This window comes from Atractosteus spatula, chromosome 9, assembly GCF_055471065.1.
Source record: "Atractosteus spatula isolate fAtrSpa1 chromosome 9, fAtrSpa1.hap1, whole genome shotgun sequence".
NCBI classification, from domain to species: Eukaryota; Metazoa; Chordata; class Actinopteri; order Semionotiformes; family Lepisosteidae; genus Atractosteus; species Atractosteus spatula.
In genome coordinates, this window is record NC_142714.1 from 37,135,267 (window position 1) to 37,207,355 (window position 72,089).

The following is a 72,089-nucleotide window of genomic DNA, read 5'->3' on the forward strand; positions in this document are numbered from 1 at the left end:
GGAGACTTATTCCTTCGAAAGTCCATGACCATTTCTTTGGTCTTGCTGGTGTTGGGCTGGAGATGGTTAAGATGACACCACTCCACAAAGTTGGTAATCAAGCTCCTATATTCCTCCTCCCTCCCCTCTCTAATACACCCCACAATTGCAGAGTCAACTGAAAACTTCTGCAGATGACATGCCTCAGAGTTGTACCTGAAGTCAGAGGTGTAAAACTATGAACAGGAATGGAGCAAGGACAGTCCCTTGTGGAGCCCCAGTACTGCTAACAACCTGTTTGGACACAGCTCTGTAGCCATACATACTGTGGCCTGCAGGTCAGTTAGTCTATAATCCAGGATACCAGGGGAGTGTCCACCTGCGCCGCCCTTAGCTTATCTCTCAGTAAAGGTGGATGGATGGTGTTAAAGGCACTGGAGAAGTCAAAGAACATAATTCTCACAATGCTCCCCGTCTTCTCCAGATGAGAGTTAGCTCTGTATAGCAGATAGATGACTGCATCCTCCACTCACAAGTGTGACCGGTAGGCGAACTGCAGGGGGTCCAGTGCTGTACTCACCAGGCTTCTGAGGTGGTCCAGTACAAGCCTTTCCAGAGTTTTCATTAGGTGTGATGTCAGTGCCACTGGTCTGTAGTCACTTTAGGGTGCTCTTTTTTGGGTACTGGCACCAGGCAAGATGTCTTCCAGAGCACCGGAACCCTTTCTAATATCAGGCTGAGGTTGAAGATGTACTGCAGCACTGAACCCAGGGGGAGATTACAATCGTGACAAAATCACCCAGTTCCAAAACTCTCACAACATTCTTTTCTTCCTTTGGCCAGTCTCTCCTCCTTCCTTGGGTGATTGTGAACCATAGAGGATCTGCTTTCTCTCCTCCAGAAAGCAGACATCAGCAATGGGATAGCCTCTGCTTGCTGCACTTTAAACTGAACTAGGGCAGCAGATCATTCCACACATCTTCAAGGGGAATGCAGTTCACACAAGGGCTGTCATCTTATCTGAATCTGCTGCACTCTGACATTACCTTATAGTTAGATTTGATTTTTTAAAGGAAGAATTAAAAATAAAGAAATGACTTTATTTCCCGAACATCTCCTTCCCCCGAAACAAGAATGTCAATATACAGTATCGCTTCCAAAGAATGATATTAGGAAAGACAAGATTTTATATCCCAAATCTGTGTACCTTTTTTCCCAGTAACTCACATACAAATAGACATAATTTGGCACCATGGATGAACCAATAACTGTATCTTTAAATTAAAGAAAATAAACGTTTTCAAACATAAAACAATTGTGTGGAAGAATAAAATACACTAAGGTTTGAATAGAAGAAGTAAAGGTAATACATTTTGATCTCAAGTGAACAGGAAGTGTTCAGAAACCTTTAAACCCTCCTACAGTATGGTGTATATTTGTACACAGACTTTCTACATCAAAAGTAACCAAAATCATTTCCTCTGAAACAAAACCAAATTGATCAATAATTCTGCAGACAAATTAGAAGAGTGAGAATAAATTCCACTTATGATTTTTTTAATTTAAATTTTTTAATTTTAGGAGCAGTACAGATATTGGTATTTAAGTATACTTGATCATCAAAAAATCAAATTCTTTTTTACTTCTTTCTCCACTACCTTACAATCAAGAAACGATTTAAGGTAATGGTCAATGCTTCTAAGAATGTTTATCACATTTTTTATAAAAGGCTCGATCTCCTAATTTCCTTGTACATTCCCTAAAATTCTATCATGAATAACATTACAATCACTTTAATCAGATGGTTTTAGAACAATAGACAAACCACCCTTCAAATTATACAGGGCTTCTTTTTGATCTTTTGGTAAATTGTTTCTCTCATGAATATGTATAGTTTTCAACAGTTTTTCAATATCATTCTCATCATGCATACAGGTGGTATGATGTTAGGTTTTTATCATTTTATTCACATAAGAAGGAGCTTTAAAGATACTTTTATTCCTAAAAAGTATATACTGTATGTCCACCATCTGTAACTCGGGGTTCACAAACGTTTTTTCTTAGCAGTATACAACTCTGGAAGAAATTTTAAAACACACATTTTGAAATACAGAAAAAAATAAACAATCATTTTACTGAACTACACTGAGGAAATGAAAATGTGTTTTGTTGTCATTTCATCATTTCGATTGCATTTTATTCATTGTTGATTCATTATGGCTAGATAATTTTTTAAAAAATCTGCAAAGTATGGTTTCATTAATTTGGTGTATTGATTGACTCAAGCTTGAGCACTTGCATTGTCCCAAGAAACTAATGAAGTTGGTCTGCAACACTTGAAATAACTTATTGACCTCACTGATGCAACCCAGAACAAAATCTGTACATCATGATTTCGCACTGCTAAAATATATATAATAAGTCATTAGCAGAGCCACCCTCATGTTACACACCACAATAAATTGAAAATGACTCAGTTTATATCTTAATCAGGTTGTGATCAAAAGAAATCTAGTTAATGCCAGGACCTCAGCTGTTTTTACACACAGTAGCTCTTAAAACAGGTAATGGTTAAATTAAACTAAATTATTTAAAAGTTGGGTATGGAATAGGTACAAACATTATGTTACATTTAGAAAGCAAGATTTCTTTCACAGGAGTATGCACTGGAATTCATTCTAAGCTATACACAAAGAACTGATTGCCAATGCCTGTATTATATTTTCTCTGAATTTCACAGTTTCTTAATGTCTGAAATGTAAGGCTGAAACCCCACTACAGAATGGTATGCCTCTTAGAAAATAGAAAAAGAATACTACCACAGAACTTAATCTCCTTAATTCTGCAGCAAATCACAGCAAGTTATTTAATAATCTTTTTTCAGAAACTATAAATTTTCTCATTCAGTCTTTTTAACGTTATATCCACCATGTTCATTTAACGTCACCTGCAGTATTTGAGCTATTTACAGTAGATAATCAATATAAGACTTAGAACAAAATCATTTTTCAGGGTCTCAATGACAGGAAGTTCAATTCCAATAAAGCCAGGATATATATTGCCTGGAACCAGTTATAGATGGAAACAGGACAGAAGATTAAATGAACATAGCTTCTACATCTCTTGGGTCTCCTACTTTTATTTTTCAGTGTGTCTGGCAATTTTAGACTATCATCTCAAGCTCATGTTATGCACAGGAAATAAGACACAATCAAAAAACAATCTAAGCAAATCAAAGGAAATATATAATTATATTCACCAAGAGGCAACACACTATTGTAATAATGTTATATTTAATTTTGAAAGCTCACAAAACTTACTTCTCCATAACAACCAATGTCAGTCTACATAATGACTTAAAATAGAATGAACAGTTTAATTAAGCATTATTTACTGGGTATCAAAAGAAACCTCACTTATCCCTACAACAAATTCCAAACGTAATCAGGGAAATGTCAATCGTTTTTTAGAAGGTGCACTTCCATTTTTTTATAGGACATATTTTTAGATATGACAGAGGTAAATTCATAATGCCGATTAAAGGTGCTGATCAACTGGGTGTCTACTAAGAAAGTGGCAAGCTAGTAGCATGTGTAGTCAACGCTGGAAGTGGCACAAGCTGTTAATCTTCAATGCACGCTTTGCACCAGGTTGCAGTTGCTGTTTTACAGTGTGAGGATCAGTCCCATTCCTCTGACAGAGCCTTAACATACAAAAAGATGCCTCAACCTCTGAGTCTAGATGCAACACATCTCCCAAGCTGGCGAGTAGGGCAATTCCAGCATACTTATCACATTTTCATCTTGCATCAAAGCTGTTGGTATATGCTCAGCATGTGGGCGTGTTGCCCTATTGGAGTGATGTCAAACCAGGATAAGCCAGCAAAAAAGATACAGTAATAAGGTTCTATGTATGTGGTGAATGTAACAATGTGCATTCAATATAAGGAATATAGATATAAAAAATACCGACAAAAATAATGAATCACAATTACTGCAAATGATCCTTACTTGTGTGACTTGTTCAAATTAATAGTTGTTTCTCTTTATGAAAATACCAGATATATCTGTGTATTGTTCGTCATATATACTTAATTCTACCATGACAAATAAGTGTATTGTGATGTGGCTGGAGTGCAATTTTAGTTGATTATTCCAATATAATTCTCAGCAACAAATTAAAATAATTTCTTATTAGCAATTTTATCTCAATAAACTGCTACTGCACTCGAAACTTTTCTATGTGTTCCATTTAGTTCAGTAATAAAATGCTTCTTCTCGCAAGAGTTTTACTCTTGTACATTAGTATCCTAGAGACCAGCAGCCGTTACTTTGAATTCGTAACATACTATGCAGTTGGGAACGAATTTCAGTAACTACAATAATTACAATTGGTATTCACAAGATTAATATGAAACTGCGTACTATAAACGAGGCAATCCTTAGCTAGTGTGCCGTTTTTCAGTTTGTTGCATTTCGCCCCATGTGATTAGAGTTAGAGGATATGCCTTCATGCTTTGGAAGTACTTCCAGGTTAGATCTGGTGTGGAAAGAAAAAGTATGGCGGAAAAGAAAGGTGAGTGATAACTTAAAAAACACGTAACTTCGTGCAAAAATTGTTTGTTTTTATTTTGGTAACCTATTTTTTATTGAAAAAGACGCTTGTGCAATTATAAGTATATACATCTCTGTGTTTCAGTAGATTTGCCCTTCACAAAGGTTGAGATGGATAACACGACAAATGTTTTTTTTGTTTGTTTCAGGAGAACTGGTTATTACTTGAAGTTTATATTTTGTGTAGCGTTACCGCTGTAGCGTGTAGCCAAATAGATAATGCACTGAACACAAGGTTAAGATTTCTGAAGTTTTCTAAACACACAGATTAAGTCAATCAAGCTTGTTCAACTACTGTACGTGTTTCATGCTCCTCAGAAAATAATAGGCTTTAGCACCTTTCCAAAACACGTATACAAAAATTAATTGTGGGGGCAATGTAATGTTTCGTGTACATGTGTTATGCAATATTAAACATGCTTCATTTGGACACAGTATACACAATAATACAGTTCTTTTGATTAAAACACAAAACAATTTCCCCAGGGAATACTTCGAGTAATTAACGTTCTTTTTACAATTTTCTCTAGGTAATTAAAATATTTTTTTTAACTTAACAGCCTGAAGTTTCAGAGGTTTAATGTAAGCACTTCAGTTGAATTAGGCTGTATCAGCTCAGCCTTGAATATCTGACGAGGAAGAAGTTAAGGATGTCGTTAATCTAGTGTGTATTGAAAGCAAACAAAATATAGTATACGTCCATGGAAATTGAAAACTGCAAAAGTGCGATTTTATCCTGCCTCTAACAAATCTTGGATCGGCCCCTTCTGTACTGTGTCACATAGCTAAAGCCATATTAAAATGTAAATGCATAATTAAGTATGTAATGTAGTAGTAGAATTTCTTTGAATCTGGTTGTTGTTGCGTGGACGCAGTGAATGGACACAGTCTCTTCTCCTGTGTGTTTCTAGTTTTTGTCTTTTTTTTTTTCTTAAATCAGTAGTTGGCTTCTGCAGTCTGTAAAATCTGAAGGGATTTGTGGAATCAGGCCTCCAATTTTACTGTTTCTCCTTGTAATCAAATTTTCAGTCTGTCTGAATCTTCTCTTTAGTTTTGGTACTAATGTATATTTTTAGAGTCCGCTTCAATAAGTTACAGGACTTTGTATTACCTCCAAATAACTAGTTGTGACTCAATGAATATCAAAAACCTGGAAAATGCCCAGATCCCTATAAAGAATTGTTTTTGAATAAAAACACACCTTGAGTCTGTTCTTAATTTACAGCTAACAAAACTGTGCTGTACTGTATGTATAAGTCTCATGATGTGTAAAATGTCTTAGACACTTGGCACCCTCCTTGAACAACTGAGATTCAATTCCAGTTTCATATTACACAGTCTTCTTTCTGTTTACGTGGGAGTGTTTTTGAGAGGGTTTGGACTTTGTCTCGGCCAGATCAAATCTCTATCGTATGTGCCAATTACAAATCCATCTGCGTGAAAATGAAACCCATTGCCATCTGCTAACAGATGTGGATTAGGGCTATTTTGGGTGTCTTTAAATTGACTTTTGCTTGGAGGAATTAGCTCTCAAGGTCACTCAGTTTCAACTTTAGCAGCCTAACTGGCTTAAAGTTAATATAGCCCTCCTTGAGATGTCTGCTCATTTTCTGTTAGTATAAAAGTTCCTTTACTCGGTAAAATGTAGCAAGCCTGTTATTTTGCTATAATATCTCTTTTATGAGTTAACAAAAAAAATGGGAATGCAGACTGAGATTGCTTCCAGTAATGATAAGGACAAGAAAACAAGGCCAATACCCTTTAATGGCCAGCTTGATGGTCACACAGGACCAGTTGCTTTTCTTTGTGTTAGCCTGCACCCACCTACGTAAAGGACCACAGTCCCAATTTCTCAGGCAGGCTATTACATCTCGGTAACAAAATAAATTAACGGTATCACAAAATTTTACAAATTACACCCTCCAAACACTTGGTAATTGAATACAAATATTCATCCAAATAGCAATTTAATGCTGTTGAATACATCTAAAAAGTTAATGCTAATAAAGAAATGCACCTTAATGACCACTGAAGTAATGTTTATTGCAAATACTAATTCATCTTGAATCAAAATAGTATTATTATACTCATTTTCTGCAATTTCACCTCACGGGATCAATAAAGTATCTATTACAAAACATCCTTCTGTCCCTTCATCCATTTTATCCAGTACAGAGTCACCAGGGATCTGTCCTGGCCTGCAATGGGCACAGGTCAGGGTACACTCTGGACAGGATGCCTGTTCATTGCAGTGGACACACATAGACATAAACACGGACACACGCACACCAGGGCCAGCTTTCCCAGAAACACATTAACCTACCACTATATGTCTTTGGACTGTGGGAAGAAACTCATGGAGACAGCGTCTTGGGTCCGGAATTTTCCGTGCTGCCTGCTATTTGTTATATACATACTATATATAAGCACCAAATCAATAATAAGGCAAATTTCTGTGAAGTGAAAATGCGAAGAAACCCACATGAACATGAGGAGAACATAAAAACTCCAAGCAAATAGCACTCTAGGTCTGGAATTGAACCCAAGACCCCAGTGCTGACTACTGAGCCACTCTGTCACCTCTTTGTTTATACTGTCTTTTAAACAAAAATACATCATTGTACCGCTATCATGATAGCTTGTATTTTTCAGAATTAATCATTTGTGAAGCAATTCATTTAACAGAAAAATAAAGGATACATTTTCACTGAGCTTGTAATGTTATTTGCTTTCTTTTTTGGCCAGAAGAAATGTAGGATGGGTATTAAAAACCTAAGTGGAAACAGCACAAGATGCTACTAATTTGTTGTTTCCTGTTTGCAGGTAAGGGTGAGGAAACCTTTGATGTGATGGACCTGGCAGAGTATGCCAAGAGACAGCGGTGGTGGAATCGGGTTTTTGGAAAAAACTCAGGACCTATTGCCGAAAAATACTCTGTGGCCACACAGCTTGCCATTGGTGGAGTGACGGGCTGGTGAGTGATTCTTGCTGAACGGCTTCATTCACTCCTTTGTTAAACCGCTGCGCACAGTTTTAAGCCCTGTTTTATTGAAGGACTAAAATACTTCCAGTAAAGATTCTTATTCTGCTTTTCTTAAATTTGCACACACTACCACAAATTGTGACAGTTTCAGACTAAATCGAGTCAGGTTCCACAGAAAAGAAATAATTATTTTATTATTTAAATCTAAAGCACAATTCCAGCTTTTAAAGAATCCATCCATCCATCCATCCATCCATTTTCTAACTGCCTTTACCCAATACAGGGTCACAGGGAGCCTGGCAGCAATGGGTGCAAGGCAGGGTACACCCTAGACAGGACACTAGTCCATCACAAGGCACACACAGACACAACTGCTCACACACTCACAATTTTCCCAGAGGCCAATTAGCCTTCCAGTTTGATTATAACTTCGGCACCCAGAGGAAACGCAGGTGCAGGGAGAACATAAAAACTGCATGCAGACAACACCCCAGGTCTAGAACTGAACAAAGGGCTTCATCACTGAGAGGCAGCAATCTTAACCACTTGAGTTTGAAAGAATCCTCAATTCTGTATCTTGGATCTGATTGGTTTCACGTCTGCCCTTCTACAGTGATTTATTTTAAAATGACTTTAATAGTTTGCTTATAAAGGCTGGTTTTTGGAGACTGTACACCCTAAAGCCTTGATATTTTGTATATATAAACAATGGCACACAAGGAACATTTTCCCAATGCAAAGACCACTGTAACATCAACAGTGTCATTTGGAAGTTGTATTTAAGCCATCCTTCAGTACAGCTGGATTATAAAGGTGATGACATTGAGTTAATATAGTGCCCATTACGCACTGTTGTTGTCTGTGGAAACATTTTGCATTGTCCTGTTTGTGTGCCAGATGTCATTATCTCACAGTCAGTAATACATTGATTAACTTAATATGCACCAGCATATAATTGTGATGGACGAATATTAAGCCTAGAATGAGAATAATTCAGGGATTTGCTTCAGTAATTCAGCTTTGTGTGTTTCCATGTCTTTTAGGTGTGCTGGTTTTCTCTTTAAGAAAGTAGGAAAACTGGCAGCTTCTGCAGTAGGTGGTGGATTCTTCCTACTTCAGGTAATTAAAATGTATTTTTCAGTACCAGACTTCTGTGTTTTGTCTCCTCTATTTGTTTCATAAAATGTGTTTCAGAAAAGGGATATTTTATGCTGAAAGAATTTGTCTGCAGATCTCATAGTGTGGCAGAAATAAAAGCATAAAGACACCGACAAAACTAGGTTATTGAAGAAATTTAGAAATAATCAGCATTTTAAATAAACTAATTTTAAGACCCATCTTGTTTCATAATTATCAATTTTTAAATGATCTAGCAGCATTGTCTCACCATAAGACTTTCCACTTACGAATAATCACATGATCAAAAATTAAAACCAACAGCGCCCTCTGCTGGCATTGTACCTTGCTGTGTTAAGATTAGTTTTTTTCACTTTAAATATTCCTATATTCTTAGAAACAACACTATATAGAGTACAATTTAATTGATATTACTTTAATATAGCTATAGGATTCACTTAGAAAATCCTATTCTCAAAGTCATCATCATAAAATATTTTAACTTAAATTGGCTAATAGCTGCTAGGAAATGCAGTAATAAAGGTGCAACCAATCAACATAGTTGTGAAAGGAAATTTATTAACCTCTAAGTCTCATGTCCAGTACGACAAATTGTCCTACTCATGACTAATTGTCATTATTGACATTTACCTGAGCACTGATAGTGAAGTCATTGAAGGCCAAATTTGAAAAACGGCACCTTGGACTATATTTCAACTGCTCATGGATTGTCGTTGTTTTACAGTTCATCTCAGAATCAAGTGTATTTAAGCAAGTACTCAAGTGTATTTATAATGAAATGATCAGAACTGGTTTATTTGCAGGACAGCTGAATTCACACGTTTACCTTTCAGATTGCTAACCACACAGGCTACATCAAAGTGGACTGGAAAAGAGTTGAGCAGGACGTAAACAAGGCCAAGAAACAACTGAAGCTTAATGCAGAAAAACCTCCAAAAGAAGTGCGAACCAAAGTGGATGAGGTAACATGTCATTTGTGCAGTGTATATATATATATCTGCATTATAGCATATGGCCCTGATAAAACACTTTAATTGATAATGTCATATTGCACTATTTAAGACTTTATTTTAAAGAGTCACTGCAAATTGTAGTTGAACCGCTCTTGCATTTGGCTTTGGGCATTATAATTGCCAGATATAATTTGTCTTTTTTTGTGAGGGTTGCCTATAAAAGGTTAAGCAGCTTCTTTTAATTAATTGCTTATGGCCACCCTTTTTAAAAGATACTGGTTCCCAAGGAGAAGGGGCTGTATATTGAGGGTGGAGGATCAACATCATTACTCTCCTGCTGATAAGGGTTATAATGAGACTAACAGGCTTTAATGTTGGCATCATGAACAAAGACAAAGGGGTGGAAAAGCAGAAAAATGGTAGGTTTTTCTTTTATTTCCACAAAAAATATTTTAATGGCCCATGTCATTCCTCTCCTCTCCCTGGATAGGTGACGACATTTGTGAAGAAGAACATAGTACTGACTGGAGGATTCGCCGGAGGATTTTTGATTGGGCTGGCATCTTAGGAGTTTTTTAACACTTAGGAACCCCTTTTCCAAGATGTCACTAACATATTTTTCTGTTGTAAAGACTGCAATGTCTCAGTAAAGGCCGATATTTTAAGTTAAGTGCTTTATATTTGTATTTAAACCTGCCAATGTAGGTCAGAGGTTTGGTGTACAGTTTATTACATGCTTTTGAACATTTAAGAAACAAATACAAAACATGCGATATATGGTCGTTGTTTAAGCTTTAGTCCAATTCACACATAGCGGAAGTTTTTTTAAGTAGTTGATTTGGCTTACCGTGTTACATTTTATTTTTTTTGTTGTTTTAGAATGGAACTGCAGGATGATTGTGAACAGAATCTATAAATCCCAGCATAATCATGAACTGTTTTGAAAAACTGTTTAAATGTTTTGAAAAACTTAAATGGCTAATTAGGTGTTTTGCACGTGAGTTAAACAAATTTAGGTAGTAAACCATCAGCAATACCAAAAAAGTCACAATGACAAATCAACCCATTTGACCAGCATATTTCTGAATGTTTTTGTTAGGCTGTTTTGGTGGTAAGTTCAGATGTGGTGTAGTAACTTTTTGAACTGAACTTGATAGATATAATAAACCCATGACTTTTCCTGTAAATCAGCAAGCTGGCATTAATGATCAGTGCAGGACCAGCAAGAATTAACAATATTGTAGGTGTCTGAGATCCTATACAGTAGATAACCAATATTAAGGTAGCCTTACAAAGTGATCTAAGAAAAGCCACTAGTAATCAAGCAAACAAGCCAATTGGTGCTTTGTCACCACTTCATCTGGAAACACTATATGGAAAAGGCATATTTTCATTAAACTTATCTCAACACATGGAGACATACTATTTAAGAACACATACACAAAGCTTAGATATGCTAACCTCACCCCAGGTTAATATTTTCTCTGCTTAAAGCTATATCTATTTATTTAGAAAAATGCAGATCATACACATTTATATCTTAAGAGTTTGAAGACAAAAAAAGATTGGGTGCTTTGTGATCACGTATATCTTTTTATTTCAGCTCATTGAACAGATACACATGAGTATGGTAATACCTAACGGAAGATGCAGAGCCCACCTACCATTAAAGATACTTAAACTACAGCTACATTGTTTTAGGTAAAATAAAAGGTTTAATAAGCTGCTGTCATTAGAAGAACCTTATAACCAAGTATTAGAGTGAAGATGATGGAAATCGATATCCTGTAATATCTTGGCACAGATATGTGTTATGTGAAGATATGTGAAGGTAGTATAAGTAATGGTAAAAGTGGCATCATGGTTTGATAGAACTGCTGCCTCAGGGCTCATTGGTACGTCCCTATTAAGTTCACATGTTCTGCCCAAGATTGCGTGAGTTTTGACTGGTTCTAGTTTCCTGTCACCTTCCAAAGACTTGCTAACTGAATTCATTGGCCTCTCTAAATCTCCCCTGTGTGCTTTTGTGTATGTGTGCCCTGCAGTGGGTGGTATCCCGTCCATGTTGTTATTCCTTCCCATGTGTCTGGGAGAGGCTCTGGATTAGAAGGAGAGCTCATGGGGCTTGTGCCAAAATGTAAGGCTGTTATTTATTTTAAAAAGTGCTGGCTAATAAATTGGTCACTCCATGAAAACGGTACCACACGGGACTAAGAATTTTCAAAATGTTTTAACTTTGGAAGCATAACATTTTTGAAAATTCAAAATGCACTGTTGTAATTTTGTTTTAAAAATGCACCACTGTGGAAAAATAAAGCCTAAGGGGCCCTTTGAAGTTTCTAAGTGTAATTATGTTCATTTCACTTGATATTGTTTCATTCTGTTCATAACAGAGGAGCAAAATGAATTAAGACAAGTTAAAGCAGTCTTGTAGCTTAAATATTTAGCAATTTGAAGTCTAATATATTCATCATTATGTGACATGAACATATTGTTTGACTATCAGTAGCCATTGAGCTTAGGCCATAGTTTTAACCACGATAAAATTAGATTAGAATTAGAAAAAAGCTCAGGTCATACGGTAGCCTCTACCCCTCCCACTTAACAGTTATATTACTGTACTAGCTTGCATACCAACTAAATAATATTATCCTGAGTAAGATGGTATTTGGTCAAAACAATTGGTTATATGGGATTCATCAAAGATGTACAGTAGGCTACCAATAATACTAAATGGGGAAGAACTTTGTGCTTGAAAGACTGCTATTTTCTTTATATATCTGTTCTTTGTGCTAGTGAGGCTCTGTTTATTTTGCACTCGTTTTCACTTTGAAAATTAAGTGGCACGTGATGAAGGAACATAGTATTTGTCTGACCAGATGATTCAGCTGCAAGGAAACCCTGCATGTGTTTTTTTTCCTACGTCTTAATCAACAGCTTTCAATGGTTCAAAACCCTAAGATGAGATTTTCTGTTGAAAAGTGTGATTTCATACTATTTTTATTGATAGTTTCTTTTCTTAACATACTAACATACTAAAAACATTAATTAATGGAATGGTGAGTCTCTATAACAATTTCAGAAATCTACACACATTACTTGATTTTTTTAATCAAGGTAGACTGAGATTTTCAGACAAAGGCATGAGACTATGAGATTCACTCCTAATGAGTGAGGCTTCAGAACTATGTAATTATGTAACATTGTGACTATTGGCTGGCAAATGATCTTGCACTGGGAGTGTTACTATAAAACAGAATTGGATATTTGTGTATGTTTTGTCAGTGTTCACATATTTGTTTGGGCCTGTATACAGCTATGTGAAACCCTGATTCTTCATGTGTCTTTCCTTCATCATTCAATATTCAGGGTTTTATGCAAGAGAGGATAGTTTGTGTCTACCATAAGGGTAATGAAGACATTTATAATCAACTTGTGGAAGCACAGGAGGGATAAGCACCGTTTGTACATTCTGAAATATAAACTGAGAGCCATTTCTTATTTTTGCTGCAGAACTCGCCAATACACTGAAAGGTCTCAGGTGCCCTAGCAGCACAACTCAAGTTTTGGGGTAGCACAGAATAATCTGCACAACTTAACTCAAGCCCATCCAAACCAATCAATTGATTGCTTTTTAAAAAAGTAATTTGTCCTACAAATAGCAACATGTATATCATGTATAATATTTTATTGAAATAACACATTTACAGTTTAATCAGTATTTCAAGATATTCCCTGTGTAAATATAATCATTTGCATGATCCTTGCTCTTTCTGTTCCTTCACAAATCCTGAACAGCAGACAGACTTCTCCCCAGCATGAAACCTGCAGCACTGCCTCATTGCTTCAATCACATCTTCACACTTGCTCTCAATATATTTGTTGGCTGGAAAAACAAAATTTGATTTGAAAATACTGGGTTAATTCAGTGATAATGAACTTTAATAATGTCTTCAGAAAATGGGGATAACTAACAAATTGAGCATTGCAGAAGTTAAAAAAAAAACAAAACAGCACTTAATACACCCTTTTGGAATAAATTTCTCATCACTGGAACTTGATTGATCATCATTTTACCTTGTAAACATCTTTGGATTTCACATGCCTGCTTTTGGCAAGGATCTTTCTGGGACATCCCACAGTACTGTTGGAATAAAAACCAAAGTTATTGAATTTTAGAAATTTTGCTTACAGGGACTTCTGTTATTATGTTTAGTGTCTTGGATTTATTTAATAATACTCCTCTTTACTTATTTTTGTTCCTTTTCTGATAAATAACAGACATGCATTTATAGCAGTTTTGATGGCTTCCAAGCAACTCTAATTATCTTGAAAAACTATAGTAAGTGTGAAAATAAGGTTGTTGTGGGGTGGATGTTAATGACAACTTATGAATTAAGACTAATTAATTAAGTCTTTTAATAATATAAAATAATTATATACCAACAGGGGCAGCACAATGGTTAGCATTGATGTCTCACAGCACTGGGGCCCTGGATTAAATTCTGGACCTGAGTCCTATCGGCACGGGGTTTGTATGTTCTCCCAATGTTCATGTATGTTTCTTCCAGGTACTCCAGTTTCCTTTCCCAGTCCCAAAACATACTAGTAGATCAACTGGCTTCTGAAATACTCTGACCCGTCTAACCTCTCTAAACAGGTGTCAGTGGACATGAAAATAAAATAATTCACTGTTACAAAGCAAGGGAAAGAAAAAATAAATTAAAAATATAAAAAAGGTCTCTAAATGCTTCCAGCTTGCAATTTAAACTGTCAGAAACATCATTAAGACATTCAAGTTAAAGAGAACGTCTGACGTCAAGACAAGATCTGGAAGACCCAGAAAAAATTCTGCTAGAACTGCTTGGATACTGGTCAGATCTACAAAGTAGAACTCACAGATCACTGCAAAGGACCAGTGTCAGAAAAGTTTAGCCAACACTAGAGTAGTTGTCCACAGGTACACAGTAAAGCATTCCTTAAACAAATATGATCTGCACAGGATAATTGTCAGAAGGAATCCTTTCCTTTGACCTCATCACAAAAGTTCATGTCTAAAGTTTGCAAAACAAAACTTTTTTTAAGTGCTGTGGGCTGATAAAAAAAAATGAATGGAAGGAAGGAAGATTGGTGTCAACTAAATATCAGCAAATCCTAGAAGTTCATGTCCCTTTCGGTGAAGGGATACAAGCTGGAAAGAGGTAGAATATTTCAGACAACTATCCAAAACATACCGCCAAATCAACCATGAAGTACTTAACAGAATGGCAGATTAAGATTTTGGAATGGCCTTCATGGTCCCCAGACTTGAATATTAAAAATCTCTGAGGAGATATCAAACATGCAGTGCATGCAAGAAGACATAAGAATATTTCTGAGCTAGAAGACTTCTGCAAGGAAAAGTGGAAAAAACCCAAAAGCAATATAATAACTCTTAGCTGGCTACAGGAAACATCTGGAAGCTGTAATTTCTTTCAATGAAAGTGTTACTAAATACTGACAGTCTCCAAACTTTTGCATATGCATTTCACTATTTTATTATTTTGAATATGTACAAACTGTAAATTGCACATAACTGTATACGAACCAAAACAGCACTCGTGAAAATTTCTGTTTAGTGTAAATGTGAAGTCCAAAGATTCATGCAAATAAGAAGACCCTTTTAACCATTTTCCATTATTTTTCTGAAATCATAACATGAAATAAAAATTGAAAAGCTTAGCTCTAAATCCCCGGAGCTAACTGGTAAATTGATATGTTTGCTTGTTCAGACTTAGATTGTTTTGCACTGCGTCATACGTTTCAAACATACCATAAAAGGTACGGTTTTTAACAACGTCAGCAAACTGAACATTAAGCAGCCCCTCCTTAACTTGCTTTTCCTTATTTCTGGCAGCTGTTATTAAGTGATTAATTTATGGTGTACAAAGACAGGTTCGAAACAGCGTATCAGGCACTCCTAAAATAAGGTTCATTCCTTCTATGGGGGTTCAATTTGTTACATTTCAGGTAAAACCTGAAAAGGGGCAGTTCTGAAACTGCTGACATTGGTAGAGCTGATACTAAATACAAATCCCATTCAATCTTTTCGCATCTTAAAGAAAATTTAAAAATAAAACCCAAATCGAAAACTGACATATGTAAGCGTGCGATTAAGAAATCGACTACAGCATACAGTGCCTTGCGAAAGTATTCGGCCCCCTTGAACTTTTCAACCTTTTGCCACATTTCAGGCTTCAAACATAAAGATATAAATTTTTTATTTTATGTGAAGAATCACCAACAAGTGGGACACAATTGTGAAGTGGAACGAAATCTATTGGATTTTTGAAACTTTTTTAACTAATAAAAAAATGAAAAGTGGGGCGTGCAAAATTATTCGGCCCCCTTGCGTTAATACTTTGTAGAGCCACCTTTTGCTGCGATTACAGCTGCAAGTCGCTTGGGGTATGTCTCTATCAGTTTTGCACATCGAGAGACTGAAATTCTTGCCCATTCTTCCTTGCAAAACAGCTCGAGCTCAGTGAGGTTGGATGGAGAGCGTTTGTGAACAGCAGTTTTCAGCTCTTTCCACAGATTCTCGATTGGATTCAGGTCTGGACTTTGACTTGGCCATTCAAACACCTGGATACGTTTATTTGTGAACCATTCCTTTGTAGATTTTGCTGTATGTTTGGGATCATTGTCTTGTTGGAAGATAAATCTCCGTCCCAGTCTCAGGTCTTTTGCAGACTCCAACAGGTTTTCATCCAGAATGGTCCTGTATTTGGCTGCATCCATCTTCCCCTCAATTGTAACCATCTTCCCTGTCCCTGCTGAAGAAAAGCAGGCCCAAACCATGATGCTGCCACCACCATGTTTGACAGTGGGGATGGTGTGTTGAGGGTGATGAGCTGTGTTGCTTTTACGCCAAACATATCGTTTTGCATTGTGGCCAAAAAGTTCGATTTTGGTTTCATCTGACCAGAGCACCTTCTTCCACATGTTTGGGGTGTCTCCCAGGTGGCTTGTGGCAAACTTTAGACGAGACTTTTTATGGATATCTTTGAGAAATGGCTTTCTTCTTGCCACTCTTCCATAAAGGCCAGATTTGTGCAGTGTAAGACTGATTGTTGTCCTATGGACAGACTCTCCCACCTCAGCTGTAGTTCTCTGCAGTTCATCCAGAGTGATCATGGGCCTCTTGGCTGCATCTCTGATCAGTCTTCTCCTTGTCTGAGCTGAAAGTTTAGAGGGACAGCCAGGTCTTGGTAGATTTGCAGTGGCCTGATACTCCTTCCATTTCAAGATGATCGCTTGCACAGTGCTCCTTGGGATGTTTGAAGCTTGGGAAATCTTTTTGTATCCAAATCCGGCTTTAAACTTCTCCACAACAGTATTACGGACCTGCCTGGTGTGTTCCTTGGTCTTCATGATGCTCTCTGCGCTTTCAACAGAACCTTGAGACTATCACAGAGTAGGTGCATTTATACAGAGACTTGATTACACACAGGTGGATTCTATTTATCACCATCAGTCATTTAGGACAACATTGGATCATTCAGAGATCCTCGCTGAACTTCTGGAGTGAGTTTGCTGCACTGAAAGTAAAGGGGCCGAATAATTTTGCACGCCCCACTTTTCATTTTTTTATTAGTTAAAAAAGTTTCAAAAATCCAATAGATTTCGTTCCACTTCACAATTGTGTCCCACTTGTTGGTGATTCTTCACATAAAATAAAAAATTTATATCTTTATGTTTGAAGCCTGAAATGTGGCAAAAGGTTGAAAAGTTCAAGGGGGCCGAATACTTTCGCAAGGCACTGTATACTAGAACAGAGACCTCGGGTCGAGGGTGAGAAGGACTGTTCTGTATTAGTACGATTACTATTGGTACTATTACTGAAGCACTTTCGTGCTACCAAGACGACATTTTCCGGATTTTGAAGTACAGTACTATACCTGTGACAGATATAGTACTGTGAATCCGTTAAAATAATGGTTTGTTATAGAAGTATGATCACACAATATGCATTATAACTGAAACAAGATAAATTGTGTATAAAGTGTTTAAAGTTGGAATCTACGCATTCCATAATGTCGGGGCAGTGTTTTTTTTGCTAAATAATTCACATTCTGGGAATTCTGATTATGTGACTGCAATATTCACCCCTGAAATTTATTCTAGAATGTATAAGGTCGCAGAGGTGCGTTTTTAAATAACTTACAATATCCACAAAAGGTCCTCCTCATGAATCCTGAAAGAAATCTTGTAATGTGATGTCGAATCTGCTCGTCTCGATACAAAACTATTTTTACTTTTACTCGGTGCACCCACAACTTGGCTTCGACGGGAAACCCACAGAAACTGAAATTAAGGCAAACATTATATTGAGTAAAAAAATCTGCTTGTATACTGGTAAAGTTTTAGAGTGAAAATGTGTTAATCTTCTTGAAATATTAACTTAATACTAGTTTCAGCATCAACAGAGTTACAGATCCTTAACTTTGTCTTTCCTAAAACATGTTAACCATGTTTGTTGGGGATGTTTTGTGATGCCGGAACTGTTCAGTGAACGGAATTGAGAATGTTTATGGAAGTGTTCTGTGTGGGTTTGTGGTAAAATAGCTGTAGAGACTAAACTAATCATCATTAAGACGTTAGAATGGCAGTGAGTGCAGTTCACCTGGAATCGGACGCTTTTCTGGTTTGCATGAATCATGCCTTAAGTACAGAAAAAGAAGAAGTAATGGGACTCTGTATTGGAGAGGTAAATTAGATTCTTGTTTACTCCAGATTCTCCCTCAATAGACTAAAATTAATATTTGTGTCTAACTAAGACAACTAATTTATTTTAAATGACTTATTACTTCTATTACTTATACGAATATATATACTTATACTATTACGAAATAGTATTGAACTGTTTTAGCCTTTGTCTTCTAGCAATGTGCAGTCAATTATAAAGCCTCTTTAGCGTAGAGTGTTTAGGACGTAGTGAGGACATAATTTACTTGTCAGCATTTATAAATAAATTGTTAGTTTGGAGAGTTTGGGAATTGGAGTTTAAGGCTTTCAAGAGATCGCTGAGCTACCTACACAAATTTTGTCATACAGGTAGATACTAACCGGATTGTCCACATTCACTCCGTGATCATCCTGCGTCGCTCAGATAAGAGGAAGGACCGCGTGGAGATCTCACCAGAACAGCTTTCTGCAGCCTCTACTGAAGCCGAGATATCCATTTTATAAGTGTTAAACTAACAAAAAACGTTTTCCAATTCCTACAATGCCACACCTATTTGTGGCTTAACGTTTTGGAACCAATTGGTGTTTGAGCTTTAAATCATTGGATGTTTCACCTTTCTGTTTTCTTGAAACGACGCTCCATCTTTTAAAATTGAACGCGACAATTTATATTTCTAGGACAAAGCCTAGCTACACATTCCCGACATACTTCAGTTTGTGTAGACTCAGTGGCAAAAATGAAAGTAGAAATTGGAGCGGATTTCACAGGCACACATTTAATTTTGTGTTTTGTTAAGGGAAAACAAACCTTTATTTGGAAATCATATGTATCTGGTACATAAAAGTACCAGATACATACCAAACCTTAAAGACTGGAAACTCACAAATTGCAGGAAAGATATTTCATGCTTGGAAATGTCCTTGATAGAAGCCTGGAATAGATTGTATAAACATTCCCCAAAGCATTTAAGTTAAATATTTTTACAAAATAACCTTTTAAAAAAATATAGCTATTCCTTATTATGTTGCGACCTTAAAACAAAATATCGCTATGTTACTAATTCATCATTATTAAAAGTCAATGTATATTTATGCAAAGGAACAAGTAATAGGTTTATTCCATGCTGAAAAGAGAAGAAAGGAAACACAACAGTTGCTCACACCTAAAGAAGGCTCCACAGCCGAAACGTTGTGTTTTCTTTTTTCTCTTTTCAGCATGGAATAAACCTATTACTTGTTCCTTTGCAGCCTACGCATGCTGACACAGCTACCCACCTGAACTACTTCCATGTATATTTATGCACAAAGTATATTTTTTTAATTTCTTAATGGGGTTCACAGATTGGCTGAAATGACTGGTCGGCCCATGAGGGTTGTGGGTTGGTACCATTCTCATCCTCACATCACAGTGTGGCCCTCACATGTTGGTAAGATGTGTACTTCTACCCATTATGACTTACCGAGAGTGGGCAATTGTAATCGATGTTGGATCAGTTTAATCAATCTTTCTCTGAAATTTGGAGCAGCATAAGTTACCAAAGTTTTGTGAAAGCATCAAACTGACCAGTGAAACATTATCGTCAAACTGAGCAGTGAAACTGTCATTATTTGTCTGAATGATAGTGTTTTTAATATTATTTTATCTGTGGTTGTCTGTAAAAAAACACATATAATCTAGAAATGTATATTTCTGTAATATTTCTCTGCATTTATTGTTTTTTAAAGACACAAACAGTGCCCTCTCAGGCACTTTATTAACATCCCAAGAAGAGACCCGATCAGGTCTGAAACAGATGTTATCCATCACAGTATATTTTGCCTGTCCTCTAGGAACGCTGCTCAAAAAACATCAAATGACAATGGGTTCAAATTGTTTGATGCTAATGAAGTTTTCTCCTGTAATTATAATAAGGCCTGACTATTACTGGTGAAGATAACAATGTAAATCTTTACCCTCAGATGTAAGAACTCAGGCAATGTACCAGATGATGGATCAGGGCTTTGTTGGGTTGATATTCTCTTGCTTCATTGAGGATAAGAACACAAAGGTAAGCAGCACAGTTTAGGCACATGAACCAGTCAGTTTAGTAACCAGTGATGTTTTGAGTATGCTCTTCTGTTTTTTTGCTGTTTTTTTATAGTCTTTTAATGCTGTTTTTTGATATCTTTCAACTGGAACATTTCTTTGTGTAAAAACGGATTTATTCTCTCACAATTTCATGTTTTCACAAAGCTTCAGTCCCTCGATTGAAGATATATTGTATTGCTATTGGGAAAACATCTGGTATTGTGATAGGGATTCTAACCTTTCTGATCTTTTGCAGACAGGGAGAGTTCTGTATACCTGCTTCCAGTCTGTGCAAGCACAGAAAGGCTCAGAGTAAGTGTACTGTCTTTTGTGAAGTCATTCTTACAATTAGTAAGGTATGGACTATAATTGTGCCTCTGCATGTTCCAGAATTAGAGCTACAAAAGCACAAAAGGTCAAGCTTTTTTCTAAAAGTTCATTTAGTGTATTTTTATCTAATACTATTTTTCTGCCCTTTGACAGAATCAATGTATTCTAATTAAACCTCAGTAAGTTAGCATGTGTGAAAAGTATTTACAGGAACTGTTGTGTGTTCTCTTAATGAGGTACGAGAGAATTGAAATCCCTATCCATGTGGTTCCTCATGAAGCCATTGGAAAGGTGTGTCTGGAGTCAGCTGTAGAACTTCCCAAAATACTTTGTCAGGAAGAACAGGATACATACAGGAGAATCCACAGGTATGCCTGCTTCTGCTCATTCTCTGCTTTACCGTGTTTCCCCTTTTTCCTCTGCGTCTTTTTATGAATTCAGAAAGTATGTCAGGATGTGCTTCAAAGTGTTTTAGATGTATGGGGGAATCCATTGTATCTTTTGTCCTCTTTTGAGGATTGGAAAATTGTGCTGCACCCTTTCTAATGGTTTTGGCACAGAACACAACTGTGTTCAATCACAACTGCATGACTCATGAACTATAAATAAGACAACATTTGGTTCCGCATCATTGACAGTTCCATGTTTAAAAAGGTCTTAATACTTTAGCAAATGGTTTTAAACAGAGAGGGAATCTGTTTATGAAACTTATCTTGAGTTAGAACCAGCACATGTCAAGAGCACAAAGTCCCTGGATGTTAACTCTTCCAAGATCCAAAGTGTGCTTTAGGCACAGTGTAGAACTAGCCCTTCAATGTCATCGGAAACGAAATTTCCAAAGTGGCATTCTCTATCTATGTATACTTTGTCAAGGGTGATTCAATTTCAAAAGCTGCTGCTGGATGAATTGCAGGGCTACATGGATGGTAAGACTTGAATAACTCAATTAGGAATTGACACAAATGGAATTACTGTGCCTGCCTTGAGCGGCTCATAAACAAAGTCTGTTTGTGAGCAGAATATTCACACTGAGAGACAAGTGCTTCAGATCTGTTTGTTCTGGTCTCAAGATGTAATTACTCATGGGCTTCTATTGCCAAGTGACTAAGACAGCATGTTTCCAGGATTATATAATGCTGTATTTAAATAATAACAATCCTATCACAATATGGTGTGTACAGTGTTTCTAATTTACATATAAAACAAGACAAAAATGCCTAAGGAAATTATTTTTAGCTCATATTACTCTCATATAATTCAATTCTTGATACAATTTTTTATGTTTTATTTTTGTTTATTACAGTTTATTTTGCATTATATTCTGAGAGGTTACTTTGATCAGTGTTGAACTGCATAGATAATTACTTCAATAACATTAGTTGTACAAGATAAAAAACTGCAAAGATGTCATCTGAGGTGAGGTTTTTTACATAAAATGTCAAATTTGATCTGATATGGAGCAGCATCATTAAGGGGGAGTGTACTTAAACATGTTTATCAGTGTATTTAAATAAGACAGCTACAGTACTATAAAGTGGTGTGTTCGTTTCATTCATCTGCTAACTTTTTCACATTTCAGCTTAACGCACTTGGACCCGATCACGAAAATACACAATGGATCAGGTAATATGTTCCTCTTATAATATACTTTCTCTTGAATACTTTAATCTTTTACAGAATGATTCTTGATTAAAGGATCTTCTTGCGGTTTTTATTCCTATTATATGAATTCTGGCATTTATCTCTTAGATAGATAGATGAGACTTTATTGATCCCAAAGGGAAATCAATGTGTTACAGCAGTCCAGCCCAAGACAAGCAAAAAAAAAAAACATCAGAATAGACAAAAATAAATATAAAATAAATAAAAAAAATAAATACATAGGTGCGTGCAAAATATGCTCATAGTCACTGTAAAAACAATAAAATATGTGCAAAATGTGCATAGGTATATACAGATTGAGTGTCCAAAAAAAAAACAGTACAATGGAGCAACATGCTGTCCCTAGACGAGCAAATGAAGGGCTAACAGTCCTAGTCTAGGGCAGCGTTATAGACCCTGACAGCCGCTGGGAGGAAAGACCTGCGGAAACGTTCCCTTGAACACCGTAGCTGGAGCAGTCTGTTGCTAAAAGACTAAAAGTGTTAAGTTATCGATAACTTATCGATAGGTTTTTTTTGTAGAAGCTGATCATAAACTGTTAAATAAACTGAAAGCAAGGGAGTTGATTGTTTTAGTGCAGATAAATGCAGGGGGACTGTTTTCTGCTCCCACTGAGTATAGTAATATCTGTCATTCTTACAGCTATTCATGACATCAGGAGAACCTTGTTTGCCTTGTATGGAGATTCTCCAGTAGTACTTTTTTAACCAGCTGCTTTGAATCAATGCAGAGGCAGCCCTCAATGGCAATATTTTTCTCAATTTGAGACCTCAGTATACAGCAGGAGTACCACTCGCCCCTCGTTTATGTCACATTCTTTGCAAAATAAAACCCCACCTTACAGCAAGTGTTGAGTAAACAGTACTGTTTGATTGATAACTGCCAAAAAACACATATCCTCCTGCTCACTTGCATAAAATAAGAGAATAACACTACCACCTCACTGCCTATTTTATTAGGATCTCTCCTGATTTTGTTTTTATTTAATTGATTTTGTGTTTTTTTTTCTTGTTGTTCGTAACCCTTTGGTGTTTGCGGAACGTGATCCAGTTTTCACAAAGAATCTGTGCAGCCAGATGTCTGCCATCAGCGGGCCATTGCTGCAGTGGCTGGAAGATCGACTGGAACAGAACAAGCAGAGCATTGTGGAGCTGCAACAGGAGAAAGAGAGGCTAACACAAGAGCTGGCTGCCCTTTAGAAAAGAGGAGAGAAGTCCTGTACGTCCCAGCACTCCTGCCAGTGTTGTCTGCCACCTAATCCAATCAAACATTCTAAGATACTTTCATTGTTTTATCTACTATCAGAGGATCTAGAGATGCTGTACTCTGAAATCTTTAGAAGATAATAAGCATATTTCAGACTGTCGGTCTTATTTTATGGGATCCTCAATTCCAATCTAGAGGAGAGAAATTTGCTTTCTTTAGGATCAGGCCCATTTTTAATCAGATGCCCTACTCAGTTCATGGTGTATTGAGACATTTGATACTAAGACTCTGTTATGGCAGTCCAGTTGTATAATTTGAGCTGAAAAGATCTAGGTTTTTCTTCCACAACCAAAGTTTACTGCCTAGCCATGACTATCAACATAGTGCAGACAAGAACTGTCTTGTAAAATATGTTTATATTAACAATTGGTTATATATATATATAGTGAGAAAAATAAATTAATTAAAAAAACCTATTCTGCTTTTTTAATGTATGGGACAGTTCCATGGCACAGTTTTTTCTCTTTTATTTCTCAGGACATATCATATAAATTAAATTGAAAGTGCTGAACAGTTTTGGAGGACACAAATACTGTATTAGTGGTAAAAGCAGCAGGTAATAGAATGTACAAGAGATCTGATATTGGTTCAGGAAACAGTGTATGTTTTATTCACTTAAGTTTCTAACTCTTGGGAATTTAAAAATAAAATATTTTTCAGAGAATAATGTGATCTTTAAACAAAAATTTGATTTCAACAGCTCTTTTTATATTAATCTTCGTGGCTTGAACTTCATAATGGATTAGAGACAAAAGTGGAACCCTTGTATTTTTTATTATTCTAAACCAGATAAAAACTAATTTGCTGTAACCCCCTGTAGAGAACAAATAGAGAAGAGAAAACAGTAGCCTCTCTTACAGATAACTGATTCTGAAGGGAGGAGAACTATACTTTAAATGAAAATGTAATGTAACAGATGACCTCTTTTGTGGAATTTCACACAGAGTGGTTATTGCATATATCTATTTTGTAGATTTACCATTTGGTAACTTATTATGCTGAAGGCAAATTGTTCTATACTGACTTGTTCATATACTGGCATTCTTCTGTCAAATGTAGAAGTTATTGTAATTTAAAGCACGTGTGTATTGGAATGGAGGGTAATTGTAGCCAGGGATGTTTTATTTCTTTCTTCATTTACCTGAATTTATTGGTTTTGGCACACTGAGTAGATTATTTCGTTTTGATCAGAATACCAACTTAGACTTGAATTTCTGTTTTTAAGACGGTGTCTAGGAATCATAGTGGTGTGTCCTGTTTGTAAATGACTTACACAAGTATTTTAATGTTTTAGATTACATCAGCAGTCAGGCATCTTTACGGCACATTGATCTTCAAATAAAGTTCTTGCTGTATCATAATTTAGTCAAACTCTATTGAAACAAACAAAACAAGGCTTTAATCTTATTTTTTTTGTGTTAAGAGCACTATATTGTTAGTAGAATTGAAAAGGTCCTTGAAAGTCAAATTAAAATGCTAGTTAATAAAATATGTAATCAGTAACTTTTATGTTTGTGTATAAGACAAAGTATTAAATTTTTCTAAAGCCTGTAAAATTCGAAGGCGTATGGTTGAAGTGAAACATAGTTTGTTTTCATGAAGTGCTGCAGTAAAAAAAATAGGAGAAAGACTATCAAATACTGTTCTATGTTTTCTGTGCTTATTTTTGTCAGATTATGTGTATCCCTTAAAGTTGGGTATATATGGAATAAGGCATGCTGCTTTTCACTTCATAACTCAAATGAGTGTTTTTCATCAGTTCCTCAAGAACAGTTTACAGATGATGCTGATCAGTAATTCCAGAGGCTGACCATTTGATGTGTATGCTGTTCATGGTTGCAGATTTATTTTTACCAGTTTTTAAAAGATACATATTCACAATAGTATTTTCAACATAATGTTGATATTTGTGGCTTGTAATAATTACAACTACAATAGCTAATATAATAATGGGAAAGTATGATGGAAAAAAGCTTCCTTTCCTCAGAGGACAATGAGTACATTTGCTAAATTGGGATCTAGTGAAGAAAATAACTGCTAATTACTTTGTAAAGGGTGGTATGTGACTGTAAATACTGTACAGAATTTAAATTATTTAGTACACTTTTCACTATGAAACCTCAAACATCCTGATAAATCGCTCTGTCTATACATTAGATTACATATACATACAGCTGTGTATAATAGAAAAGGTCTTTTCAGATGAAGTTCCCATTAAGAATGGGTTCTGAACATCAGATATCACCTTGCCATCCCAGTCTAGTGAGAGATGAGCTTAGCTCCTCCTTTACAGAAGCAGCACACTGATAAAGTGGCTCAGCCACCGGAAGAGACAGATCTGTACAAACCTGTAGGCTTCTGCGGTGCTCTCTCTGCTGCTTTCTGAGCAAACATTTAAACCGAAGACATGGACAAAGGGCAGAAACCCGAAATTGAGAAGAAAGATGTAATTGTCATTGGGGGTGGTTTATCTGGTAAGGTATTGTTTGTTGACTTTGTAGACTACTTTGTCGTATTTTCCATAGAACACTGCACTTGATCTTTGTTGATGTTACATTTACTATTTGCTTCAAAGTAAATAAAAGGATACTAGAAAGTAATGTGTAACAGTAAGGTCATAGAACACCATGTCCCTTGCTTTAAAAAACCTTAATTTAAAAAACAATAAACTGCAGATAAAATCAGCTACTATTTATTGCTTTCCAGTTAATAACTGTATACTATGTTGACAGTAGTTATGCTAATAGAAGAGAAATGATTGATATTGACTTTAGCATTTAGAAATCACAATGTAAATTAACATTGCGATCTATAGAAATGTCTTACACTTTCTGTGATGAAACTGAAACTGCATTTTAAGTTGGAGAAAAACTGCTATGAAAGACAGAATGAGAACAAAAGGAAAATACACATTTGATACACAACTGTTGATCTTAGAAATCTCTTAGACACAATGGACAATAAGGTCTATACTCAACACAATGTTGACATTTAGCATCTAGCTTGACGTAAGCCAATACCCTGTTACGTCTCTTAAGGTACAATTGGCTTAAAAGGATTGTTCAGATTAACATTAGCCATAGTCAAATGTAAAAATAAATTACTGGGACTATAAAAAAACTAAGTGATGCTAGATAAATACTTTAGTTCATGTCATAAACATAAAACTTGAAAACAAAAATGTTTTTGTTGTCAGCACTTGCAGTTTGCATATGGTGATGTTCAGGCTGCACAACATCATCTTCTTCCAAGTTCTCAACATACATCTTGTCTATATCAAGCTGCATATGACAAGTCATCACAGTGTTGCTATCTACTGCTATCTAGAACCACTTCATCCAATTCAGGGTCCTGAGGAAGCCGGAGCCTGTCCCCTCAAGCAAATGGCATAAGGCGGAATACAACCTGAACGGGATGCTAGTCCATCGCAGAGCACACACAGACATAGATACAGACACATACACACTCATACCCAGGCCATTTAACCTGCCAGTATGTCTTTGGACTGTGGGGGAAAATCGAAGCTCCCAGCAAAACCCCATATGAACATGGGAAGAACAAAGCAACTCCATGCTTATAGCACCTCTGATTTCCAATTGAACCTAGGGCCCCAGTGCTGCGAGGTAGCAATGCACCTCATCGGTGTTGCCCTTGCTGTCTGTATTATTCATGATTTATAAATTCTGTATTGCATAAATGAATATACTCTACCTTCCTATTTCAAGGGTTCTTTAAAAATTAGTTAATCAGATAGGATAGGTATGGTTTTTGGACATTATATGAAGCTGGTGACGACTTGGGGTAATTTGTTTTCAGCCTTTGCTAAATAGTATTACACGCATTCATTTTTTATTCACCACACAGTTTAAAGATTAGCAATAAATGAAAACAGATGAGCTAAAAAACTAGGTAGACTCTTTACTGTGAGAATAGGTTCTCATTGCTTTTTTAATTTTATGTGCACAGACTAGCTTTTTCCTAAGGTTTTTGTTGAATTTTAAAGTTAATTTAGATGTCTTATCAAAATTGTATTTTGCTAATGGAACGATACAGTTCTCCAGCTGTGAATTCCTACGTTTGTATCAAGTATGTGTTTTGATAATTTTGTGTTCAGTGTGTTTTGGTATAGTATTGAATTATGTTGAAATGACATAATTCTGACATAAGACGCCTTAATATTTGGTTGTAAGATTGACCTTTTTGTAACAAAAAGGTAAGATTGAGACAAAGATGCCTTAATATTTGGTTGTAAGATTGACCTCTATGTAAACAACTTAAATGCTGTAGAAGGGGTGGCTTTCTGTAGCACCATCTCTTCGAACAGTTAAGAAATATAGGCTCAATATTCCACCATTTGTTTTAATGAAAAATAGAACCAAACAACAGAGCCCTTAAACAGGAAAGAACATCCAGAACAAACAAAACAAAACAAATGAAAGAACCAAGGTTGTCCCCTGGGGCTCTGAACTTCCTGAACCTTAATATGGGGGAAAAAAAGCAGTAAAGCCAAACACAACATTGGAAACAAATTCTTTTTAAAATCACTATCTGGAAACACCTTCTTGAAGTTGCCATAGGAACCCGCAGCTCAGTTTTTCATCTCCCCTTTTTAATATTCTCGCTGAGTCACCAGCTTGTTTTCATTGTTTGAGTAGTGAAAGAACAATTTCCTGAAAGACAGTCCTCCATTATGCCTTTATTGAATGATATATCAGTAGTACACACACATGAATAGTAGAAAATCAACAGAGGCCAAGCAGACTTTGAGAAATGGAAAAAGGGGAACTGCCTACAATCATTTACAGCCAAAACAGGCAAAGCTTTATAAAAGCAAAAAGGAAAATGTTCATTAATTCAAAGTTATTTTGATTTTATGAAACAGAAAATATATTAGGGCTAACAAAAGATGGTTTCATTAACAGGCAAATGGTTAAGCCACTCTTTAACCTAACATCTTTTCTGGGATGCAGTGTAAATTGTAACTTGCAAAATAAATAACATTTTAAAAAATCTAAGCAGGTGATAAATTAAATGTCAGGACATTCAGAGATAAATGCTATAAGGTTTTAACATTTTACACATGCATGTTACATGGGTTATTTCCATAGGTTATTTGTAATCCAAAGCTGTTTATGGAGGGAGTAAAGAGATGGGATTGTGTGACTAAAAACTAATCTGACACAGCAAGGAGTATTTTAAATATAAATAAATCCAAAAGTAGACTCCAAGGCCTACCTAAAAAAAATAATATTGAGGCAAAAATACATGAATAGAGCAAATAAGTGAACATGTGTTTCTAGTTTTCATAAAATGACCTTCACATTGACAGATTTTTTATGATCTCTCACGTCTACCAGTAAATGACTTCATAATCTGAAAGAACACTTACACAATTGGTTGGTTTCAATTGGAAATAATATATGCTGTTAAGCAGGCAGTACAGTGCCACAGTGATTAGCACTTGCAGCCTTGTAGTGCTGGGGCCCTAGGTTCAATTCTGGCCCTGGGGTGCTGTGATGAATGTGTGTGTTATCCACTTGTTTCTTCCAGGTGCTCTGTTTTCCTCCCATAGTCCAACAGCATACTGGTAGGTGAACTGGCTTCTGGGAAAGCTGGCCCTGGTGTGAGCGTGTGCATGTTTGTGTTTGTGTCTGTATGCCCCTGCCTAGTGCCTGGGATAGGCTCTGGCTTCCCTGTGATCCTGAAATTGAAGACGCAGTAAGAAAATGGATAGATTGATATCCTATTCAACCTGGCATGATTTGCCCTGGTTAAATGTGTAGACTCCTCACCTGACACCTTTTCACGATTGTTTATACAATCTTTTTCAGATCAAAAATAATCAGCAGATGTTTTTCAGTATATTGAAAACATTACACAAATGAACGGCAAAGATTCCAGCCAAAATTTATTTTATTAATATTCTTTCTGTCATGGATTTTGATTAAGTTAACATGGAAATTGCTAAGATCATAATAAAATCCCTGCCAGACACCACTGCTACCTTTTATTACATTCAAATGGGAGTCACATGTACCTAAAAGACATTAGTCATCTACTAATTTTTACCCCAAGGCCTCCAAAAAACACTCTACAAATGTAAGGAGGCCATTTGGCACATCTAACTCATTGGGTTGTTAGCACATAATTGATCTAAGGATCTCATCCAGTATGTTTTTTTTAAGTCAGGGGATCAGCTTCAATAGCATTACTGAGTGTTTTGTTTTAAAGGCGCCTCCCTGTAAGGTCCCCTTGTGCTCTCTGGTTTGTGTTCCACCATTGATTCTGATGAAGGCTTTCCTCAATTTCACGATTTTTAATCCATATTTTTTTTCCGTTCCATTGCTTGAACGGGTTTGCCAGAATCGAAATAATCCATACTGTTCCTTGTGGAAGCCCACTAATTACCGTACATCACCTAAGTTGGAACATTCACTCCTTATTTAGTATATACTAGGTTTTCTATCCATTGACCAATGGCAAAGTAGAACGAGCCTTTTATTAAAGTTTACTTTTTGAAATTAACCATCTCTAGCTCATTGTTGGTCCCTGCTACACTCAGATGATGATTTTTTTTTTAGGCTTGTCTGCTGCTAAGCTGCTGAAAGAGTCTGGATTGAATGTCCTGGTTCTGGAAGCACGTGATCGTGTGGGTGGGAGAACGTTGACTGTGAAAGTGAGTATATACACACATAGAATACCCCTAGCCTTAAGGACATACAGTATGCTCACTGAAATCAGAAATAGACAAGAAGTGATATGTGATTCTTTCTACTTTTCACCAGAACAGTAACCTCTATTTGTTTGTTAATATCATGTTAATTCATTCACAGTTCTAAACTAAAGAAGCTAAAGTGGTACTGGTTAATTGTTACATTCTGACTATAGTTTGTAAATGAAATGGAAGACATTAATTGTCCCCTGGAGACTGGGCAGTACTCTTACTGATGTCCACAGGTCCTGCCATTGCCAGGGCAGAGTAACGATGACATGGATACTCCTGACAGCTCCAGCATTTGGCAAAATCTGTTGTACATTGGAATCTCTGCCACAGCCTCGATTCAAGTCATAACCTGGGTCAAATACTTCTAATAGAAAAGCACTTGTTGAAAAGTCACCTAAATACGTGTATTGAAGACTTAGTTTGAAGTAATGTATAGTTATATTCCTCGGCTTGTGAAGACATTCTGTATGTTTCTGAATTGGTCTTAAATTGTCTCTCCAGAAAATCTGATTTTATAATAGTAGGAATTTGTACTGTTTTTTTTAATTGTTTTCAACTTATCAACCCTGGTATTCGAGATGATGTATGTACAGTATGAGGAGGCTTTAACAATATATTATATATTGTACCAGGAAAAAATATATTATCTTTAATACAATATCTAAAAACAAGCAGTGCTGCTTTTAAAGAATTTAAAGCTCATACCTCTGCCTTCGAGACACAGGTTTGGTTACATTATAGGTCAAGAATATCTTCTTATGAGCAAAACTCCAATGACTGCATTTTTTTAAAGGGGCCTGAATTCCAATATGTGGATCTTGGAGGTGCTTATGTTGGTCCAACTCAGAACAGCATTCTGAGACTTGCAAAAGAACTGGGGGTGAAGACTCATTTAGTAAATGAGAAAGAGCGACTCATTCATTATTATAAGGTAAGGTTTATGATCAAACTGCTAGGAAACTCTGCACACTAGTTTTCTGTCACTGCTTTGCATTTAATTCCAAATTTAAATCTGAATTGTAACCTTTAAAAATTGTTATAGATATTCTTTGACCAACTCTTTTGTAATTGCCCCAGTATGGTGACCAAAGACTCTGGACTGTAGGAACCAGCTTTTATTAGAGATGCTAAACTGGGATCATTAAAGATTCCATGTAAGACAGGTTACAAATGTAAGTAGGCCACTGCAGAAAGTAGGGGTGTAAACTCTGTTGTCCTGGTTGATTTCCATTCTGGGCTTTTACCATCCATCTTACCTATAGTTTTACCTTAATTTATTCAGTTAAACAATGTCTAATTTCTCCTTGGCATATAATAGCTGCCATACATCATTTACACGAGTGCTTCACTTTCTTGATATATGGAATGTGTCCAGTACTGTAAGTAAAGCATTTCGGTATCCTTTGGGATGAAAAGCACTGTGTAAATGATATAAATTCTAATTAACAGGAGATGCCATGCCGCTATAAAATCTTCCATATTCTGTTCCGAAATGGTAGTTTCTAATTGAATAGACAGTATCGGCACTACCGGTGTAACTTTTTAATTGCTTACAAAAAGTGCTTATCCTGATCTGAATATTTGTTAAACAATTATTGTTAAAAGTACTTTATATTTAAATGCTCCTTCTAACATAAGATCTTAGGAAAAAATAATTTCCTAATTATTATTTTTTCTTTTTTTACTTTAAATGTAATTTGCTAGGTTGATAGGACACTAAATATACTATATATTTAATATTGATAGTATTCTCAACATAATACAGTATATTTTGTATCCTACAGTGTTTTATTCTCTGTACAAATATTCAGAAGGACAGTACCAGTCAACTGATTGAAGGTGCAACAGTTTTATTTGAGTTATTAACTTTTGAGCCAAATGTTTTAACATTTATATCTATGAACTAGTGTAAAACTGTAAATGTTTTTTTATATTAGACAGAGAATATGTAAATATGCTACAGAAATTAAGCAGTTATACATAATATTCTCACACAATATTCTGGTAAACAGAAAGAAATAGATTTCTATATGTTCTTAAACTGGATGCACCTCCCTCTCGTAAATTACATAAGTTTCACCATTGTGTCTTACAATTGGCCTGCTTGCCCAATTTGACTTGAAATAGCAAGGTTTGTAATCGACACCGTCTTGAGTTTTTAGCAATTCTAGTCTAACGTAACAAAAAAAAAACCCCACACAAGGGGAATTATGGCTACTAGCTTTGTTTTTGGCAAACACAAGTGCTGCTTTGTTTACATGCAAAAACAGAATGGTTGGTTTACAAGGTTCAGTTCTTCATTTTGCTATTATAATGAATGCAATATCCTATATGGATACTTCATTTCTTATTTTCAGCTGTAATACTCTAGTGGTAATAGCAGATTTCTTCTATCAGGCAATATATCTTCTTGCTGCTCGTCTCTGTTGCTATGGATACCTACCAGTCAGGAAAGCCTCAAGGCATCCTGTCATCTTCAATTAGTTGTGGTTCTTTGTGCACAATGTAAGGACTTGAAAATCTAAAAGCTGCTTGATGTAAAAGGTCAAGAGAAATCCCAGAAAACAAAATTCAAGCTTCTCTTTTCACTAAATGCATTAATATTTAAATTCTGCCTTTTCCTTTAAAGCCTTAAAAACCTGTGAAAGGTGACATGGGTTTACTTTAAGTACTTATTGTTAATGAACAAATATGAAAAGCTTTATTAAGTGTAAATTGGTAGTATGAATTAATTCATTAACATTGTTTATATGGACAGAAATATGACTAGACTGTATTTTGCTACTGCAAAGACTGTGACAGATGCTTTCTATAATCTCCAGGCATACTTAATTAGGCCCACGTACATTTCTTTCCTAAGAAAGAAATTTCTCATTATCTTTGTGTGGCTTATTTTTTGTTTGCTATTTTTCTCCACAAACAACACTATGCTTTGTTAGAGACCATTATAATTCTCTTATGTTGCACAAAAATGCACTCTGTCTAAAATGTATTAATCCCAAGCCAGAGTCTACAAGTTTCAGATACACTTTTTATTTGTAGTGAATTTGTGTTCTTGGTGGCTTCTCTATCTTTCCAGGCTGCTGTCTCTCTCTCTCTTTACTGTCTTCTTTTCCAAACTCTTGTTCTAAACAGTGTCCATTTTAACACTTTCTTATATTGTGTACTTAATCTTTTGACTCTTTAAAAGGTTTTTTGTTTTTCAAAGTTTCAGATGAGATGCTAAATTGAGGTCCTAACTACTTGGTCATTAAAGATCATATAACGCCATTTTTAGAGTTGGAGTGTTAACCCAGGTGTCATGTCATGTCATTTGCCAAACCGTTTTATACCATACGGTGTCGCGGGAAGCCGGAGCCTATCCAGCAACCAACGAGCGCAAGGCAGGGTACACCCTGGATGGTGTGCCAGTCCAGTGCTGGGCAAGTGCAAGCCAATCATACATGGGGACAATTTGGAGGCCACAGTAAAGGCCGAGGGGGCGAATTTGGCCCGGACACCAGCATAACTCCCTACTCTTATCGAGAAATGCCCGGGGATCTTTAATGACCACTAAGAGTCAGGACCTCGGTTAAAAGTATTATCCAAAAGACAGGTTAACCCAAGTGGTCTAGCAAAATTCCAGTTTGGGTCTATACAATCTGGACTACCTACAGTAAAGTTTCTGATAAATTCAAAAGCAATGTCTCACTTCTCCATCTGATCTGCTATGTAGATAACTGACACGCCTTAGCAAGATGTGCTTAAACTTCTTGGCGGGTCCCATCCTCTATGTTGAATGCTTTTGGATCCTTTGGTATAAAAAGTGTCATATAAATACAACTAATCATTATTCCTTATCCATCCAACTATTTTCTACCCGCTTACTCCTGTTGAGGGTTGTGGTGGTACCATGCTGAGCAGGGAACACCAGACTTTTCCAGCTGTTCCTTTGGGGATTCCCAGGTGCTCCCAGGACAGATGACAGATATAATACCTCCAGCATGTCCTGGGTCTGCCTCCGGGTCTCTAGCGGGCTGTACCATGTCCACCTCTAGCAGGAGATGCTTGGGGGACATCCTCACCAGATGCTCAAACCATCTCAACTGGATCCTCTTCATCCAGAGGAGCATTGACTCTGTGCCAGGGTACTCCTAGATTGCTGTGCTCCTCACCCTGTCACAGAAAGTAAAACCAATAGCTCTACAGAGAAATCTAATTTCTACTGCTTGTACCTGGAATATCATTCTTTTGGTTACTACCCAATGCATGTCACCATATATGAGGATAAGGACGTAGATATGACCAGAAGAACAAATACCCTTCATCCTTAAGTCCAGTCATCCAGTTCAACGGTCAACCTCACAATCCCCTCTACTCTCACTCATGGACAAGACCCCAAGGTACTTGAACTAGGGGCACTTGGTGAAACTGTTCCCCCCCCATTTCGAGAGAGCAAGTCAGACATTATCCCTTGTTATATTAGCATATTAGCATTCAATGCGATTTCTCTTTTGTTAAGGTTTTGATGAGAAGTGGCAATGTGATTAAGCCGAGGTGCTGTATTACAATAATAGTTCAGGTGGGTAGCTGCGTCAGCATGCATAGGCTGCAAAGGAACAAGTAATAGGTTTATTCCATGCTGAAAAGAGAACAAATAAAACACAACGTTTCTGCCGTGGAGCCTTCTTCAGGTGTGAGAAAGACAGGGCAGTAAGCAAAGGTAATGTAGCGGGAGAACAAAAGCTGGGAGAGAGGAGGAGCGAGGGGCGGGACCAGGGGACAGAAAGAGAGGCCAATCAGGAGGTGTGAAGTCAGGATAGGTGAAGTGAGGTGTGAAATGAAACCTACAATGAATAGAGAGAATTTAGAAGAAAAGTAGTCTGTCATTAAGAGAAGAGGAAATTTGTGATCCTAGCTGCAGGATAATTTTAGTTTCCGTAGTCTTTCTGATGTATGAGTTTGGAAAACCATCTTTGAGAACACAGATGGAGAGATTAGAGTGGTCATGGCCATCAGAGGTGAAATGAGAAACAATGGGCTTGGAGAAATCTTTAATCTTCACAGCCCTAACATGTTCTCTGAAGCGGTCTCCGAGTCTCCTTCCTGTTTCTCCAATGTAGATGGCTGGGCATTTACTGCAAGAGATACAGTAAATAAGGTTGCTGGAGGTACAAGATGCCATCTGGGTGATCCAGAGTTGTCCTGAGGGGCCTTGAATGAGTGTGGTGTTAGATGTGTACTTGCAGGTGATACAGCGAGCTCTGTTGCAGGGGAAAGTGCCTGGTGTGGATGGTTGCTAAGGGCGGTTGAGGAAGCTGTGAACAAGAAGGTTATGCAGATTAGGTGGTCGCTGATATGAGATGATGGGGAGGTCAGAAAAGAGGGCCCCAATGGAGGGATCATCCTGTAGGATGGAAAAGTTGTCGTTAATAGTCCTGGGTATAGGAAGTGTTTTGGGGTGGTAGGGAAGCACCAAATTAATGCAGTTGTTACAGTGGGAATTCCTGATTGATGGTCCAAGGGGTGTTTTTGGCTCGAGCAAGGGCCCTGTCAATAACACTGCTAGGGTATCCTCTGTTGGTGAAAAAGGAGTACAATTGGTCTTCACACTGAATGCATTCTCATTCAATAACCTTTTTTACCTTGACACCTAAACTGTGCTGCTGCTCTTTCACACTGCAGCTGTGCCTGTTATTTCTTGCTTACATATTTGTAAAAGGTTTAAACAAATCCAAAACAAAATTGTTCAGGTAGAAAATTCCGTCAATATTACTAATAAAGCAAGTATACTGTACGTGTCTTGCATAAGTATTCAATCTTTTCTTCTGGTGTCCCATTTTGTGAAGTTACAAAATAATGATTATACTATTTTTACATTTAATATTTTAAAATAGTTTTTGAACCTACATTGATATATGTATATATTTTATATATGTATGTATATGTATATATATGTATATAATTTATATATATTTTGCCACCATCATACTTGACATTAGAGATGGTGCTGACTCTATCAAGCACAAGTCATGCATTATGTTGGCCAATTTTGTCTCATCTGACAAAACGTTTTGCCATGTTTGCAGTATCACTTAGATGATTTGTTTTAAATCCTTAGGAGATTTGTTTTTCTTTCCAGTTCATATTCCAGGCCATATTTAATGACCTATGGATGTTTTCTGCCATCCCAGCACTGAACTCTGTAGCTCTTTCAAAGTCTCACGGAGGCCCCTTTTAAGTTTCCTCCTTGTCCGGTTGCTCACTTTGAACATAAAATCGGTTAGAAACAGAAGGAGGCCATTTTGCCCATTTAGCTTGTTTGGCAATTAGAGGTTAAGTGATCAAAGGCTTCAAAGACATCACAACACATCAGCAAACAGTGGGGAGGAGAACAGAGTGATGAAGCCAATTTATAGTTGGGGATTATTAGGAGGCCATGATTGGTAAGGGCCAATGGGAAATTTGGCCAGGATGCCTGGGTTACACCCCTATTCTTTTCATGAAACTCTGGGATTTTGTAATGACCACAGAGAGTCAGGCCCTCGGTTTTACGTCTCGTCCGAAGGATGGTGCCTTTTTTTACAGTATAGTGTCCATGTCACTATACTGGCACATTAGGACCCACACAGATCACCCTGCTGGCCCCTCCTCCAGTACCAGCCTTAGTCTTTCCCAGGAGGTCTCCAATCCAGGTACTGACCAGGCTCACACCTGCTTCGCTTAAGTGGGCTGCCAGTTGTGAGCTGCAGGGTGATATGGCTGCTGGCAAAATGCACTTCCATGCTGTTTTCACCCATTCCTTTGGGAATGTTGTTTTTCACTATTCATTTAGAAGAAATCTGCTGGATTAACTTTGTCAATGCCTGTGAGGATCTGGAATGTTTGTATCAGGTTCGTTTGCAGTCTTCTCTGTTCAAGACTAAAAAGTTTCAGTTCTTTCAGCCTGTCAGCCTGTGTGGGATATTCCCTTAAGCGATGCATTGTATCTAGGTGCTTTTATGTGGGTTGATTCCAGCGCAGCAATAGCTTTTTGTAGAATGTAGTGACCCAAAAAGTTCACAACATTCTAAATGAGGCCTTAATAGTGAGTTGCTGAGTTTTTCCATAACATCCCCAGTTTTAACTTCTATGCTTTTAACTATATACATATTCTGTCATTTTGTTTGCCTTTTTGTCTTCGATATGGACAGTAAATGTGTCAACATAAACACAGAAGTCTTTTTCACAAGATATGAGATTTTTTTATAATATTAAAAGTTATATTTCATTTGTATCTTTTACATCATTTGCTAATAATCCTAATTTTGTATAATCTGCTAACGTGACTAGTTTACTATTCTGGAATCTAGATCATTGATAAAAATTTAAAAGAGTAGTGGTCCTAGTACAGATCATCCCTGTGATACTGCACTAATACACTCCACATCTCTCCAATGTGAGTATTCACCCTTTATCTGTACACTCTGTCTTCTATTTGTCAATCCAAAAACTGTACTCATGTTTCCCTGAATGCTTACTGCCTGCAATTTCCCATTTGTGAATGTGAAATTGCCCTATTGTGAATCCATTACTGTTTTTGCTTGTTAAAAGAACTATACTATATGATCATGAAAGACGTACCTTTTCTAAACCTATGCTAACTACATCCTAGTACATTATTTCCATATATATGATCCTCTAGTTTAATTCTTGGAATAGTTTCCTTTATCTTGCATGTATTAGAAGTGAGATTTATTGGTCTATAATTACTTGTTTCAGTTTTGTCACCCTTTTTATGGATGGGGACTATATTAGCAATTTTTCAGACCCTGGGTACTACACTTGTCTTGTGTTAATGGCTTCTGAATAATATCTCTCATTTCCTTGAGTACAGTTGGTAAGATACCATTTACACTGGGGACTTATTAATCTTGTGTGCTTCTAGTAGCCAAAGTGTCATGGCTGCAAGCTTTAAAGTAACAAAATGTGAAAAATGTGCAAGGCACTGTATACCAGTTTACTGCTCTATCCCACATAAATCATCATCTTGCAGAATGAGTAACTACCATGAGTTCTCCTGACTAAGTGATGATTATCTGTTGCAAAACCTTAATACATACTTTCATGGTGAGAATTTATAGGCAGATCAAGCCTGAAATCATGAAAAGTCTGAAGAGTGTTACTTCGCTTTCAGAATGGGAATGAGACATAAGCTTTGAAGTCAAAGGGGACTGTGCCAAAAAGTAATATTACAAACTTTGAGGCTAGGACTACAAGTTTTATTAAACAAAATAATTAGCCTACCCTAGTTAGCTTCACCCAGCATCCTTCTTTTTCATCAGGGTAAGACGTATCCATTTCGAGGGCCATTTCCTCCAGCATGGAACCCCATCGTCTACCTGGATTACAACAACCTCTGGAGGACTCTGGACCGAATGGGAAAGGAGGTAATTTGTCTCAGATGTGTGCTCTGTACAGAATGTGTCAATTTAAAAAAATGGAGAAGAGAATGCTTCTTTAATATTGCCTATGTTTAATGAGACATCAGAGCAGTTATGTGTTCATATTGTTCATTGTGGGATATAGCCCACCTCATAATGCAGTTTTGTAAAACATCTAAGGCAGATGTTCAGACAATAATGCCACCAGTTGTGTTCTGAAAATCTGCAACATAAAACAACGATAAATGATATAAATGGCAAAATTGGACAAAGATACTCGTGACTGAATGGACTGTCGCCATATGAGCTGCCACAGGAATTACTAATGATCACTAAGTCCTTAGTGCCCTAGGGTTTACTCAGTTACTCATTGATCCTTGTTTAATGAAATTATAAGGTCTGTCTTTTTTAAAATACTATTAAAAGTGACTGAATACCTGGCCTATCTACTATAAGTTTTGATCTTAACATGGAGAGAATTGGTATGAACACAGTGGAATTTAGCATAGTAAGAAATTTTCTAGATTCCTTAGAGACAATCTAAGAGACTATCTGATAGGCTGTAAGTAACAACTGGACAATTAATGTTTATGTCTGGGTACCGACTGACAATACTAGAGCTTCTACTTTGCTTTATTTAGGGAGTTCCTTGGTAAAGTTTTGAAAGGAATGAAAGGTAGTAATTTTGGTAATCCTGATTGCTGTTTGTAGATCCCAGCAGATGCTCCATGGACTGCCCAACATGCCACACAGTGGGACAATATGACGATGAAAGAACTAATTGACAAACATTGCTGGACAAGGTATTTTTACTGATTTATTCATTAAAGACTCAAAACACCTTGATATTAGTTGTAGTTTAAGTTTAAAATAGAGGTGGCAATCACATACAGTATGAAGTATGAATAAAAGAGAATAGAAAAAACAACAGTATTACATATAAATCTAGACCAATTTCCTTTTGAAAACTGCGCACACACTAATGCAGTGTTTAAATCAAATGCACTAATTAAATCATATTTACATTTAAGGACTGCAAAAAACTTTGCAACTCTCTTCGTCAATGTCAATGTGACCTCTGAACCTCATGAAGTCTCAGCGCTCTGGTTTCTTTGGTACGTGAAGCAGTGTGGAGGGACAAAAAGGATATTTTCAACATCTAATGGAGGACAGGTATGAGAGTCTGTGATCTGTTTTCTAAATTATTTATGATTGCAGTGAGTACATCCACCTGAAGAGTAACAAATATGAATAGAAATATGCAGCACAGTTTGGTGAAGCAGAAAAAGATTTATCATAACTATTACTAGTTATAAACTTCTCTTGCCATGACGATATGACAGAACAGAAAAAAAACATTAAAACCACATTTTTATTTAAGGCCTCCTTAAATATTTTCACGATTCTGTCGTGTGCTTGTTAAATGTTGCTGTGCTTTTATGAACTCAGAAATTACATCAGTAGGCCATCATTACATCATTTTTCCAGCTCCCCAGTAACAGATAATAGTAATGTGTGAAGGAACTAACATTGCTGCTTGGGTCCTTATAGAAAATATCTATAAAATTCCAACAGGGAATTGGTCCTATATATCATTGCCACAGGGTATTATATACTGTATATAGACTACATATAGCATTATCAATTGGTAATATAGATAGTGCATATATCATCGACATAGGGTATAACATAATGTATAATATGTAAGTTACACGTAGCATTGCAAGGTTTTATATGTTCTATATATAGCATTGCTGTGGAGTAAATGTCCTCTGGAACTCCTCCAGTGGGCAAATTACCTACAGAGGTTATTATGATGGAAGCAGTAAAGCATTCAGCATGAATTATAGTGTTTTTGCTTGAAGAGATGGATGGTGTACAAACCATTGTCCATAAAGGTCTTCCATTAAAGTATACACAAAAATACCCTAATGAATTTCTTTGTTTCACACTCAGGAAAGAAAATTCATGGGGGGATCAGGGCAGATAAGTGAACGGATCGCAGACCGGCTGAAGGGCAACGTCCACCTAAACCAGCCTGTGATTAAGCTCTTGCAGACTCCAGCTGGTGTGTGTGTCGAAACACTAACTGGAAATAAGTATGAGGTGGGCAGCACTTTCAATACATGCCCAGTATTAAAAAAATAAACGTGGGTATACACAATTATTGCACTGGATGTTGCAAATAGACAGTTCAGAAATAAGGTAAAATATTTCTTAGCCCCTGAGTTGTATTAAAAACATGTTGGAAGATATTGCTATTAAAACATATGAATAATGACAGAATTCATATTTTAAGTCTTCAACTCATGATGTCCCACCCCATGAGACCTTCTTTACAGCATTAAGAAGTAGTTTCTTTTTAACATTTTTGTCTAATATTTAAAATGTAATTGATTATTTTGTGCAATTTTCATATTGTTTGCTGCTAAAATCCATGTCTTTATTTTGTTTAAAGCTGTGGACAAAAATTGCAGTTGTATCAAACACCATGGGTGTGAATGATGAGCTTCTATAAAGACAGAAGGCATGTTCTGCATTCAAATAGTGAATGTTATATAGATTTACTTACTGAAATATAAATGCTTTTTAGAACATAACATCATCTCAGTGGTTATACAGAGGTCTAAGGGAAGCCTGTGTTAGAGGTGTGAAGCAGAGCAGAACTGGGAGATCCTGTAAATGGTTTGAGTTGTATGTCATCTGTTTAATCTGTCGTTTGTTGCTGTTCCATATCTTTTAAGGCAGCCTATGCCATCAGTGCTATTCCACCAGGGCTGAGCATGAGTTTGCATTATGAGCCCCAGCTGCCTCCAGTGAGAAACCAAATGATCCAAAGAGTTCCAATGGGCTCCATCATTAAATGCATGATGTACTACAAGGGGACCTTCTGGAGAGAGAAGGGTAAGAAATCTGTGCAGCAGAAACAGGGAGAAACACTGGAAAACATTCTTCTGTGTGATATAAGCTGTAACATATATGTTAAAAAACTTAGAAAGAAAAGATAAGTCTTGGGTGATAAATACGGTTCACGAGGGACAACAACATTCAAGAATCGGATGCTTTGTGAATGTAGGATAGTTTCGGCTGGGGTGCATAGTGGTGCAGTGGTTAGCATTGCTGCCTTGCAGCGCTGGGGTCCTGGCTTCAGTTGCTGGGGTGCTATCTGCAGGGACTTTGTATGTTCTACCCATGTTCGTATGGGTTTTCTCCAGGTGCTTTGGTTTCCACCCATGGTGCTTTGGTCCAAAGACATACTGGTAAGTTAATTGGTCTCAGGGAAAAATTGGCCCTAGTGTGAGTGTGTGTATGTGTTTATGGCTGGGTGTGCCCTGCTATGGAAAGGCCTCCCCGTCCTGAGTGTATCCCATCATGCACCCATTGCTTGCCAGGTTAGGCTACTTTGTCCCCTGCAACCCTGTATGGGATAAAATGGTTTAGAAAATAGATGGAGAGTTTTGGCTTAACTCATGGTTTTGGGGTGGCCCCCCAGCCACAGGATGAGGTCGCCTGGACCCCCATTCAGAGAGGAGTAAACCAAGTGGAAGCTGTAAGGTGGAGATGGGGTAGAGGAGGGGTGCATGAGACAAATGTAAAAAGAAGTATCGTATTAGATATACAGTATAAACTGTAGTTATTTTTAGTAATAATTATGATTAGGAGCAGCTGGATGGGATTGACTTCTTGGCGTTATCCATCCTAAATTTCAGTTAATAGTTTTCATTAAATTTCATTCCCACCATATAAAACAGATTTTTTACTTTGTTGCAGATAAATATAAAGTATGGGCACAGCATTTCATTCACTGGTTACCTCAAGGTAGAACCACATTGCATGGGTTTACAAATGAAAAGAAGCAATTCAGCCCATCTTGCTTGTTTATTTTGCTAGTGTCCAAAGATGTCATCTAGCTGTTTCTTGAAAGAACCTGTGGTATTAGCTTTGACATCATGGCTGGGTAGCGTGGTGAAGCAATTTCTTTTTCAGACATATCTATCATTTGGCTTATTTTATCTTTCTTTAGGGTACTGCGGAACAATGATGATCGAAGATGAGGACTCTCCCATTTCAATGACCCTAGATGACACCAAACCAGATGGATCGTATCCCTGTATTATGGGGTAAATAAAATAATTAATGAAGGTATCAATAAGCAAACAAACCAATGGTTGCCGCTACTTGACCTTTAAAAGCCATTTTACCCATAACTTAAAGATTATATTAGACAGTTCTGGTCAATCAAGAATTGCCAAGAGGCATTTTATTCCAGATCTTGTTCTGGTAATTGTTTTTCTGAGTATCAAAAACTGTAAAACAAGCAATTCATTTATGCCTACTCTTGTCTATGGTCTAATGCACTCCAATGAAGTTAAATAGATTTCATATACTGTATATATGGTTATCACGTGTGAAATATTGTTTTGGCCCACATTTTATAAAGGGGGAGATGTTTTTTTTAACTGCTTGCAAATGTATTTCCTCATCAAATACTTGGGTTCATCACACAGTCCCACAGAAAATGAAGAAATCAGTTGTGTGGAAATGAAATTAAACCACATATACTGTTCTTTTTGAGTGTGAACACCGGAACTTTATTTTCTGCTTCTCAGAAGGCCCATGCATTCATGAATACAAAGACGTATAAATAGAACTCAGAATATTTTTTGTTTTATATAGTTCCTCTGCAAGTCAGTAGAAAAAAAATAAGTTAGCTTTAAACCACTGTACATGTGTGATGTTCTTTACTACCAGATAGAATTCCAGTTGTTGTATAACAGCTGAATGCCATCGATAGACCATCAAAAAGTGCAGTTAATGTGTTGCACTGTGTTGGTGTCAAAACAACACTGATTTTCATGAATACATTTCTTTTAAAAGACAAGACAAACTGGATAAGACTTCATGTTCATTAACTTCCTCTAGAGGGCAGTGAGAGGCTATCAGTTGTGTTCCCAACAAAGTAGCAGTCTTCATAATATATTTCAAATCTTTTGTTTTAGGTTTGTTTTAGCAAGAAAAGCAAGAGATCTTATCAATTTGACTAAGGATGAGAGGTACGTGAAGTTAATGAATTCTAATTTAATACTGTTTAGATTTTCTCTGTTCTGACATACAGTGAGATATGCACATATATATCCAATATTTACTGTACATTATGTATGTATAATATGCATATATACTTTCAATACCTTATAAGATGCAATGTTAAATAGCTTACTATCTAGTATTATGTATGTATTATCAATTTGATTGCATGCATAGATTCAGTGATTTCTAGATGTCTTCTATTTTGTGTTTTTTAATGTAAAGTAGTCTGAAATTATAGCTTTAATTGGTTTTTAGTTTAATAGTTAGACATGAGAATTAAAGAACAAAAAAGAATCCACAGAATATTTTTGACTAGTCTTGCATTCTCAATTTTTACAGGAAAAAACGTATCTGTCAGATTTATGCAAAAGTGCTGGGAACAAATGAAGCATTGCATGTGAGTATATACTGTAATAACTCATTAAAGTCAGACAGTGCTGATTTTTTATAATTGGCATCTGGTTTAACATTTAATTCTGCAAAATTAGACTGCAGCAAAAAAGTTTGTGGTTATGATTGATGGATATTCATTGACTATTGTATTGCTGGAGATGAAAAAGCATTGCATTTACTGTTTTATGGTTTCTTTATTTGACACCATTACAATTTATAATGCAGAAACAAAACAGTGAAGACTAGGCAAAACAAATTGTAGAAAATCTAAAAAGTAAACTTGTGTTTAATAGTAATATAACAGATGAAGTCTAAGTGCAGAAAGACATTATATTAGTATTATAAATTTAAGCAACTTTATCAACACTTCAGCATGTACAGTATAATGTGGAGTTTGGTAAAAATAAACTAGTTAATCCAATAACACCACCTAATACAAGAACCAAAACTCTGCTGTGAAGACTAAAGTCTACCATCATCCAAAAGCATGTGTATTTATTTTATGTTCTCGGTCTTACAATTCCAAACCCATAGCCTGTTCACTATGAAGAAAAAGACTGGTGTGAAGAACAATATTCAGGAGGCTGTTATACTGCCTATTTTCCCCCAGGTACCTTCTGCCAGTTCAGCAGGTATGTCCCTTTACAATGTACTGTTATTATTACATAAAATGCTGTGAGAAGCAAAAATTAAAAAAGTCCTAGACATAAAATGCCCTTGCTATTAAGAGATAATGTAGCAATGGCCAAAAAAATGAATTAAGTTATAATGCATGGAAGGCAAAATCATAGCAGAGGGAAATTTTCAATGTCCTATACAAACAAAAGTGAGAAAAGGCAAATATAGCACAAATATAGAACCACACAAAGAGAGTACCCTTTATTGTCTGTGCGAAAGAACAAAGCAAAAACTTATACTGAACCTTAAAGCCGATACTTAGATATTACAATCATACATTCATGTGGGACAAAGACTCTGATGTTTTCCCATTAGTAAAGGATTCATTTGTGCTTATGATATTAGTACTTAGGAGCATGTAACTACAGTATGTCTTGTGATGAAAGTACATTTATTCTTGCCAGCCTTACTCTGAGATCTGTTGCATACAATTTGAGGTTATGTAGAAAAATTACAATGAGGTCTTTTTGTTTTTAAAGTAAGGTTTTGTATTCTAAAACAAACGTGTGCAATAAGTGAACAATAAAAATGGTTCACATGGATTCATTTCCAAAATTCTTTCATCTTATACGATATTCAAATTTTGCTTAATCACTTCAGTTGCAGATATTTTAGCCCATACTTTTCAATCTAACTGAAAGCTGCTTGTGCGTGACAAGGATTAAAGTATTTTTTTATTTAAACAGATAGGACATGCAGATTGTGTTCTCACTGGAATAGAAAGCATAATTCTTGCTCAGTCTTTGCTGATGACACAGGAAGAGGGAATACACCCTTGGTATTGGCTAGAATTGAGTGCCTAATTCTCAAAGGCGACTCAATCCCACATGACCTTACACATTGTCTGCTCGCTGAATAACTACTTCATGCCTGGCTGACACTAAAGGATCTGCATAATTTCCATCCCTGGGGGCATCCATAAAATCAGCTTGTGACACTGCTAGCGCTCAGCTGACTTATCTCAACTCAGTTATACCTTCCATACAAATGATCTTAACCCACAACTGTAAGATATAAGCGCACTAGAGGGGACAAGCATATATGTGGTCTTGACTTGCTGGAATTTCATTAACGTTACCTCCTCAGGATGACCGGAATAATAGCTGATGTTTTCACTTCACCTGCTGATGCTGTGCTGTTAGGCAGAATTTTGAAAGATTAGCGACTGAAGGAAAGCAAAAGATCAATTGGCAGGTATCACACTGCAAATATATATATATGCTGTATTCCATTCTCGCGGCAGAAGCCTAGAGATAATAGGGAAGTCTCTAATACACATTTGGCGGTTTATTGCAAAAAATCTTTTTGCAATAAACGCTGTGGCAATAAACGTCACAGTAATGCGCTACTTATACCTTGCCTTGTAATAACTTTATGTAAGTTATGAGAAGAGTGTGCAGAAAATAGAAGTTATCAGCTGTAAAATTGCTGAGTAACATTAAAGCACATTTTCACAAATGAAATCACGGGGGGCCTTTTTATTGGACTGAAAAGTCTTCAATACAATGGACACTTCATTGGATTCTGCTGGACGTCACTGCCTTTTGAGATATATTCCATTCTAGCAATTAAATCTTCCATTCTATCATTCTAGCAATTGAACTCCAGTAATATAGGTATTAAAACAAACGCAGATCAACCCATGATTGTAATTTGACACTTAAAAAAATGTTTCACTTAACTATTTAAACTACTCTAACCAAGCTCATCTGTTTTTTTCTATTTCATTATAAAGCCCATGTTGTCGTTGAAAGCAGGATGTATTCTTCTGCATCTGTTCTCTCCTCTTGTTAATTATATTCATAATGATTATTGATAAAGATTTTCCACTTTTCATTTTTCTATCAATGCATAGTGAGGAAAGGAACCTTAAACACAGGGTGGCGCTAAATCACCAGGATAATAAATGGAAAGCTGAGGCCAAGGCCACTGTCTTCTTTTAATTTTGAAAATCTCAGTGATTTACAATCTGTCACTCTTCACACAAACATGATAAAAAAATGCAACCTATGGCTGCTGATAAATGTTTATGTCTTTGCCTGACAGTATATGATTTGAGTAACAATTCTTTTAGGAGAGAAATTAGAAAAAATTGCAAACCTGCCAACTTTTAAGAGTCAAATTAATATATTGTAGCATACAAATATGATATAGTGGTGTTCTAAAGTACCACTCTTTAGTGCCTTGGTATTTTACAGTACAGAGTTTAGAACTACAGCCATATTTTGCAATTCATAATTTTAATAAACTCTTCAATTAGATGCTTCACATAATAATTATTATAAAATTAGAGATGATCAAAATGTATTTCTAAAGTGTTTTCCTGGGATGAAATTAATTTACTTTTGTAGATATGTTTGAAAGAAACGTAGCCATAATATTTTATTACAAAGTTTGCAACAAAAATGAATTTCAAATATTTGATTTAGAAACATCAAATAAATAAAACATTCCTTGGTCTAATGTTAAGTGGTGCCATCTTTCCACTTTCAAGTGAAAGTCACTATTCCAGTGATATTCTGACACTCAGATTAGGAATGTCTTTCTTCCTTGATTGCATAGAGGACAAAGTGTACTAGCTAGCTGGTTTCATCGTTTTAGCCACAGAATTCAGTAGTCCTAAAGGATATGAGGGCCCTAGCAGTAAAAGACTAGCTTCCCCACCATAAACCCCCTTTTATCATATTCTACATTCAAACTATATATAAATCTTTAAACTATGACAGTATATGAGGAATCAAAATCTACATGATTCTAACATAAGATTGAATGCATTTTGAATCTTGAAAGATTCTTTTACTTTAAATGATACAGTAATATCCAATGCACTATTAGCACATATTTTCTCCAAACACATTCATTTCCTGCCATTTTGAAAGTTACATTTACAAAGTTTAAAATGTAAGCCCCTGTGTTCTACTGGAAAAAAAATCTTTTTGAAAAAGATTTTGCTTTGCTGATGCAAGCCTTATGTATTCCTTTAAAAATTTCAAAGCCCTGAACCAAATCACAAAGTGATCATATTCTCTCCATTGTGCATAAGCAAGAGGGCAGAGATGGACAAATTAAAACAATGTATGAAGTATGCCAATATGAGATTTTCTCTTAGATTCAGAACAATACTTTAAAATCAGTCCTAACCTAGAGTACACTGAACCAAGTACCTTGGGTGTATTAATCCAGGATGACTCAATTACAGTACTTGTCCACTCTCTCCTCCATCAACCCAAATTACAATTAAAAGTAAAAATTAAACTTACTCTTTGTGTAGTGTTACACTGTTCTCTAGTGAATAAAAAATGATCCATTGCACACATTAATGGATTATCTTGATCCCAATTTTAACCTCTTAAGAAGGAGCAATAAAAGAGAAACTACTGCTTTATTTAATGAATTTTCCAAAAGAAACTAGGAGCAAGGTGGTGCAGTGGTTATGTTTGCTGCTTCGCAGTGCTTGGATCCTGATTTCAACTCCAGACCTGGAATGCTATGTTTGTGGAGTTTGTATGTTCTCCTTGTGTTCATGTGGATTTCCTCCCACAGTTCAAAGACATACTGGTACGTTAATTGGCTTCTGGAAACACTGGCCCTGGTGTAAGTGTGCACGTGTTTGTATTTGTATGCGTGCCTGCACTGAGATGGACTGGTGTCACATCCAGGATGTATCCTGCCTTGCGCCTGTAGCTTGCCAAGATAGGCTCCAGCTTCCTCACGACCCTGAATTGGACAAACCAGTTACAAAATGGGTGGATGCATGGAGCCAAGAGTGTGACAAAAAATAAGCAAAGACCTTGGGCCTTACTGTGTCATCTAGAAATCATTCTCTACTATGGTTCTTTTTGTGCAGAGTTCTAAGGGAGCCTTTTGGTAGGCTCTTCTTCGCAGGCACAGAGACAGCAACCAGATGGAGTGGATATATGGATGGTGCTGTTCAAGCTGGTGAGAGAGCTGCAAGAGAGGTATGGAGATTATAAAGACCCAGGCAATCATAGAATAGAAGATCCCATAGTAAGACTGATTTGTGTTTGAATTGATTAAACCCATTTTTTACTTCATACCACATGGGGGCAGAATAATTACAGGTTGATATTGCACATTTTACACTGTAGGATTCTAGAGCAGGGAAGTGACTTGATGCCAAAAAAACAGACAGAGAATCCATTTCCCAATGCTGTACAACTGTGTACATTACCAAGATATCTCCGGATATCTCTCACTGTTCCTGAGAAATTGAAATTTTGTACTGTGCATTTTTTCTGAGCATTAGTTTAATTACCCATGAGTGCAATAAAAAAGATGGCAGCTACCAGCTACTCTAGGATATACAGTATTGATGTCCTTGATGAGATTAGGGAACGGTGGACTACTTATACCAAGAAAGATTTTGTCACAGCAAATCATATCTAGGTGTTCAACAGGTTATACATCTTTTAATCAGTGTTGCTAACATTACTGAACTAAAACTCACATGATCAGCTTCAAAATGCTTCTCATTTCATATGTCACCAGAGTAAATCAGATATAGTGAATTTTGTCATGGTTTTCCCTTAGCTTGTGTGCCTTTTTTAACAAAAGTTTTACAGGGTACTGTTTTGTTTCCTTCCTATTCAACTTGGCTACAATTATTAGGTCTCATCTAGTGTTTGTATTTTATCCCTCTGCTTCCTTCTCATATACAGTATATTGTATGTGCAAGCATGGGCCCACCTTCACTTTACAGATATGAGAGTTAATGAGTTGTTCTGGTCAACATTAGAAGTCAGCGAGGACAGTTTCAGGATGGAGAGACGTTTGAAGATAAATACTATGATGTGAAGATAGCAAAATTAGCATGCTAACATTATATTACTTAGGATACATAGGATTCTCAATACAAAGAACCTCAAGAAGTTAGATGTGGAACGTGGAAAGTTTTGGCCCGTGTGTCCAGAAGGAGAAATGTAAAGTTTTCAACGTTTCTTTAGTGTACCTGTGTCACATCATTGATGCTGAACGTTTATTTAAAGTAAAGTAAGGTTGCTTAATGAGTAATAGTTCCTTCAAAACATCATAGCTGTGTCTAGGACAAGCTGTATGTGTGACATGCAGATGTTATGAGAGAGAAGGCTGTGGCTAGACGCTACCTTTTGTGACCTGGAATTGATTCACAAACAGATAAGGTCATGTGCTGCCTGTCTGTGTTCAGAGTCTTTCACATCTGCGTTACTGGATACAGTGGTCCTTACCAGTAGATTAATGTGGATTGAGCCATTTGAAGGACACTCATTGTAGATGCCTACTCAAAGTGGCCAGAAATTCAAATAGTACCACATCTTCTGTAAATGGACAAAAGCAGATAATAAGAGATTAGAAACATGAGAAAGTATATTTAGATATAAAATAATGGGTGACCAAGTCTGGTGACCACAGTAAGACATTTATTTTTAATTAAATATTTTAAAATAACAAATGATCAATATCAAATGAACAAATTTTTATGAAGTAGATCAGGGGGGTAGCTGCGTCAGCATGCGTAGGCTGCATAGGAACAAGTAATAGGTTTATTCCATGCTGAAAGAGAAGAAAGAAAACACAAAATATTTTGGCTGTGGAGCCTTCTTCAAGTGTAAGAAGAAAAAGCATGGAATAAACCTATTACTTGTACATTTTTAGAAATGCATATATGAAATATCTTATAGTTATCTATCTTAACTTCAGGAATACAAAAAAAGTCTGCTACAAAATATTAATTTACTTAAATTTACCCTTTCCAAAAACAATCAGGATCAATTTTAAGGAAATATTTAAATAGTAAGGTTTCAAGTTGAAGTCTGTAAATTCAATTCACTTTTTAAATGATTTTTTCTTCTTGAGAGTGATTATAAAGTACAACTACAGTTCTGAAGCTCTTCGAATTTAGGAAATAATGATGCTCAGATTGTTTCATACTGTTATACTTTGATTGTATATACATACTCATGAGCCATACTGATGTCCATTTGGACACACTTTAATTAGCTATTGCAGATCATTTAGTAAAATGTAGTAATGATATTTGAATGTGGCTTCATGCAGTTAAAGCATTGCAAAAAATGACAAAAACACACAGCACAATATCTGGATAATCCCCATTTACATTTATAAGAAACAAGGCATGAAATTCAGTTATTACAGCATTTTAGTAATTGATCTGTAAAACTTTATTAACTGTATCTAATTTCACACCTGCTAATGAAGTCTTAAATAGTGGAACAGTTTCTGAGGCCTGTGTCTTTTCAGAGCTTTATGCAACCCCCCAGGCAGACTGCCTCATTATATAATGGGAAATTATATTCAGCAGGTCATTTTGTGCAAATAGGTACTGTATCCTGCATATTTTGCACTTTTACGGTTTGTATGCACTCAAAACTCATGTCATACACTTGATATTTATCATTAATGTCTTATTCCATAGATCCTATGGAAGAATGTGATACCTTTGTAATTATTCTACACATCACTAGTTTAAATAGCTTTCACTTAGCAAATGTCTAAGCCCTCTAGTATTAAAAACATCCTGTATAATGTGAAAGGTATTGAATGTTTTTTCAGGTACTGCATGCAATGGGTAAAGTATCCCAGTCAAAAATCTGGAAGGAAGACGCAGAATCACAGGTATGTTTTTAAACGTGTAGCTATTGCGCTGTGACAGACATACAAATTATTCAGTTTTCCTCATTTCCCAAATTACAAATGGGTTCCTTGAATTTGAAACCACACAGAAATTACACTTGATTTTTACTCTTACTCACATCACTTCTGAAGAGATTCATTTTCAGTTACAGTGCAGTAAAATAAAGATAATTATTAATGAAGAGAATAGAACACCCAGGCACAGATTGTTATTGATGACCGCGATGAGGGTGAAACATGTGACCAAATCTGTTTCTTCCACAGGAAGTTCCAGCTGAACCAATTACAACAAGTTTCTTAGAAGAGCATCTGCCTTCTGTCCCTGCATTTCTGACGATGATCGGAGTCTCTTTTGCATTTATCACAACAGCCGCAGCCCTTGGGTCGGGCATCTTAAAGACAAATTCACGTTTACGTCTCTTTCATTAAATGGAAGTTCTTGCCTGAAGTTCAGGAGGGATAACGGCAAAAACCTAGTCTTTCCCATCTGTTGCTAATCAAAGCATTACTGAATTGAGCTATATACCTGTATATAGCAAAAACACCTCTTTTTGCATTTGTCTTATGCATTAACCCTCTACCCCCAAAGGGCTGCCCCTATCCTACCTAAAATACTTTCACTAATCAATTAACATCAATTAGATGTTGTTAATCGTCATGAACCCTGTTTGTTAAGGTTGTAATGTAAAGTGCATTGTTTTATAAAACTGTAAATCTGTGAAATCTAAGATATTTGTTATATACTTAAGATCATGCTTCTCCATATGTGTTTGCATATTACATCATCTTTCATGCTGGCCAGCAATTTTATTCTAACCAAAGAAACACCTTTACTTTTAGTGATATACTGTAAGCTACTTCATTAGCTCCTATTTCAATCAAAGTCCCATCAATCTACAATACCCAGAATACTGTCCAATCAGGGAATAGTGACAGAGATCAAATTGCACTCTAGTTTGTTCAATTGTATAATTGTATCATAACACATTGTGCTAAGAAACACAAAAGTGTTACAAAAAACACATCCCATTGGAAAAAAAACCTTTTAAATTCAGTGTTGAGCTGCCAAGTGTAGTCTTTGAGTACCTCAACTGGAATAAGAATGTAAGTGACACACATTTCAACTTTGAAGAGATGAGGTGGCAAATTAAGCTTCTACACTGTTTCCTATTACAAATAACCAAACTTAAACAGATCATAAAGGTAAGACAGTAATGAAAAACAGTTATCACTATGAATCTTATGTGCAATTTATGTTTTAGTAAAATGAAGCTCATTAACAAATCTATTATGAAAATAAAATTTATTGTAATTAACCCCTGTTATATACAGTACAGGGGAATTAGCTAAATGTTAGTAATGTCATAGAAATGTGTCATAGAAACTAATCACTTCCCATTATGCAAACAGGTGGAGAAGGTAAACTGTGTAATTGTATTTCATCACAGTTATTTTTTTCATAGAAAAACAGACGATCTATAGTTACAGTGTTGCATTCACACTCACTTCTCATAACACAGAGTAAATATGTCCTAATTACTTTGGTATTTTTATTTAGCCTTTTATGTAATCTTTCCAGTGTTCATGCACAAAACATCTTGTGTTGATTGTTAGCAATGGTATGAACAAGAAAACTTGAATTCTATCAATCTCTTAAGAAAGAAATAATGTTGAAATAATTGAAATTTCTTAAGTGTGGTGCTAAACTGTCAGTGCAATAGCTGTCATTGTCTCTTAGACTGTGGTCCTTATCAAAGCTTCATTTCAATACCTTAAATTACATGTTGTTGGTTTTCAAAGTCAAGTGTAATTTTGAAATAATACAGCAGTCTGTGAATGCTTACTGTATATAATGTGCCTGCCTAGTTAACTGTAGGAAACAGGTTTACATACAGTAAATATGTGATTTGAGTGCATTTAAATGTATAATATTCCTGTCTAATGTTATAGAGCAGAATCAGTACTATTTGTGCTTGCTGTTATGGGTGCACTGTTTTAAATTTCAGTAAATATCAAAAGATGTGTGTACAGTCACGAGGCAATTGTTTTTTCTATACATCATGACAGTATCAGAAATTAACTTTTAATTAAGATTAAAGATCTGGCTAATGTGTCCAATCAGACATCTAAAAGGATATACAGGCAGAGGCTAAGGACAAAACAGTATCAATACAAATACACAGACAGGAAGCACAGTTCAGACCCCAGGAAGCTATTGAACCAAAAAGACAAATGGCAGCTGGCAGACCACTGAGCTGTTATTTATTACTAGTTGAATTGATGCTGTGGTGTGTTTTAGCTGTAATCAATGCCAGAGGTGGACCAATCTGCTATGAGGGTTATTTTTTGGTAGGCAGTAAATTATTTATAAATAGCTGGAAAACTATGTTAAGTACATCTGAAGGACTGATGAAATACCTAAGGATACATTCATTTAAATATTCCTGGGATAACTTTGCATATTTATATATGCATTTATAGAAAAGCTGATGATTTTTTTTTGGCTTACAAACATCTTGTGGGTTTTACATTTTTATTTTATATCATTCATATGATGCTTACAGCAGTGAGATATTATTGAAAATCTTTCTTTGTGAGATAGAGCCAATACAAGCTTTGAAAAGAATTTCTCAAATCAAAACAATTACATTCTACACTGTTATGCATGTCCTATATTTATCTGTCTTTGATTTTTCACCTGCTTAGAATTGTGTGGGTTCAATTTTGTTCTTTCAGAAATACAGGTGCACTATTAGAGACTGGAAGTGAAAAGAAAATTCTTTGGTAATCAGTAATATGCAACTTCCAGGGTGGTGAATGTTGGTAGTTTCCATAATATAATTTTTATCATAAATGTTGAAGCACTCTTAAATCATGGTTTCAAGACAATATCAAGATAGTTTTTCCCAGAAATTGTTGTGCATTAAAGATTCTAATTCAATGCTGAAAAACTGACATTAATCCATTATAAAGAATATAAAGCCTTAAAAAGAATCACCAGAAAGGAACCAAAGCAAAAAAAAGTGCACTACTCCCCATTCGTATTCCAGAGTTAATAACTCGCTCCTATAGAAAGCAAAAGAAAAAGAGATTAGAAAAAGAATAAATATTGGAGGATGAGATCTGAAATGCGTCTTGCAGGCTTTTCTCGGGTTCAGTGGTTCATTTGATAGGGGCTTTACGAAGCAAATAAATAAAAGACATTTTGCTGTATCAGGCACTTTCAACAAATTAAACTCAATATAGCGGAACGCCCCATCACAAAGCCCTCTTAACTCCCTGGGGACTGGAGAAAGCATTAAATAACATGAGTCTCAGACTCAATAATTTTCAGCATTGCTACTCTGCACCATCAATATTAAAAATTACACCTCCGTTGGACAACCTCAACCCCTGCTGAACCCAGGGGGTTTGCATATTGAAATTAAAAATGCGGGCCCGTTCTTGTTTTGTTTGTCAAAATTTCTAAGATGCCATGAAGATATCAATTATTATTCCAGTGTTAGAATTATGCATCTACCTTTGCCTTGCTTGATGAAATCTATTTAATAAAATCATTTTAAATGTAAAACATCTGTGCAAAATAGTTCCCCTCAAACATTCACTGTCAGTGCTTAAAGCTTCGTAAAATTTGGAAAGGCAAAAAACATAATTTACAGTGAGTATCTGCTCTGTATGCTTGCTCATCATATGATTGCTTCACCTTTTATAGCTTCAATAACCTTCCTTCTATGTTTAAATGATCAAGCTAATATAATTAATTTAATCTGAGTTTTCTTGCTTTTTCTTTCTTTTCAATGTCATTTGAATATTTTTTTCTTCAAACAGTCTTAGTCATTTTATCTTACTATCCCAGACATTATTATCGAGGAGGAATAAACAAGTAGATTTTATAACACTAAAAGGTTTTCAGCACGAATCCCTGTATATGCAACCAATACGAGCAGGGATATTGGTAAAAGCAATAGCTAAAATAAGCCAAGTTTATTTTTTTCACTGGGTTATAAATGGAAATACTCTGTTAAATGACATTCAGTTTTGCTTTGAGGACAGAACTTCAAGAAGGAAGTTAGCTTGAAAAACCAATACACCAATTTCCAGATTTACTTTTTTTGCTTAGTCACATAATTTTGTAGGAAAGAACCCCAAGAAATGTAATCTAGGTAAAAATAGTTCTGTGTTCCTATAGTAAACAATAGCCTTCTGTTTAAACCGAATCCCATCCAAAGCAATTCTCCATTCTGAGCTGTGATGAGGTGGATTGTTCTGTAGAGAAGAACAGGAAATAAAAAATCCTCTCATTTTCCAACTGCAGATCTTGCCTGAAATAAAACCATTTTCCTAATAATTCATAGGGACATACAGTACACCTTTGAATTTTGATTAAACATTTTTCCCTTAAAAGAAACAAGACAAGCAATTTAGAAGAATGTAGGTAATTGTCCCATTTCAGAAAGGAAAAACCTGTCACTGCGATGAAGAGGACACTATAAATAGTAATGATACCCATATAAAGGAAAAGGATGGATTTTCTAAGCTGTCTTTATTTTACAATTTTATGGCTAGGTTGAGATCCTTATATCTTTTTCTTTTTAGTTGTCTCTGTCTTCAGCTAGATCAGAGTAAAAACTCTGATATCTTTGTTAAATCCTTTTGACAGACATGCTAGCTTTGCTGGCTTATCGAAGAGAAGTTGTGGGGAGCCATCAGGGATGGAGATCAGAAGGTATCTTTTCCTTAACAGTCCCCTGGGTCCTCATACTGTCTGCAGAGCTTTTACTTTTCAGTATTCCTGTACTTGAAAAGCATTACTTTAGTAACTCAGCTGTTATTGAAGTGTCCTAATTTAAGCACTGTGCCAGAATGCTTTCCGTTATATTTCAAAAGCCTGTGTACAACTTACAGTACTTGCACTCAGTCTGCTTCAATTCTCCTCTCATCTCTTTGCAGTACCAGATTTCCCCCACCTCCCAACAGGCTAGCTGAATATAAAAAAAATGTGTTTTTGTTTTCCATAAGAATCTACTGAATCTACTGAATATGCTTTTGAGTCCTCTTCACAAGAGATACCTTTACTTATATAACCATTTCTTTACCTATATAACCTTTACCTATATAACCATTTCTTACCATTTCTATATAACCATTTCATTTAACCATTTAAACCATTTCTTTACCTTTTCTGTCTTTTTCCAGTTTGACACTAGTTATTCTCTTGCAATTGCAGGTATGCTAAATGAAGAGTTTTTAGTTAGGGCTCTGGGAAGTCCAGAGTATCCCCATAAATAAAAGGAATATTTTCGCACCTATGCCAAATCAATACAATATATCTCCACTGATAATATATAGCATATAGTGTGGAGTACATTTTTAGTTTAATGTTATATCTTACTACACAGATCTGTTTTTGGACCTCTGCCCCTAATTAACATTAATTATATCAATTCCCAGGTCACACGAATTAAAAAATAATGTAGAAATATTTGGAGTATGGGAACACTATACTGTAAAAAAACTGCCATCCTTTGAATAAAATGTAAAACAGAGATCCAGACTAACTGTGCTCATTAAAAATCCCAGAGCATTTCTTGAAATGAATAGGGGTGTATCCCTGACATCCTGGCCATTTGTCTTTGGTCATTGGTCAAATTCCTATTGGTCTCCTAATAATCCCCAGTTATGAATTGGCTTCATCACTATGTTCTGCTCCCCACTGATAGCTGATGTGTGGTGAGCGTCCTGTGTGCACTATGGTTGCTTTCCAAGTGGGTGCTGCACATTGGTGGTGGAGACCTGTAAAGCTCTTTGAGTGGAGTGTACTGGTAGGTTAATTGGCTTCTGAGGAAATTGGACCTGGTATGAATGTTTGTGTGTCTGTGTCAGTGTGTGCCCTGAGATGGACTTGCATCCTGTCCAGAGTATTGCTTGTCAGGCAAGGCTCTGGCTCCCCTGTGACCCTGAATTGGATGAAGTGGTTAAAAAGGATGGGTGGATAAATTGCATGTTTGAAAGACTACAGAAAGTTTAATAAAAACAGTCTTCATTACTGAGGTCGTTCACATCAATTTGATATAAAGATTTCTATAGTTTCCATAGTGTCCAGGTCACACGTGCTACTAAGACTGGAGGCACACTCAGTCTTTAACATTTACAGATGAATTATTGTTTCATTTTCATGTTTCATTTTCATTTTCAAGTAATCACCAATCAATACTTCTGTTTCACAGTGTATTGAGTCATGTACCTTGAAAAGCTTGTCTTCTCGGGAAAAAAATATAACTGAATCAAAGAAGCCTGCAAAATCTATGCTAAATCTGAATCTGAAATCTGAAAGCTAAATATTGCTGTCAAACGGAATGTCCAACAGAATAAAATGATCTAAACTCAGCATATTTCTAAGTGAAATATCAAGTTTTACCAAGTTAATTATTAATTTATTTGAGTGATGCTTTAACATAAAGTAGCTTACATTATTGCTCTTTTTAAAGAGCTGGACATTTTACTTAGTCACAGCAAGTGAAATAACCTTGGTCAAGGGCACTCTAGCAGTGCCCCACCCAAGCTTTGATCCCATTACCATTCATATACAGGTCCTGTGTACTAAAAATACTGCCCCATACAGCCACCTTAGTTGCTATAGTTGTAGTACAGTATTTTGTTTAAGAAATGTTTAATTGAAAATCAAACTCGGAATCAGAAAAACAAACTGTAAAAAAAATTCCTTTATGAAAATTAAATTGTTCCTGCGTACCTCGAAGTTCTCTAATGCTTAGAAAACTCACTAGAGCAGTCTCATTTTTAGATAATAGGAATTACCTCCTGGTAATTGAAGGCTCCTTAATATTCCCATTTCAATACCTGGAAACTTTAAAATATAAAACTGAATCACTAGAGATCTCCCTTCCTTTCTGCCTTTTATCTGTTGCTTTCTATTCATGTGGAATGTCTCCCACCAAGTGTTTTGACAGTGAAATTGAACAATATCCTTTCTTGCCTTAGTGGATACCTAGTTTTACCTATTAGTAAGTCAACACCATGATTTTCTCAAACTGTCAGATGAGGGGAAAGAGGAAAAGGCAATAAGAGATCTTACTTTGACACGTCCTACTGAGAGATATCTTCACCAGACTGCTAGTCAAAAAAAAATATTATGTAGTGGTGAACACAAATCTTCAATTGAACAGTGGCATAAAAGCCACCATGGGTTTCTAAGGCAAAACTGTCAAAAATTTTGCAACAATGTTAAAATGGCCTCCATGGATTTTCTGTCTTGGTGATTTATTCAACATCTTTACAATGCGGGGTAAAGATAGATGATACAGAGACAATTTGTTTAAAATGACATTTTATTTATGGTTGCAACAGAACAGGGTTTATTTACTTAAGTCTGTGCCTTCGTTATTAAAAATAAACACACCCTCTTTTACCTTTCATTGTCTTAATTAACTAGCCATCTTGAACACAGTTTTTCTTGCTTTCCCAAACCTTGTGTGTTTATTCTTCTTATCAACTGCCACCTCCCTCATCTCCCAAACTACTTCTCTCAGACAGCTGTCTACTACTGTATTCCTAAATCTGAAATATGGGTAATTTTAATGAATTATGTATGAAAAAAGGCAGGGACCCTCTCACCATAAGAGTATCCAAACACAAAGCACCTCATAATACTACTGCTAGTAATATAGCACATTTCATCCAGAAATATCCCAAAGATCCTTTATAAGACCGAAGTCCCACTGCACAGCAGGTCAGATGTTCATTTTTAAATGTTTTTTGTCCTTAAGCACAGCAATACATATCTTAACAAGAATGTAGTTCACCCACTCTGGAGCAGCTCAATAAAGAGTCTTTGAGTGAATGTCTAACTTGAGTTTTGTAAAGCATAGGAGACTATACCCTTTTATAGATTAACCTCAATCTTTTACCAGGCTAGATGTGACAGATCCAGGACTGGGCATATTAAATGACAAGATATTGCATGAAATATTAGATCTAAAACCTAACCTGGATCGTAAACCAACCTGTACATCCTTTTAAAATATTTTTTAATGATTATTTGCATTCCTTCTTCTGTAAGTATATCTGTAGTTTAATCCATTAATTCTTCCATTGTTGTTAAATAAAATAAATACTGTAATTATTGACTGAGATTAATTATCTCCTAAACATAAGTTAACTGTAAGTTGCATTCTTAAAAAGAGCGAACATTGCTTATTTTAAGGGATTCCTAAAATCCCTTAAAATCTCTTTTAAGATTTGAAATAAAAAAAGTATCTTTCAACTAAAACTGCCCAATGTTTACCGCTGAGCATGTCATGGTAGAGTAGTAGTAGAGTAGTTTATTGTCATATGTACAGTACATGTACATTGGAATTCTTAATTACTTTGATCTCTCTGGACATACACAGTACAGCAGATTAAAGTACAACAGAGAACACCACACAATGTAGACAACAGGAACAATAAACATTCTGTGGAAAAATAAAAACATATGTATTTGTAACTGAAGCCGGTCCAGGCTCCCGCAAAGTGTAGTAGGATCTTATGCAGACTGTATAATCCTGAAGTAAGTGGAGAAGGACAACAGGGAGAGGAGGCGAAGAGGATCGGGATGGGTTTGACAGACGGGGGGGTGTGACTACGGTGACCTTGGGGGGCGTGGTGATGGCAAACAAGTTCAAGGAAGTCCAAAGTCCAAAACTGGGGGATCTATCCAAGACAAAACAGATACAGTTAAAAATCCGGAACGGGATCCGGAACAGGGACAGGGAATAAAACCAGGATGACGAGACCAGGCACTCCGAGCCCCAGACTCAGATGGTCAGGATGCCATGATGAAGTGTATGCTGTCGGGTCTCTCCTGGACTCGCTGGTAGGCGGGCTTCCAGGCATCCATCTTCCAATGCTGAGCCAGGAATAGCGGGAGCGCCCGCCTTAAATAAAGAAGGACAAACAGGGGGCAGGTGCATGTAATCGACTAAAATACGAAAGGGCCGGAGCGCCCTTAAGAGGAGGGATTACGATCGTGACAGTAGTAGTGAGACAAAAATAAAATGGTAGACTACGTAAACAATGCGTAGTGCAGATGTGTATTCAGGCACTGCAGTTAGATGTTGAGGATGTGCACTGCAGTGGGATAGAAGCTGTTCTTGAGTCTAGTGATCTGTGCTTTGATAGTGCAGTAGCATTTGCCAGAGCTCAGGGGGGAGAACAGTTTGTGGCTGGGATGGCTGGGATCCTGAATGATGGATTGGGCTTTACTGTGACAGCGGATGGCGTGTATCTCACCGATTGATGGAAATTCACATCCTATAATCCTCTGTGCCGTTGCCACAACCCTTTGTAGTGCATCTTTGTGAAGCATGGTAGTATTGCTGTACCACACAGTGATGCCACTAGAGAGGACACTTTCTATGGTGAGCTCTATATTTCTACTCTACTCTATGTCCAACTATGTCTGAGCACATAATAATAATTGCTTACACTTATATGGCACTTTTCTGCACACTCCACTCAAAGCACTTTAGAGGTAATGGGGACTCCCCTCCACCACCACCAATGTGCAGCATCCACCTGGATAATTTGACGGCAGCCATAGTGCGCCAGAACACTCCCACACATCAGCTATCAGTGGGGAGGAGAGCAGAGTAATGAAGCCACTTCATAGATGGGAATTATTAGGAGGCCATGATTGGTAAGGGCCAGTGGGAAAGTTGGCCAGGACTCCAGGGTTTCACCCCTACTCTTTTTGAGAAATGTCCTGGGATTTTTAATGACCACAGAGAGTCAGAACATCGGTTTTACATTTTATAAGAAAGATGGCATCCTTTTTTACAGTATAGTGTCCCCACCACAATACTGGGGCATTAGGACTCACATGGACCGCAGGGTGAACACCCCCTGCTGGCCCCACCAACACCTCTTCTAGCAGAAACCTTCGGTTTTCCCAGGAGGTCTCCCATCCAGGTACTGACAAGGCTCACACCTGCTTAGCTTCAGTGGGTTGCTAGTTGTGAGTTGCAGGGTGATATACATGTAGCTGCTGGCTGAGAATGTCACTAGGCTTCCATAGCTCCTGTCTCCAAGAGGCACTGCAAACAGTGAGCACAGCCTTCCTCCACTAGTAAATATCTTTCTCACAAATCACCTTTAGTTTCCCCAGGAGAGGCAGCCTGAAAGCCTCCTCCACCACCAGTATGTTTGTGGACCGCAATGAGGGCAACACAGACTGCTGCAGCACCCAAGCCAATGCTCAGTCACCAGAAGGGCTTCTGTACAGCCACTCCCAGCATAGGGAAGATTGTTCTTGTCTTTAGAAAAGTGCTTTTCACTTAGAACAAGAACAGTGCAGTGCTCTGTTTGATGTTGAGTACAAATGTTCCTTTATTCAATTAAGACAAGGGCGGAATCATTTTCAGTTTTAGAGTTCTAGAATTTATCATAGTCTTATTTTTATAGCAGCCATTTTAACATTGTACTGCAGTTTAATTAAACAATGTACTGTATAATCATTACACCACCATATGTTACATAGAACATAAAAGAAACACTATCCACTACATTAAAGTTTAATGTTAGTCATTTTCTATTTTAGAAAATATAGTACCAAGACCTGATAATTATATATCTAAACCCCTGTTAAATTAACAAGATTCTTATGATGTAGCCCAGAAATATTAATTAAGACAGGTTCAGGAGACAAGTCACCAAGAGCACTTCCATTATAAGGAAAGAAGCTAGCCTGGTTGCTTTGAAATGATTTGTTAAGCACACTCACAAACTACTACCAGTGTCCTAGCTTCACCTTTGTAGCCCAATGTACAGTATACTTACAAACTCCCAAACCCTCTAATACTGTATGTTCGCTAGACAAGCCATGGTTTTTTACCTCTGAAATCAACAGTTTACTAGGTGCCCAAGAAAACATTCCTCTCTTTCAAAGTCTCTTTTCTCCATTTTTTTTCCTCAAGTAGAAATGCAAAAGTCCTTCTAGCAAAAAAACGAATGGCTGTGATTACCATGGCCTTTCAGACCATGAGAAGCAAGGCAATCACAAACAGCTGAGGAAGCCAGATAATCAGTGTTTGTCTTAACTGGCAATGCATTGAAACAGGACAGGGGCAACTACAGATTTTAGAACACAGGGTTATAGTGGTTAAAAGCTTCTGAAAAACTATTGGGCCAAAATAAATCCCCTCTATAACCATGCCACCCATTGTGCCACACCATATACATAGTAAGTATATAGTAAGAGTTATGTACAAGTTCAGTGTAAGGGATTCCAAAAGCCAGACGATACAAATATAAATTGTGACTTTCTTTTCATATATCTACATACTTTGTTACTAGTACTCATTTTGGAATTACACATTTTCTGATAACATTTTGGAAGATCGACGTTTTGCAAATCTCCCACTTTATCATGTGCTTGTCTTGATCAATGCATGTCTGACTTAATTTAATAGTGTCCCTTAGGGCAAAATCACAGCTGACCTCTTTCACAAAAGGAAAGGGAGACATTCAGTAAAATGTACAAAAAAAGGAAATAGCTCAAGTAATTTAAAAGCTACATTCAAATTCTCTTAATCAAAAATACAGAATCATTTTTTTTTTAATTTCGTAGATGCAAAGGCTTCTTAGGTTCAGTGCTTTAACAGCAAATCTGGCGTTCATGAAAAAATAAATAGGAATGCTGAGATGATGAATGAAAACTCTTGGGATGGAAAGCTTTCAAGGTTGCAGCTCAACAGTACTGTGTGCTTCTTTTGAAAACTAAAATCCATATTCCTTAATGTAGAACCTCCAAAAAAACAATATGTGCAGTGTTTGTTCCCCCCACATGTATACACCTCAATCCCCACCCATGACTTCAGGCAAATTCAAAGCCGAAGAGATTAACCAAGTCAATTTGATACCGGGAATTACTGTATGAATAGGGCAGCATGGTGGCACAGTAGTTAGTACTGTGGCACTGCAGTGCTGGGTTCCCTGGGTTCAATTCCTGGGGTGTTGTCTGCATGGAGTTTGCATGTTGTCCCTGTTTTTGCATGGGTTTCCTTCCACAGTCCAAAGTCATGCTGGTAGGTGAATTTACAGTATGTTTGTGTGTGCCCTGCAATAGACCGTCCAGGATATATCCCGCCTCGTGCCCCTTACTTGCTCTGGCTTCCCCCACAACCCTGCATTGGATAAAGCAGTTTAGAAAATGGTCAGATGGATGAATAATGAATAAATCTCCTAGGACTCAAATGCAATCCATGATGGACCTTTCTGAAAATAAAAGGCCTATTCATTTTTCAGGTATGGTGAACATACTGTATGTGTTTGTATGAGAGCTACATTCTTCACCGTAGATAATTAATTCCTAATTAAGTTTTATGTTGTATTGAAGCTATTACCATTACTTAATATGGAAAAACATGCTGGTTAAACAAAGCGTTTTGTTTTAACAAGGTAATATTACAATTTTACCTTTCTTTTCACTACTGACTATACAGTATATTTGCCATGTTTCATATCTGAGAACTGTTTACCCTAATGTAGGATTTTATGCCACATGAATTTTCTGTAGGATAAACAACAAAGAGCAAAACACACTTAAAACATAAAATCAAGCTTTCTTGCCAGGAATAAAAAAGTTTTATCTGGAAACAAATAATAAACATATATATGATAAATTTGCCTGTGATGTATGAAAAACTTGAGTAATCACATGTATTAGATAATGTAAAATACAAAATGAGATGGGTTGCACAATAGCCTTTGTATTTCTTAGCCTTCAACCATAAAACAAGCAGAAGACTACCAGCAGATGTTGCTGTTGTTTCATATGAGACTGCATTTTTCCATGTGGAAGTTTTTTACTGGTAGAATGGCTGATGAGGATCTCCTCACATGAAATACTTCAACACCAAGGCACAGTAACAAATGGTACTGCAAAGTTTCTGACCCCATTAAATATGTTTAATTCAAATCCCAAACAAAAGACTCACTAAATATAACAGAAAGAAAAACCTGACTCTTGCCAAGCTCCATTATATAAACCCGGACACAAATGTACAGTACATTACCAATCCACTATTAAAAAAAGGACTTTCTGTTTTTGTTGCTACCAGGGATAACAGGCCACCACCTTCCTCCAAACCCTAACTACCTAGTGAGAGTTTTTTTTATAAACGTGTTCGTCCGGCCATTATTGTTTCCTTTAATAGTGATTCCCTAGTACGCATTCCAAACATCCTGTTTAATTATAATCTGAGATTAAAAATGGTACATATTACATATTTGAGGATTTTAGGCACTAGATCTGACAGCTGGGTAATTACACGTTAACAAATTTACAAAGAAGTATTAATTGACTGTCATATTACCAGGCCCTAGTGGCTATCCCTTTGTCATGCACACACAGCCAGGGCAATCTATCACATTACCATTTACATATCATGTTCTGCTTTTCAATTTATTACTATAATGTCTTCATAATGATAAGCAACTATAAATGTATGGTATTGGCTATCTTCATGTGCAAAATTTCTTTTTACACCTTGTTTCTTTTCAGAACTTGTCTTAATTCAGCATCTCTTTAAATACTTAATAAAAACAGTATTGGAGGTATCTCCAAACTCACTCCTGGAGTGCCAATGTCCAGCAGATCTTATCTAGATCTAGATAACCATAAAATAATACATTTACAAAGATGTAACAGTTTAATCTAAACAATTGTGGGTGATTTATTTAGGTATCATTTCAAACAGATAGTCAACTATCAAGTTCGCTTAATTAAGTATATTACTTGCTAGGTAGGGCAATAACTTGTATTTCCAGTGTTTAGAAAGAAGTGAATTAGTGAATGGGACATACTAGAATGGAAACAAGTTTGTTTCAGGAAACAAGGTTGAAGACCCCAACTATATTGTATTGATATGTCTCAGTAAAAACCTGAAAAGGTCTGTAGAGAATTATTAAAAAGGAAAACAAAGTGACTGAAACCTGGAGAAGCACAGTCACATTTTTCAAATAGTTTGAACATTCTCCAAAATCCATTTATTCTTATTTGATATCGGACAGATGCAATCAAATGATTGTGATCCAATGCATATGCTTTTGTATTGTGTCATGGTTGTATGAATGAAATCATACTTGGAAGAAATGGAAAGAACTGTTACAACCACGCACTGCACCTGTCCACGTTAATTGCACTCGTTACCTCATTTTCCAATCACGTCCCTTTCCTCCACTATTAAAACTTCTAGTTCCCACACTTCCTTGCTCTGTATTTGAATTACTTGCTTGTCAGTTTGCTGCTTGCTTGGTTAAACTCTCACCGTGTGCTTTACCTTGAACGATTATCCCGGATTTAGACCTCTCCCTTTGACCTTTGGATTCTGCCCTTTTGGATTACGCTTCTTGGACTTGTTTGCTTTCCCGGAATATAACACATGTTGCATAGGGTCCAGCTTGTTTATCGACATACAGTCATAACATAATACCGAGCCTTCACAATGTATCCCGCAGGCAACCAACCTATTTTTTTGATTTTCCACTGTGTATTCAGGCGAGAAGGGCAGAGCGCCGCCAACACCATAGATTGCCACATACACTTCCCTCCTCCTTAGCCCCCAAGGAACCCACAACCACACATCAACACCTCACCCCGGAGGAAAAGGACAAATGCAGGCGTGAGGGCTGCTGTCTGTATTACGGCTCTATTGAACCCCTCCGACCCGCCTGACCCCTCAGATCGGTTACTCCTTCTCAACACACAACCTCCACTAAGGTCAGTAGTGTCGTCATCCCACAGCCAACCTAGGGTCCCTGTATCCAGGCAACCCTGTCCTGGGATCATGCTCAGTTTCACCTCTTAGCTTTCCTTGACAGGTGCTGCTGAAAACTTCCTAGATTCTGCCCTGGTCAGAAAATGGAGGATTCCCCTTGTGCCCCTATCTTCCCCCCTCTGTACCTGGTCCTTAGATGGCTCTCCCTTGTTACTGGGGACAATCCAATGGAAGGCAGCTCCACTTACCCTGGGTATTGACGCCACGCATCAGAAGCTCATGGAATTCCTCCTTCTGGACTCCACGTCTCACCCCCTCCTCCTGGGTCACCCCTGGCTCCTCAAACACGATCCCCACTTTTCTTCACGATAAATAAATCCTGGCATGGAGCCCCCGCTGCCACATTGACTGTTGCCATCCCCCTGTAAGAATCTCTGCCACTTCCATCTCCTCTGCACCCTCCTCTGTTATCCCACCTCCATATACAGATCTCAAACAAGCATTTTTTAAACAGGAAGCCCTTTCTCTTCCTCCACATCACCCTTAAGATTGCGCAATAGATCTGTTACGCAGAACTGTTCCACCCAAGGGGTGGATCTATCCATTCTCCTGCACGGAATTGGAAGCCCTGGAGAACTACATCCAGGAGTCACTGAAATCTGGCTTCATCCGCCCGTCTACGTCACCCGCCTGCACCAGATTCTTTTTTATCGGAAAGAAAGACAGCTCACTCCGTCCTTGTATAGATTACAGAGGACTAAATAGCATTACCATTCCTAACCGATACCCCCTACCCCTTATAACTGCAGCCCTCGAGTCAGTCTGAGGCACTATGCTCTTCACTAAACTAGACCTACGGGGTGACTACAACTTTATCCATATTAAGGAGGGGGACAAGTGAAAAACACCCTTCATGACCACTCACAGGCATTACGAGTACCAGGTCATGCCATTCGGTGTCGCTAATGCACCTTCAGTATTTCAGGCCTTCACAAATGATATCTTCAGAGACATACTCCATACATTTGTCCTCTAGATGACATTCTCATTTTTTCCAATAATATTCAAGACCACACCCGTCATGCTCGTGAAGTCCTATCCTGCCTGATAAAGAACAAATTATATGCAAAATTAGAAAAGTGCGTCTTCCATGCCCCCAAAATTCACTTCCTGGGCTACTTCCTTTCCCTCCAAGGAGTTGAGATGAATGGAACTAAAGTGGCGGTCATAGCTAAAGGGACTGGCCCACACCGAGGAATCTGAAACAGATCCAGCTATTCCTCGGTTTTGCCAAATTCTACCGCTGCTTTATACGCAATTTCAGCTCCGTGGTTGCACCCATCATCGCCCTCACCCGCAAGAGCCTCAACGTGGGGAAATGGAACCCTGAAGCCCACCAAGCCTTCCTAAGGGTGAAGGACCTTTTACCTCAGAACCACTATTCCGGCACCCCGACCCCACGAGTCCCTTTGTGGTGCAGTTGGACGCATCAGCACACGCAGTTAGAGCCATACTCCGCAACGCCATGGCGATAAGAAGATCCTGCACATTCTTCTCCAGAAGGCTGTCTCCGGCGGAGGTAAATTATGATGTGGGGAACCGCGAGCTCCTGGCTATCAAACTGGCTCTAGAAGAATGGAAACACTGGCTGGAGGGGGCACAGCACCCATTCACCATCATCACTGATCACAAGAATCTCACCTACATTCAGCCAGCCAAGGGGCTTAACCCCTGCTAGGCCAGGTGGTCTCTGTTCTTTTCCAGGTTTAGGTTTTCCATCACCTACATGCTGGGCTCCAAGAACCTCAAAGCTGACGCGCTCTCCAGACTCTACGATCCGTTAGTTCCCTCCAGAGAAGATCGTCGCCACTGTCCGACTGTCCATCATAGATCAGGGCAGACGGGCTCTCGATGGTAACCAGCTCCCCCACAATGTTCTCCAGACAGGCTCTTCGTTGCCAACGTGGTGCGCTTGGTGGTGCTTCAGTGATGTCATGACTCACGCTCTGCTGGACACCGCGGCACCCGGCACACCCTGGACCTGATCTCAAGGGACCTTTGGTGGCTCACCTTGAGAACTGACGTTGAGGAGTATGTGCACGCGTGCACCACCTTCACGAGAACCAAGTCGCCTCGGTCCAAGAAATCTGCCCTTCTGCACCCACTCCCCATCCCGGAATGTCCCTGGTCCCACATATCAGTGGACTTCATTACCAACCTACTCCAGAGCCAAGGTAAGACCACTATTATGGTCATCACAGACCAGTTTTAGAAAGCCGCCCATTTCATCCAATTACCTGCTCTGCCCACCGCCTGTGAAATGGCTGACCTCTTCATCGTGTTCTGCATCCACGGATAACCCAAGGACGTACTTTTGGACAGTGGTCCCCATTTTGTCTCTAGGTTCTGGAAGGCCTTCTGTAAGGCCCTTGGTACTTCCGTCTCTCTAACTTACAGCTACCACCCTGAGGCCAATAGTCAGGACCAATTAAACCCTCATGACCTTCCTTGGGGCATATACCTTCACTACGCAGGACGACTAGGCCTCATTCCTACCATGTGCGGAGTACTCCCACAACTCCTTGACCACCTCCGCCACAGGTATGTCCCCCTTCCTCTGCTTGCTGGGTCATCAACCCTCTCTCCTCCCACTTGATTGCCTGGAGATTGCAATCCCCTCAGTTAGTTAGTACGTCTCCTGCTTCTGCAAGATTTGGCGAACCACCTGACGGATCCTGCTGGGGACAATGCATTACCAGATTGCCTCAGCTAAATGCCGCAGCCGACCTTTGCTGTGACTCCGCAGAGGGAAATTTGTGTGGCTCTCCACAAAGAACCTCCCATTATGTCAACCATCCAGGAAACTAGATTCACGTTTCACCGGCCCTTTTCGTATTCTGGCACAAGTCACTCCTGTATCCTACCGCCTGGCACTTCCTCCTACACTCAAGATCCACCCTACCTTCCATGTCTCCTTCCTTAAACCCTTCCACAGGTCCCCCCTATTAAAACCCCAGCCCCGTACCCTGCCAGGGAATGAGAGAAAAGAAACAAAAAGCTTTTGTGTCATATCGCCTTTTCTCTGCATGAAATCACTTTGTAGATATATTTTTTTGAAGAAATGCAATTTTGAGCATAAAGGAAGTGTTAGGAACTATTCATTTTTTATTTGCACATTTTTGATGCACATTAATTTAATTTAATTTGGCTGTGACCTTTATCGTTTCAATTGCCTTGGATTGTTGGTAGAAAGTTACTTGCTTCTGTCTTGGACTGCAGTTCATTTTTCACAATTAGTCTTTATATATGACCTTCACTTCCTTTCACTTCACTTACTGTAGCTACTGTATGCTTTTGTCTTTGTATGTGGCAGTGAAATTGTATTGTATTGCACAAAGCAGTTGGGGTTCATCTCGATTAGGATACCTTGTACATTCATAAGGAAACACATAATATCATAGTGGTGGTGCTGCTGCTTGTGTAGCAGGAAAGTGGCATCACATATGGTTCAAATTTCTGGAAACCACTATCTGCACTTTGAAATTAATTGGTTAAGAGAAAACATTATTTTTTTAACTAAGCTTAAATCAATGTGCAGCAGATAAAAATGTGTTATTCATCATCAGAAATGTTTTTTTCCTTAATTAAAATTTGTCAGTTATACACTCTGGAGTTTCACTGTGGCAAAAGATTGCTGTACTGCTACACATTAGAGAATGCTAATTTTTTTAACTGTGAGGCAGCTGTCTGAATACTGCAATGTGTTATATCCATTGTCATGAAAAAAAAAACACATTTGCATAGTACCTTAGGTTCTTAAAGTAAACTAGGTTTAAATGAATACATTCCAATAAGATCCTAAGTAATGTTTTGATTTTAACACTAGCAATCAGTGGTATTTAAACAGAGACACAGACAGGCAGGTATGGTAGACAATAGAGGTAGAGTGGTATAGCACTTAGCAGGAGACTTTTAATTGTTTTTTTATGAGTTATGGGACCAAACTCCCTTGCTAATGCTGTGGGATCCTTTAAGATGTGGGTTGATGGGGTTCTCAGGATTTGTTAAGCTAATAGCCATTAAAGGTTGAATGGATTTCTCTCATTTGTTCATATGTAAACCTGGTAGCTATACAGTACTACAATTGTCAGTAAATTCCCATTCAAACAAAACTAACAAAACAGCTTAACCAAAACTTCAAAAAAGCCATTAACTAATATCTCAATCAACCTTCCAATATCATCTAAGAAGTATTTTGGCTCATGAGGAAACTCCCACACTGTGTTTCCCTCAACATGTCCACATTATGCTGTCAGAATCTATGTCTCAGCCTTCTGTTTTGGGGTTCTGAATGTTATATGGACAAGTCTGGGATGTGCAGAAGAGTTACAAACGAAAGAGACATGTATAAGGTGTCTGTAAAACCCCAGGGACAAGCTCTGACACAGTTCTGTTCCTCCGAGTCTGAAAATCATTCAAGGATATCCGATATTCATCAGTCAAGCAAGTGGAACAGCTAGTGAAGAAAATGCATTCAGCCATGCGTGTAGTGCACTCACACAACTCCAGAGGATGGTGGAGAAGTCTGGATGAGCTCCAAGCTCAAAGACACTATCTCTTACAGAAGGAGAACACTAATCATTAAGATTTTCTGATGGTGAAACCACTCAACCTTGGTTTAATCTGTATTACTGAAGCACTAGTGAGATCTGACAGCTGGGTAATGATCCGTTAACAAATTAGTGATGAGTGCAGTGGTTAAGGTTTGATTTGTGCTGTAAAGACAGCATGTATTTTTATTATAAAGAAGGATAAATTGAGAAATTTAAAACTAAGAACAATAATTAATGTACACTGCTGTGCAATGTTTTAAGGATTGCATTGATCTTCACTACTTATTCAGTATTTTGCCTTCTTTTTGCAAAAAAAACAATTCTGTTATGATATTTTACTGAAGTGTTAGCATTTAGATATACAGATAGCTGATTCTGATATAACTGTAATTTGTTGTATATAAAGTAGCCTTTTAGTTTTATAGAGGTTTAGAAAGGAAAAAGTGATGTTAGAGGTAAGGAACACCTGACATTAGATGTAACTGGAAAACGTGATGGATTAGCTTCTACAACACTTTATATACAGTACTGTACTTTAAAATGCTCACATACTGTATACTTTTAATTGTTGTGATTAAGTTATTGAACAGTTAGATCAATAAGAATTATAACTTTCTAAATTAAAAATTTGATTTGTTAAATTAGCAGAAAAAAAAAGTGGAGGCTTTGACTGAACTATTGACACTCATATCCTAAATATAACTGCTAATTGAGCTCTGCATAGCAGTGTATGTCTACAGTATATTTAAAGATTACTATAAATAACCAATGAAGTAGATCAATGAAAGAACAAAAACAGTTTGTTACTCAATTATTAATTGACCTCTGGAATTCAGCAATAACGGAGAAGTCCCTGCAGTTGAATTTTGCAAGTTCATCTCAAAAATAAAAAAATAAAATATCAAACAGCTTCTCTTTTGAAGTGCTGTCTTTGAAGCTAATAGGAGGCCTTTATGCACTACTGAGTGTTTTTCTTGTTTTACTAGTTTCATTAGATTAACATAATGGAGTTATCTAAAACTTATAATCACATGATTTTTCAAGAATA

At 37.0% G+C, this 72,089-nt stretch overlaps 4 protein-coding genes across 5 annotated transcripts; 3 read left to right on the top strand and 1 right to left on the bottom strand.

Moving 5' to 3' along the window:
• The first annotated feature begins 4,467 nt into the window (after positions 1-4,467).
• fundc2 (fun14 domain containing 2) lies at positions 4,468-12,008 on the top strand. Its single transcript, XM_088924534.1, has 5 exons — positions 4,468-4,554; positions 7,416-7,566; positions 8,619-8,694; positions 9,546-9,674; positions 10,156-12,008. Exons 1-5 carry the CDS (start codon positions 4,491-4,493, stop codon positions 10,231-10,233), a joined length of 498 nt encoding a protein of 165 aa, XP_088780660.1. The 5' UTR covers positions 4,468-4,490; the 3' UTR covers positions 10,234-12,008.
• A 565-nt stretch (positions 12,009-12,573) lies between these two features.
• On the bottom strand, positions 12,574-17,942 carry LOC148828522 (cx9C motif-containing protein 4-like). 2 transcript variants are annotated; one of them, XM_088924537.1, is made up of 3 exons: positions 17,872-17,942; positions 13,743-13,809; positions 12,574-13,551 (listed from the first exon to the last, which is right to left on the bottom strand). In XM_088924537.1, the coding sequence occupies exons 2-3, from the start codon at positions 13,798-13,800 to the stop codon at positions 13,415-13,417; spliced, it is 195 nt and encodes a 64-aa protein (XP_088780663.1). In that variant the 5' UTR covers positions 13,801-13,809; positions 17,872-17,942; the 3' UTR covers positions 12,574-13,414. The 2 variants fall into 2 exon arrangements, with proteins under 2 accessions (XP_088780663.1, XP_088780662.1); XM_088924536.1 differs by lacking the exon at positions 17,872-17,942 and adding an exon at positions 15,478-15,616.
• A 247-nt stretch (positions 17,943-18,189) lies between these two features.
• On the top strand, positions 18,190-25,356 carry brcc3 (BRCA1/BRCA2-containing complex, subunit 3). The gene is made up of 8 exons (XM_088924533.1): positions 18,190-18,414; positions 18,762-18,881; positions 19,732-19,819; positions 20,352-20,440; positions 20,717-20,772; positions 21,027-21,158; positions 22,370-22,413; positions 23,503-25,356. Exons 1-8 carry the CDS (start codon positions 18,310-18,312, stop codon positions 23,649-23,651), a joined length of 783 nt encoding a protein of 260 aa, XP_088780659.1. The 5' UTR covers positions 18,190-18,309; the 3' UTR covers positions 23,652-25,356.
• LOC148828524 (amine oxidase [flavin-containing] B-like) lies at positions 25,345-53,671 on the top strand. The gene is made up of 15 exons (XM_088924538.1): positions 25,345-26,192; positions 30,300-30,394; positions 31,236-31,373; positions 38,746-38,850; positions 39,556-39,647; positions 39,876-40,017; positions 40,801-40,950; positions 41,589-41,748; positions 42,869-42,965; positions 43,845-43,898; positions 44,272-44,329; positions 44,860-44,957; positions 48,851-48,962; positions 51,574-51,636; positions 51,919-53,671. Exons 1-15 carry the CDS (start codon positions 26,126-26,128, stop codon positions 52,081-52,083), a joined length of 1,596 nt encoding a protein of 531 aa, XP_088780664.1. The 5' UTR covers positions 25,345-26,125; the 3' UTR covers positions 52,084-53,671.
• The last annotated feature ends 18,418 nt before the right edge of the window (positions 53,672-72,089 follow it).

Bases quoted from the DNA above. Each gene is read 5' to 3' on its own strand.
- fundc2 (XM_088924534.1), top strand. From the start codon at position 4,491: ATGCTTTGGAAGTACTTCCAGGTTAGATCTGGTGTGGAAAGAAAAAGT. The intron at 4,555-7,415 runs GTGAGTGATAAC...TCCTGTTTGCAG, and splicing joins AAGTATGGCGGAAAAGAAAG to GTAAGGGTGAGGAAACCTTT. The intron at 7,567-8,618 runs GTGAGTGATTCT...CATGTCTTTTAG, and splicing joins ATTGGTGGAGTGACGGGCTG to GTGTGCTGGTTTTCTCTTTA.
- LOC148828522 (XM_088924536.1), bottom strand. From the start codon at position 15,519: ATGTTCAGTTTGCTGACGTTGTTAAAAACCGTACCTTTTATG. The intron at 13,810-15,477 runs GTATGTTTGAAA...TTATTCCAACAG, and splicing joins TAAAAACCGTACCTTTTATG to TACTGTGGGATGTCCCAGAA. The intron at 13,552-13,742 runs GTAAAATGATGA...TTGTTTTTCCAG, and splicing joins AATCCAAAGATGTTTACAAG to CCAACAAATATATTGAGAGC.
- brcc3 (XM_088924533.1), top strand. From the start codon at position 18,310: ATGGCAGTGAGTGCAGTTCACCTGGAATCGGACGCTTTTCTGGTTTGC. The intron at 18,882-19,731 runs ATATCCATTTTA...AATGGGGTTCAC, and splicing joins CAGCCTCTACTGAAGCCGAG to AGATTGGCTGAAATGACTGG. The intron at 21,159-22,369 runs GTATGCCTGCTT...TTCACATTTCAG, and splicing joins ACATACAGGAGAATCCACAG to CTTAACGCACTTGGACCCGA.
- LOC148828524 (XM_088924538.1), top strand. From the start codon at position 26,126: ATGGACAAAGGGCAGAAACCCGAAATTGAGAAGAAAGATGTAATTGTC. The intron at 40,018-40,800 runs GTATGAGAGTCT...TTTCACACTCAG, and splicing joins CAACATCTAATGGAGGACAG to GAAAGAAAATTCATGGGGGG. The intron at 42,966-43,844 runs GTAAATAAAATA...CTTTTGTTTTAG, and splicing joins TCGTATCCCTGTATTATGGG to GTTTGTTTTAGCAAGAAAAG.